General features: G+C 49.2%; 1 protein-coding gene across 1 annotated transcript; it reads right to left on the bottom strand.

Moving 5' to 3' along the window:
• Positions 1 to 13,573: 13,573 nt before the first annotated feature.
• Positions 13,574 to 39,063, bottom strand: ATP1A1 (ATPase Na+/K+ transporting subunit alpha 1). The gene is made up of 23 exons (XM_084280296.1): positions 38,768 to 39,063; positions 32,066 to 32,179; positions 30,876 to 30,935; positions 29,650 to 29,853; positions 29,178 to 29,291; positions 28,504 to 28,638; positions 28,202 to 28,319; positions 27,451 to 27,719; positions 26,350 to 26,548; positions 24,789 to 24,898; positions 23,280 to 23,414; positions 22,541 to 22,733; positions 21,884 to 22,059; positions 21,201 to 21,337; positions 19,197 to 19,347; positions 18,542 to 18,710; positions 17,821 to 17,975; positions 17,347 to 17,470; positions 16,429 to 16,574; positions 16,173 to 16,303; positions 15,550 to 15,651; positions 14,343 to 14,434; positions 13,574 to 13,902 (listed from the first exon to the last, which is right to left on the bottom strand). The coding sequence occupies exons 1-23, from the start codon at positions 38,777 to 38,779 to the stop codon at positions 13,874 to 13,876; spliced, it is 3,075 nt and encodes a 1,024-aa protein (XP_084136422.1). The 5' UTR covers positions 38,780 to 39,063; the 3' UTR covers positions 13,574 to 13,873.
• Positions 39,064 to 70,994: the final 31,931 nt, after the last annotated feature.

The following is a 70,994-nucleotide window of genomic DNA, read 5'->3' on the forward strand; positions in this document are numbered from 1 at the left end:
TCTCGTTTGTGTATTCAACCATAAACCAGCATCCAGATCTAAGGCAGGAAAAAAATCTTTGTCCTGGTCAGAGAGGGAAGAATTGATATGATTTGCTCCTGGCACATATAGTCCTGCAAGGAGCTGGGAACTGGCAGTCCCGTGGCTTCCAGGCTTTTGTATTGAAGAGTTTCCGTCAGTTTCTTGGGACAGAGAAGGAACAGAGTTGGCATGTAATAAACAGGCACCTCCTTATTGACCACAGACAGGGCCCTGTCCTGCAAATTAATACCTGAATAACTGAGTAATCTCTGATGATCACACAGTGCCAGACATACAAAGAAAATCTCAGAGCAAGACGATGTGGCATTTAAAGTTCCACTGGACCTCTGGGGCTGTGGGAAGAAGCAGACCACGGTCAAAACCATTTTTCACTCTGTGACTGTACAAGGTGCAAAGAAATAAAAAAGGCCTCAAGGAATAACCCTAGTTCTTACACTGGCTGACTCTGATGTGCTTGATACATTTGGTAGTTTTAGGGGAGGAGAAAGGAAAAGATGAGCGTAGCCAACTCCCTTTGAGAGACCAGCCCATGGCTGGAACTGAAAACAAGGAGGACTGCAGGAGAGCCAGAACTAATCCTGGCTATGCCAAGCAACACAGTGCATGCCCTCCAAAAGCATGGCTGCAGCTGGGCGAATGGGGTCCTGAAATTGTTTGTGGAGTTGGGGATTCACAAGTACTGCAAGAAAGGGAGTTAGGACCTGCAGAGCAAGGTGTGTGGGTCAAGGATGACTGCACTTAGACATGAAAATATGAACATGGCTGGATACAGCTGATATCTGATGCTGTAACACAATAATGTGTGAGACTAGCTACAGTTCAGTGGGTCTGTGGTGGAGCGGTCTGCGCAGGAGAAAATCAGGCTGGTGACTGCTGATGCCTATCATTCACAATGCAATGGAGGGATGGACAACATGAAAAATAATCCTGCTTGTTTTGATAAAGACCCAAAGAAGGGCCTAAACTGGTTCAGAAAGTTGCTGCAGAGCTCTTCTCCCGAATACCCTGCTCTCACAGTTTCAAGAACATTTCCAATGCAAAGGGCTGCAGAGCCAACAGGGTATGGCTGAGGATAATGTTGCATGTGTAAATATAGACATATATCACAACACTATATGTATGTCAGTGTATACATGTGTAAGCTTGCATCCGCATGGATATATAGACACACTCACAGGCAACATGCATATAATATGCTTACTATGTACGTTACAACAGAGTGCTTAATGAAGACTGGGCTCACGTTCAACAGAAACCTGAACACAAAGACCCTACTGCCTAAGAGATGGGGGATTTGAAATTGTGCAGAGACACGAGGAAGATAAAACATCAAACATCCCAGGATCTCAAGTTAGGGAGCAGGAAAGTGCTATAGCAGAATGAGATCCCTGGGCTATGAAACACACAGCCAAAGGCAGAGCAACCCAGGGTAGGTTGAAGCCAGAGCTGCCTGGCCAAAATTAACAGGCTCTTTGTTGACTAATCTCTGAGAATCCATCCCAGGGAGTCCTGAAAAAGCCTCAGGCTGTTGTACTCACAGGTGAAGGGCAGAACAGCACCTGTTACCCTAGGCAAGGGTGTACTTTTGTCGCCATTATCACTGGGGTGTGATCACTTACTGGAAAGCTTTCTTATTCTGGAGCACAGAATCTGAAGGTAACAGTTGGATTGCCTCCCCAGCTTCCCTGGCTTCAGCACACATAACTGATCTGCCCAAATATTGATGTAGCAGTAAGCTGGACACAGAGAGGAACAAGGAAGGTGTCTCTCTAGCACAGTGTGGTGACACCAAGCCCATTTTCATGTAGTTCGGCGTAAAGGAAGAACAGCAGCAGAAGCACCCTTGAGATTTGGCCAAAATGGCTTCAGGTGCCATTTTGTCTGGGAGGTCAGGTTGGTGTGCACAAGGTTAGATTCCGGTCAGAGGCGGCTCCGTTGGCTGCAAAGCAATCCTCATGTTAAGCCTGAAATGGTGGTGGACAGCTGGCACAACTCCATGTCAGCTGGCACTCAAAACCCGTGACACAGTGTCCACATGGAAACTGTAAAGCTGGGAGCAACCTAGAGCACGGGGATATGGCTTTCCTCAGCTGGGAGGGTGGTCAGGAGTATTCTCCTGCTGCAGGGAGGGCATCTGGAGTGAGGCACAGCCTCTCCCTGCTGTCATGCTGGTTCCTGATGATGGCTGTGCCCTCCTGCCCCAGCTCTGAGCCTGCTAGCTCTGCAATTGCAGGTTGGCTTGGCCAGCAGGGATCTTTGAAAAAATCTTAAGTTTGATCTTAAAGAAAAGGGGGAGTAAGTCTGGGCTGTTTGTGGAAGAGGAGGTGAGACCGGACCAGGAAAGTGGAGGAAGGATCTGGTCTGAGGCTCCTCACCTTCATGCAACTTGGGGTGGGTCAGAGCCATAAACGTGCAGGGCAGGAAAGAGGTGGAGTGGAAAAGGTAAACCACAAATACCCGCATATGAAGGCCGAGAAGGGAACATTCTGCTTAACTGCCTAGGACAGACGTTTATGATTTTTTCCTATGCAGCACAGCGGTGTTATCCAATGAAAAATCATTGGCCATGGAGATATCTGATAAGAGCTGAGCTGGCATCAGTTGGGAGAACAAAATGTCAAGAATGCATCGGACTGCACCCCCACTTTTACCAGCGGGCAGGCCGCTGGGCTGGGAACAGCATGTTGCTCGCCCTTATCTCTAATTGTCCTGCCTGCCCGGCTTCTTTATTGCCTCCTAATGAGTGCAAATACGATGTTTTGAGATTTGGTCTTCTACTGAGAACTCTTCATCCTACATCTTACCTCCTGTCCTGTGCTCCCTAATTGCCTTGGCTGGTGATGGGAAGATTAGGGAGCTGGGAATGATGTGAATATGGAGGAGTAACTCTAATTTGTCTAGCTTAGCACTCCTAGGCCAAGGGTGACAAAGTTTTCCCCACAGAGCAGCAAAAAGTTGCCATTTATGGCAAATTCTGTCTGCTCCCAAGTGCTTTACAATGAAGGAAAGCAAAAATCCCCTTTCTGACTTTTCTGGCAAGGAGGGGGATACAAGCTGTGGTGTCCTGAACAGCCTCAGCCAACACAACTGTCCAGGGTGCCTGGAGATGTCCCACTGACTGTCAGCAAGAGGAACAGCTTCAAGGGAAAGCAATGGGCTGAGGTGGGATGCCCCATGCATTCCCTTACCTGGCTGACAAGGGGTGCAAGGGCTTTCATTTTCCTGCATGTGCCACATCCCCTTCCACAAAACCTACCCCTCTGCTCCTTCCCAGGAGTGTGCAACTCCCACCTCACCACCGTGGGACTGGAGTGTGTCCCCCCACTGTACTTGGTGAGCACAGAAACTCACCCCATGGACATGTGAAAGCTGTTTGTCTAGCAGTGACACAACACATGGCATCTGAAGGCACTTTTATCACTCAGCAAGGTGGGACAAGCCTTGTGCCCTGGTTTGGGCTGGGACACTTCCTCTTTGCATTGCTGCCACTCCCAGGACAGTTTCTCCACAGCTGAATCAAGGGAGGAAAAGAGACTTTTTTCATTTGCTAGAGTCAGACAGCCACTTCATCCACTGCTGGTGCCTCTTTGCTATTCCAGTCTGTTACTGCCAGTGAGTTGGCATGCCATGATGGTGTGCTCTGTACAGACTTCTGCCACACGGGTCAGGTGCATTGGACTTCATTAGGGTCTGTGGGTAACCCTCATGCTTGACAGAAGTTGCCCCCAAAGGCTGAGGGCTTGATTGTTTTTCTCAATTGCCTTTTCAATGCCCTCTTGCCTAGACAGAGATCCCAGAGGCTTGGCCTCCCTGCCTTCTAGTTCCAGGCTACTGGCCCCCTTCTCCCAGCTCTGGAGCAGCCAGGTGACAATGTGCTCACCTGGAAGGTGGCTGAAATCTTTCTGCATATCTCACAGCTCCCTCTGGGACAGGGATCGGGTGATGATCTCTGGTTCTGCTTCTTTCTCCTGACTGTCCTGGTTCATCATCATCCCTCACTAAGTGAACTGATTTCTTTGTGTGCTTCTTCTTGTGTATCAGGGGTACTGATACCAGCGTGGGTTGGTTTTCTGGCTCAGCTACACCGCCTGTCGTGGGGGTTTGAGTAGCCACGGTGCCTGTGGTCTGTTTTCCTTCTCTTCCCCCTGATGGTGGTGCCTACTGATGATCAGCATTTGATAGATACTGGCCAGAGCAAGTGAGTTGTGCTTCCTTTGAATAGCCACAGCATTTCCTTTCAAATATTCTATTACTTTATCAAGGTCCTGTAGTTGTTTCAGAGTGAAACTCCAAACCATTGGGCATGAGAAGTTCTCTAGATACCTGCCCGTATTTTCCCACATACAGTATCATCCTTGGCTATTCAGCCTCAAGGAAGATCTGGGTGATATTCTTAAAACAATTGGTTGATATGGGTGATATTCTTAAAACAATTGCTTGTAACCCTGAACAGGACTTGAAACACATTTAGGAGACCTAGCAATAGGAACATGCTGGCTTGAACATCCCAAATCAAAATTCTCAGAAGCTCTTTTATGTAACCTGCCAGAGGGAAAGGGGGAGGTGAAAGAGTGGGAGAAAGTATCTTATCAGCCACTGATATCAAACAATACAGGAAAATGAGAATCTAGACCCCTCTCTCCAAGGTGATAAACTGCACAGTAGGTTACATGGAGCAAGGACAGGTTTACATACCACAGCCACATGACCAAACAAAACACCATTGTGGCCAGCAACTGTTTAAATACTGTTATAAACACTTAACACAACTTTATTTTTAACAGACACAGGTCAGATATATCATTATCTTAATCCTTTCTGTTCCATTTGGGTCACTGAAAAGGACTGTCATGGTTCAGCCCCAGCCAGCAGCTGAGCACCACACAGCCGCTCGCTCACCCCTCCATCCATCTGTGGGATGGGGAGGAGAATGGGAGACAAAGGGAAAATGTGTGACCATGTGGGTTGGGATAAGGACAGTTTGCTGGGGCAACACAGGGAAATAACAACAGCAGGACTTACAGCAGGATTTACACACTGGGTAATAACACACGGCAATTTACTGACCTGACGATTGACCAGACACTCACCCCTCTCTCAGATTGTCCTGGAGCTGCACCAAGGTGCCCCTTCCCAACTAGCCCCCTTTTATGGTGAGGTTGACATCACGTGGTAAGGAATACGCCCTCAGCCAGCTTGGCTCACCTGTCCTGGCTCTTTATGAAAATTAATTCTATCTTAGCCAAAACCAGGGCACCTTCTAGGGTTGGATCTCTGATGTTAGCCTGAGATTCAGCAAGGGACTGACCTTCCTTTTCCTGCTCAAGGCATGGTGTAATTGAAGCTGTGAAAGAAAAGGCTTTTCTGTACTCCTTCCTTCCTCAAGTTTGACTGTAGTAGGCTGCCTTTCCTAAACCTGGCTTGGGAAGCTTTGCTCCCCACCCATTCCTTGTAAGTCATCACATACGCCCCCCACAAGGCACAGCCTATGCTGCTCCCCAGGGCTGCTGGCAGTTCAGTTAATTTCCATTAAACCTTGGGCAAAATACCTTGCTTCTCCACATGTTTTTGAGCAGAAGGTGCAAGCCCTGTCCCTGGGGGCTGCTGCACCCTTCCTGGCTGCTGCTGGAGGGTATCCAGAGCCATCTCTCTGCTCTCCTTTAGGGCACAGCCAGGAAGCTCAGCTGATGAGAGTCAAGCCCCACTGATCCCCAGGGAGCAATAGCATTGCTGTACTTTCCCTAGATAGAGGAGCAGGCCTATTCAAGCCTGAAAGGTGGCCAGGCAAAAGAGCTTTTATGTAGCTGTAGGGGTAAGACATCTGTGGTCATGGATATAAATCACTGGGTCGGGCCTGCGTGTTTGGGTGTTAATATTCCGCTGATGTGAGTGAAGACAGGGCAATCCTTAAGAACCCTGTGGACAGGGAAGTTCCCTTAAAGTACAGTTGTTACACACCACATGTGCGTGTTTTGGGGAGGTGGGTTGAAGTGTCATGGCTGAGGATCCACGTAGCGATGTGAGTAAAGAACTTAATGTCAAGGACGTGTCACAAAGAGGAAGAAGAGATTCTCAGCGGTTCTTCCTAATTTGGTAGCAATTTGGGGATTTCACACTGCCTCTTTGATAAAATGAAACCAGCTATGTCATGAGGGCATGGAAAGGGACCCTGATGACGCCCCTGCAAGTTCCTTGGTACCAGTAATGACACACAGGGGTTTAAAGATACAGATGAGTTCAGACAGCTGATTACAAAACCGCACTGAAATCCGGAACCAAAAATGAGGAAGGCTCAGGAAAAATGTAGCTGTCTGTCCGTTTCCAGATGAGGTAACAGGGATGCTGCTTTGTCTGCTCCATCTGTAGCTGAGAGAGATTTTCCACAGCAGATTCTGAGGGTGCTCTTCCTGTTACTAAGTTTTCTTTCCTATCATACCTTCATATTTCCAGGTGATCACACCATCTCCACGAGCTTGCGCTGGATGCCAGCAGCCCTGCTGAGCCCTTCCTGACCTCTGATCTAGAGGAATGAGAAGACTTTGCTCAAAAGTCTGTGAAGGATATCTGGATATCTGTTGCTTTGGAGGCATTTAATCCAAGATGGTCATTTTTCACCAAGGGGGTGAAAGAAGGTCATTCAAAAATACTCCTCTCTCCAAGGAAAAACTCTTTTCTATTTTAATCTCTCTGGGGATGGATCGCCTCCTAAAAAAAACCCATCTGAAAGAGCACAGAAGTTAGAGCATGTGGGTGACCACATGTGAGGAAAGAGGTGTCTGGAGACAACCATGTTTCAGGCTGGCAGTCACACTGATTTTCTTTTAGAAAGTATTTTTCAAAGTGGAAAAAAAAAAGGAAATAGGAAAAAAGTGCCTGGGTTATTAGATGTATGTACACCTGGAAACAACGGGGGGAAATGACCTAACTGGGGAAAAGTAAATCCAACTGCCTGCTAAGCCTCTTCCCCCTCTCCTCTGCCCGTGGGCCTAGTTTGGGTGCCACAGGAGCCCTGTTATGGAGCCTCAGCCAGACCAGATTTATAGGGATGGGTAATGCAGGCAGTCAGTGGTTGGACATAAACAGTCAAACCCTCACCACCTAAGAGATATCACCAAATATATGGATGGATGGACAGACAGGTAGGTGGTGTATGAATGAAGGGTTTTGGGGGGTTGTTTGGAAGACAGGTTCACCGAGTGGCATCACAACTTAGCTGGGTCAGTTTGTCTCTGGAAGGGTCCATGACCAGACGTTTCTTTGGCCAGCGCTGCTGCTGAAGAGAGGTGGTGTGGAGCTGCGTCCGCCAAAACGGCACTTCTGTCCACTACTTGGCCAACTCCCTATCGGGCCTGGATCTGTTCAGTTGTGAAACTGGAGAGTAGTATCTTATGTCCAGCAGGTCTGAAGACCAAGGTAAACAACACTCAATAGAAAGCACACGTGCTGGGGAGAGAACGCGTGTTGCAGTTCATAATTCACCTTGGGACTCATTCACCAAAGGCTGCTCTGAGCCTGCTAGTGCAGATGTCTATTTTTAACCCTGTTTCCAGTCAGCTGTGAGTCCCAGTCCATGCACATGACACACTGTCAGAAATCCTTTTTTTTTTCCCTTAACATTTAAAAAAATGACTCTGCTGTGGTTTTCTTTTTTCTTGGCCATTCACCCTCCTCACCGAAACAGTACCAGTACGGGAAGACTCTGAGCTGCTCTGCCTGCAGTTCCCTGTTCCTCATGGCTGGTGGTTTTCAAACCATCCTTCACTTTCTGGCTTGTCTCTGCGTGTTGGGGATCTAGTTTGGCAAGTGCACTGGACGTGGGGGCGCTGGGTGGGCAAGCCTCTGCTGGGAGGGTGGCACCAACTTTCCCAGGCACGGGGACCGGAGTCCAGTGCTGCTTAGGAAGCACAGCATTCTTCCAGCTATACTAGGAAACTTCTGGTGGCATTTCACTGGAGAGGTCTTTCATTATCTCCCTCCAGATCAGATCTCCCCTCTGGGCTGTTTGAACTGGCTGTTTGCCTGACAGCAGGACAAGCCTCCAGGAGGCAGAGGGAATGTTTTGTGTGTAGAGAATTTGGGGCCTTTTAAAGTGAAAGGAAGCATAGAAATTCAAGATCCCGTTGCTGCTGTTAGCAGAGTTAGGCAAACTGGCTGTATTTGCTTTCCAGCCTTCTGAAGAGCCATAGGGCTCAAAGGTTCACACAAGTAAAGGTGTTACATTTACTTTTTGGTACTTTTTTTTTTTTTTACATCCTTTTTACATTACTTTTTTTTTTAACATCCTTTTTGGGATGATGGATGAAAGAAGTAAGGAGACAGGTGCTCTCATGGGAGGAGAGATGACTGTGGTGAGAGGGATCTCTCCCTCCCTATGGGACATAAAAATTTTCATAGATACAGATCCTCCACCACACTTTCATTAGCAAAGCCCATGAGTCAAGAGTCTCTTTGGGTGGCACATGAAGTAAGAGGGAGAGAGAAGGAGGAGGGTTGTGGAGAGTGGAGCTGAGAGGAGAAAATCTGAAGCAAGTGCAGGTAGGGTCTGGGCAAGCCTGAGGCAGGGAGCTATAGGAAAGCGAAAGCGCAGAAGGGGCCCCAAGGATCAGTACTGTTTGGGATGATTGAGTACCAACCTGTGAGCAACAGCTAGGGGAGGTCCCTGGGAGGTGTGTTCAAAGCCAGACTCCTGGGGAGCCTACCCCAAAGGCTTTACTAAGCATGTTTGTTTATACAATTCCACTTAATTGGGGTTAATCTGCTTTGTGTTTTGGCTAATCTGCTAGTTCAGAGGCCTAATAGGTTGGAGGGGGGTGTTTTGCCCTCCTCCTGTTTTCAGGCCATGGAGTCAGGGAGGAGAGATGGCTGGGGAAGGGCTCAAGCTGCCTGCTGTCAGATCTGACGGAAAACTGTTTTATCTCTTGAGGAACTGTGCTGGGAAGCAGGTCCCTAGGAGGGAAAGTGTCTTTTCTTCTTGCTAATTAATGGGTCTTGTGAAAATGAAGGATTACTGGGGAAAAACCAAACACCTTGACTGAGAGCCTGGAAATAAACAAAGTAACTGCTCTGTAGGGGTCTGCTGAGGCTCCCAAATCCTGGTGGACACCATTCCTGGCTGCCCCTATGTCCCGCTTCACCCTTCTGCCTTGGGGCCCACCTTGACCATAGGAGACATGTGAGATTGGGCAGAAACCTCTGCTGTGCCTCTGTCCCCTGTGAACGTTGTCTTCTGGGATCCCTCCTGGACCCATCTGCTCAGGGATAGTTGCTACCTCAGGTCCCTTTGCTGGTAGGGAAGAGATGAGTCATGGGCATCTCACGCAAAGTCTTCCTTGGTGCTTTAGGTTAAAGGAGTCGCAGTTTGTTAACACATCCCGCCCTCTGAGGGTGGAAGAAGAGCCAGGACGATGAGCTCAGCAGTGTGACAAGATTTCATCGCACTAAGGGGAAGCTGCTGTAAATGCTGCCCCTCCTGCCAGACCCACAGATAGCCTGCTTTTTGTGAGGGCTGTGATGGGACGTGCCGGCAGTGGCTGTTCTACCACTGCTGCCCGCCTAAGCTCAAGGCTTTGCCAAGAAGATGTTTGCTCTAGTGCCTTTGTGCTTGCAAGGTCAAGGATGGCTCTGAGCCCTACGGCGTGCCACACCAGGTTGTTTCCCAGCCAGTGCCTAAAAAGCGTCCATTCCTCTAGAAAACCGCTGCAAAGTGGGACTGCGGAGGAGACAACACATAGATGGTCTGAGAAAGCTTGCAGGTCCTGGGTGAGAAACAAAAGGGAGCCCAGAGATTCTAAATGACATAGAAAAGGACAGACCCAAACCTGGACAGCCTTCAGAGCTGCACACACATGTTCTCCCCAGCAAGGCGACAAAACCACAGGCAAAACATCGCCGGTGTGATGACGCCCAGCCAACTGGCAGCAGACACTCAAGGTCTGACGCTGTTTAATCACAGCAGACGCGACCTTCCTGTTATTCAAAGCTGTCCTTGCGGCAGCTCACCCGCAGCCACTCTGGCTGTCCTGCCACCCGCAGCTCAGCCCTGCCTCCCCTCCCTGCCAGGGGCTGCAGTGGGACCAAGCAGGGACCTTCTGTGGCTTTGCTGACCTGCCTGTGCATTGGTGGGCAAGGGGCTCTGCATGCACACGACCTCGCATGAGAAGGGCTGCCCTCGAAGCCCGTGTCACCCGGGCTGGTGAAGGAGCCTCTTGCCAAAGCCAAGGTCAGGGGATCGAAGCAGCTCCGGCTTTTCCCCGGTGCTGTTTGTGCAAGGTGCCTTCTGCTCATGCTTGGCCCCACTGCCAAGCCTGCGGGGCAGAGATTAAACCTCCGTGCCTGGCACCAACACAGCACATTCAGGTGGTTTACAGTTGAGCTTTTCCACCTCAGTTCTGCTGGCAAAGGTGAAGTGTGCTGCTGCCACGGATGTGGCTGGACCCTTGTTTTCACGTGCCGTGAGGTGGCCAAGCTGGCCTCTCCAAAAAAGCAGGAGGGCTGCAAGGCTTGATGTGGGCTTTGCAGGTGATGCCCCAGCCTGCAGGTGTCAGGGGCACACAGAGGATGTTGACTGGGCATTGCCAGTGCCCCTGAACACACACAGAAGCCCTCAATCATGGGCCTCTGAGTCAAAGCCCTGCTCACCACCTGCCCGCTTCTGCATGGGGTGACCGAGTAAAGTGGGAGGCCATGCAGGGCCATGGCAAGGGGGCCAGCTGACATCACATGCTCTGGTGCTCCAAGTCCAGCAGCAGTGGTGGAGGCAGAGGGTGGCTTGGTTCAGCCATGCCCATGGGCCAAGCGGTGGGGTTGGTGCAGCCAGAGCACAATGCTCCCACTCCTGTAGGTCTGAGGGGCCAAAGGGCTCTGGATGCCTTTGCTGACTTTGCTGCTCTTGCTCTCTGCATCTGGATTTAAAACCAACAGAAAACCTAACACCCAGGTGCTCTCCAAGCTGTGCCCAGTCCCTTCTGGCACAAGCCTGGGCTTGTCAGCTTTATGACCACAGGCTGAAGGTCTGTGCCTGCTGCTCTGGCTGGGACCAGGCTCTGGCCAGATTTGCCCCATCCACAGAAGCCTCAACATCATGGCAGCAGCTATGCAGCCCCATGCAGTTGACGCTGGCTATATAAACATGAGCAGAACAGAGAAAATACTGTTACCATGGTGGTCTCAGCACTGGGAAAACGTTGAAACGAACTTGCATTTGAAGAGCTGTTCCACTTCTGCACCATGCCTGGGAGGAAAAGGGAAGGAAGAGTTTTGCCTGGCATTGGTCGCAGAGTTTTGTGACCTCCCGGGACCAGCTCTACAACATGGCAAGAGAAGCATGTTTAGGTCAGTCCTTAAAAAACCCTGTAACTTTTTAAGCCTAAACCTTATACTCCACCTTTGGTGACATTCGATAATTTTAGTTTCTAATTACTATGTATTGATTCACTTGTAAATATTGACTAACATTGAGAGCAAATATAAAACATCTTGTGTCGCCTTCACCGGCACCTGGGCTCTGGTTATCTCTCCCTTCCCCAAGCACCAGAGCCCTGTTTGCCTCAGTCACAGCCCCCTCAGCTCCTTATCCAGGCGAGGATGTTAAAGCAGTCACAGTGGGGTGAAGCTTTCCTTTAACATTAGCCAGTGTTTGCTCCAGGTTTGGCTTCAGATTAGTTGTCTTTTGGGAGATCACAACTAGCAACAGTATGAAACACGAGAGATGCTCCACTCCTGGACTGGTGTGAAATGTCTAGCTGAGGTGTTACTCCTGAGCAGCAAGCGCAGCCAAGAAGCATTCCTGCAAGATGTGGCTTGGACCTGGCTGCAAAGGAGCACCAGCTGCACTACAGCACAAGTAGAATTTAGTGAGGAATGGTGTGAGCTCAATGGGGCACAGCTACGGGACCCCCACCCTCCCTGCCAACATTCACATCCAAGCTCAAGGCCGATGTCAGCAACCCAACCCTGCTTTGAACATGGCTGTGCTTTGAATGGGCAGCGTGGCCTTCACATCTTTTACTCTAGCAACGGGCCCCCTGCTAAGGCTGTTTGAATCCAAAGCATCAGGGGAAGAATGGGGGGGTGTGTGGGGTGTGTTAGCATGGTTGGTTTTAACCTGCATCAGTTTTTTTGCAATTAAACACTGCTTCATTGCAGTGGGACACTGAGGAAGGCTCAGGCACTAACCACAAAGTGCAAACAGGCATCACACTGGGATCGAACAAGCCCCATTTCTGCATCACTGCATGATGGTTATCAGTAAGATTCATCCCACCATCTCCCTTCAAGCAAATCATCCCTTCCCAGTTGGGATCAGCTCAAGCCCAGTTGCATCAATGGTCAGACTTCAACAAGTGGAACACTTTATTTTTTTAATTTTGTTTTTAATCACCTCCAACTGGAGGTTGCCCATTAGCAAGTCCAAGACAAGTTAAAACAGTTGCCACCCTCAGCCCCCTCATTTTTTTCCCCTCCCTAGTGGTCTTCATTACTTGAGCTCATATCATTCAGTACATGAGAGAAATGGCTCGGCTTTAAAGTAACACCTTAAAAAATAGAAAAGGAACAGGGAAAAAGGTACAACAACACGGAGTTTTAACTGCAGATCCTTTCAGTGCTGTGGTTTAGAGTGAGCCTTTGCAGAGGTAGATGCATCTCAAAGAGGGCCACAGATCAGCAGTTCGGTAATAAGACCAAGGGCTTAATGCATCTCCCAAGGGCTTTAGCATGACGAGTATGAAGTTAAGAGCGTCATGGCAACTGTCCACATGCAAAATGCCAGCTCTCCCACAGAGTTCTCAGAAGTGAACCATACAAGCATTAACGGTAAATCAAAACATATGGAAAACAGCTAGATATTCAGAGGGAAGCAGCATGACCCACTTCAGCCTGCAGAGCCAACTTGGAGCCCAGACAACAGCAATACCTTCCTCGAGAATGGAAGAGGATGCCGTGAACAGCCTCAGCACTCACTCCACTGCTGGCAGGAGCCAGTATCAGGATGGGGCAAGTGCGATGCTGGAACAAGTATGTACAAGCAGAGAGGACACCAGGAAACACTACTCCTTGCTTGGCAAGGCGAGTAGGAAAATTGGTGTCAGAATTTTGGGAACAAGGCTGCTTGAATCCAAGTGCCATTCAGTGAAAGTCTGAACCCAGCAAGCAAGTCACCACCTCCTAAAGCCAGATAGAGCAGACACCCAACCACCAGCCTCTTAACCCTCAAATAAAACATTTGCTGAAAGCAGCCAAGATGCATAGTTAGGAGGCCAGCAAGCTTCCTGAGATTTAGGCTTTGAAATGCAATTGCTTGCAAGCAGCTTGTCACATTAGGCACTGAGCTAGAGTGGGATGCACCAGGGCTTTTACAAACTGCACATATTCTGTTGTCTCCAGGTCAAGCAGCTCTGCTTCCCTGCTACAAAAAATGGGAAGCCAGGGGCTAACCCATGCTGTCACCACAACACCCTAAGTGGAGAGGGGAGGCTGCCTTGAAGCAGTTTGGGCCTTGAGAAAAACATCCACCTAAGACCATGTGGGGGCATCCTCTTAGAATCCATCTTTATTTGTAAAAATCCACATATAAAATCTTCAGTTTCCTTTTACAAAAAAAAAAGGCACATAAAACTATTCAAACTCATCCCCATGGACTGATGGTCGGACACTTCCCCCACCCCAACCTCCCCCTTGCTTTCTCCTCCAGTCCATGCTTCTTCACGTTTCCTTTAGTTTCAGTTCATTCCAGCCCAGGCACAGTTCTGCGCTTGCAAAGATGAAGTATGCACACAGGGGAGTTGGTGGAGAGGTGGCATGGACTGTGCGTGGTATGCTTTACAGGCGCTTTTTAGTAGTAGGTTTCTTTTTCCACCCAGCCTAAAGGAGAAAGAAGGAGAAGCAGAGTTAGCATTAAGGCAGGCCAGGTATGAGGCTCAGGAGAGCTCCTTTTAGGCTCTGAAAACTTGCATTGTAGCCCCTGAGCTAGTCAGTGACCCATCATGACGGATAAAGTCTTGCTAGCTGGTGTGCTGCAGCTTTCAGGCCCCGTTCCAGCTTTCTAGAATGATCCAAACCCCAATCAGCCTCTTCCATCTACTTCTGCAGATTGGTTCTTTCATACACTGCTGGAGAACGCAAGGAGGGGGACAGACAGAAGTCCCTTGCTTGAACCAACTGCACCACTAATGCTGAGGAAGGGAAAGTATGGCAGCACACACCCCTGAGTAGTGCTTGGCCCCGTGCGCTGTCAGAGCTTCTAGAGCTCAGCAGCTCGAAGAGGTGGGGAAGGAAACAAGAGATCAGCAGCATATTCTTACCACCGGGGTTGCGTCTGATAATGAGCTTTCTGACTTCATCATACAGGAATATGAGGAGGGAATACGGGAAAGCGCAGAACCACCAGGTTGGCCTGTTTGGGAGAGGAGACAGTGAGAACACAGGCAGCAACGATGCTCTTTGCCTAGCAGAGCTCTGGCTTGATGGCACAGGAGAGGGCAGGAAGGCTGGCGTGTCGCTGCTTGCCAGCATGCCAGCTCCCACAAGGCTGTGCTTCAGCTGAGAGTCCTCCAAGCCTGGAATTACCACCAAGTTTTCTGCTGAAATACATTCATCTACTTCTGGAGATTAATTCCAATGTAAGGTGTGTCGTAGCCCTTTTGTTCATCTCTATCAGCACCTCCCCACCTATTTATTAATCCAGAACCATTTCCTCTACGCACACACAACCTTTGTGCCCGCAGCCTTGAGTGCTGGGGCTGCACTGGTTTCCCCTCACCATCTACACACACTAGCATCCAGCTGCTGCAGACACTGGGCAGAGGCCAACTTCTTGTTAGGAAGTGCTTGCACTTCAGCACCAAATTCCAGACGACGCTTCTGAATGGAATGCAAGATGTACCAGGATTTATTTATACTTTTTTTTTTGGCCAAGATTTAATGGCACTTAAGCCGCAGCGCTGTTCAAAGCTTGAGATTAAGCCCTGCCGTGAAGTGTTGCAATGCTCTCAGGCATTGCTTAAGATGCTGGCACCCTCCCAACTGTTAGGAAAGTTACTATACACCAACTGGTCATCGGCACCTACGCAGCATCTTTCAAAAGACTACTACTTGTGCTATTTCTGTGGAAAGTGGGAAAAAGGGCCACAGTGTAGTCACTGGTAAAGAGGTGTCACCAAGCCTGTGTCGTAGAGCAATTCAGCTGGCTTTCTTGGAGGCACAGTTCCTGACCCACAGAAACACTCTGTGCCAGGCCAGTAAGCCTTAAGAGCCACTGCACTTAGAGCACACTGGTACATCTGAGTTGTGCAGCTCATGCTTAGTGCTGACTGCCCATAAATATTCTGCAGGCAGTAAAGAAAAGCAGACCCCTGGTGTGCCACACTACCCCAAAAGATCACTCTATAACCCAGGTTAAGCCTAGGCTTCACACTCCACAAGCTCACAGCTACTTTTATCCATCTTTCCACCAAGCTCAATACTGTTCTGTGGTATGGCCCACTGCACAAATAACACAACGCAACTTACTTGAGAGGGTACATCCTTAGGGCAACATCCATCCCAGGGCAGTAGGAGAGGAAAGCAGCCAGAGCAGTCTCCTCAAAGAGACCAAATATTAAAATCTTGTTCCTAGAATAAATAGGAAATAGTCAGAGACAAAGTACTTTCATAGGTGACATCCTATACAACACCTAGTTGCCACATGGTGGTAAATGGAAATGGACATTCTGATCTTGTCAAGCAGTCCATCAGGTGAATGGCAGAGTTATCATGAGGGTCTTCAGTCTCTACACAGAGAGATTCCAGTTCACAACTAAGTCAAGCAGCAATCTTTCATCACATATTCTGATGGTGGCTCCTACCACCAAATCTCTCAATGTATCAGCATGCACAAGGCAGCGTGCTGGAGTACATCACTGTCCTTTGAGGCAAGCTAGCTCTGACAGACAGTGCCAGCAGAAGCCAGCTCTGTCTTAGATTGATGACTTAGCAAGTACTACAAGAAAGAGAGCACCAGGCCCTCTTTTATTCACTCCACCAAGGCACCAGACTGTGCAAGGCTTATGCCAAGATGCCGAGACACTGTTGGGACAGAGACAGAATTCCATGTGCTGGAGAATACATGGAATCCATAAGTCAGCCTGACTTACTTCATTCCCTGCTGGAAGACAGAGTTTCTTCGGGTCTTACAAATGATCAAGTCTGCCCACTGCACAACCACAATGCTGACAAAGAAAGCTGTGTGGCAAGTGAACTCCACTATTTTCCTCTGTTCATAGGTCTAAGGAAACAAAGCAGAGAGCATTCGTTCAGACAGGCTGCCATTGCTCTCTGGTGCTCACACCAACTTCAGCAGACATTAGTACTTGTCTGGCAGCAGCCTCTAAGCTGTGCCCCCAGACTTACCCATTGCTGCCCATAGCTGTCTTCCACATCGTTAATCCATCGGTCATCCCACTGGACTCTGATCCCTAGCAAGCCAGAAGGCAAGAAACCATTCTCTGCCATGATTACAAAATAGGTGAAGAAACCGCCAAGGGCCTGGATCATACCTGAACAGACAAAAAAGGATGATAAAAATCAGTGAAGCTACCATGCAGTGCAATTAGAACAGGAAGTAGTTTGAAGGAGACCCCAACTATCAAAGAGATTACTCAGTCTCCCAAGCAGCAGGTACAGAAATAATTTCAGGTTAACAAATTCAGCTGCAACCCTTTTGCTGAACTGCTTCTGCTCCCAACTTTGTACAGAGTTACTTCTGTTCTGCCCTGTGCTGTGATGACATGGTACTCAAGGACACGGAGATAAAACTCCCTTTGTATTCTCACTGAGCCTTGCCCACCCCCAACCCTTGCAAAATACAGTCAAGAAGGTTCCCAAGGTCTGCTGCAATTAAGCACGAGCTCCGGTCCTGTGAACTGGGCACGTCTCCGTAGCTGCCTTTAATCGAGGCTCCTAATACTGTGTGTTTAGGGATACGCTGGGGAGAATCCTTTAGTTCTAATTAAACTAACAATGGGATCTATGTTCTTGCTGAACAAGTCCTAACCAGAGGAGGCCTGGTTGCCAGCCAGCTCCTTTACAGCGCTATGCAATTAAACAAAATTACTGTGAAAGCGATTCAATGGGTTGAGCTGCACAAGCCACCGCTATGTGCCATGGGGGCAAAATCACAGCAAGTCCTCAACAGCCCGAGGTTCTGGTTTACACAGCCCAAACCTCAGCCCTACCAAAATAAGCAGGACAGCTGCTGATTCAGGGTGGTGTACAACCCCCTGCTCCCACCAAGTTCAAAGGGGTGGGAGAGGGAACAGCTCAGCTTACCGATCTGCCCATAGGCCATGCTGATCAGCCGCTCGTTCACCAGCTTGTCTGTCTTGGGATTTCGGGGCTGCCTCTTCATGATGTCACTCTCTGCTTGCTCATACGCCAGGGAGATAGCAGGGACCTTTGGGGGTAGCAGGACTGCTCTTAGAACAGTTTCCGTTTTCCACTGAATACAGCCTACCCTGCATCCCCTATTTTCAGCCTCAGAAGGAGCACCACCCAAAAGCTTTAGCTGTAGCCTTCAGGAAGGACCCTACCCTCTCCCCATCCCCAGTCTCTCCTTACATGGAACTGATAAGATCCTTAGACTTGGAGAGCCACAAGACAAAGTGTGGACTAAGGGAGTATCAAATGGCCACTTTAAATCAGACCACGAGAGAAAATTATTTAAGCATCTTCCCTTTGCCTGTCCTTTCCTTAGGGAAGCTAGGAACACCCACATTTCCTTTTGAGACAAAAAAAGACATTCACCATGTCAGTGCCCAAGTCAATGCAGAGGATGGTGACTGTTCCCAATGGAAGGGGTATGTTTGCAATGATGAAGATCAGGAATGGAGTGATTTCAGGAATGTTACTGGTCAAGGTGTAAGCAATGGACTTCTTCAGGTTATCAAAGATCAGACGCCCTGGGGCAAAGAAGAACAACAGAACTCTGTTTATTAGCAGAAGGCAGTAACACTGGAAGGCAAAATGCTAATGCAGCAGTTCTCTTACGTGTAAGGGTGAGACTGCATGCTCCATAACCTATACAGGGTACTATTTTTGGGCACAGCAATCAGGGTTCACTGCATACAGCAGTAGGAACACTGGTTTCTGAAGATCATCAGGAACCCCATGAGGGGGTACTCTCTGTTCTCCTGCTAGAGCTATTGCTCCATCAGGGTGTAAAATGTAAAATGTTTCAGACTCAGATGGCAAAGATGACTGTAGCATCAGCATAAGGCAAAAGGACAAAGGAGCTTTTGTCACTCAACTGCTTCCTACTGCTACCCATCCCAAGGGTTGTGCTGGTCCCACAGAAAGAGAGAAGACTGAAGGGAGGAGGAAAAGTGCTGTCCTCCTTGAAAACGCTTGCCAGAGAAGCTCAAAGGTAAAGGGCGCCCTCCAGACACCTCCATTTCAGAGGGAATCAGCAAGCAATATGGCTGAAGCACATCACTTCACCACCACTGCACTCAAGTTATAAACTCACCTTCTTCAACCCCAGTAACAATGGAGGCAAAGTTATCATCCAGAAGAATCATGTCAGCTGCCTGCTTGGAGACATCTGAGCCAGCAATACCCATAGCAACACCAATGTCAGCTTTCTTCAGGGCAGGGGAATCGTTCACACCATCACCTGTGACTGCTACAATGGCACCCTGGTCACAAAGAGGACAGAAAAATTGAAATCATCATTTTAAGGGCTCTGGGAAAAAAAAAACCTCTCTTATCTGTGACAAGACAGACCATGAAAAAAGTTCACTTTGCTGTAAAAGATCTCAGTTTCTCCTTTTCCTCCCCTCACCCCTTTGCCCGTTCTGATTGGGCTGATCACAGAACCACACTGCTCTGTCCAAAGGAGATGTCAGACAACACAGATATCAAGTGTGTCAACCAACATGCTAGGATCAGCAGAAAGCTGCAGTACAAACTGAAGATGTGTTCCTTACATTTATGTATTGTGGAGCACCAGGACATCAGCAGCTGAAAGCTACTGACAGACTGAGATCTAGTCTGGCCCTTTACCTGCAGGCACTGAGAAGACTATGCCCTGCCTCCCCAGAAAGCAGTGCTGGTTGGTCATTTGTATACATCTCCCTGTATATTTCTCAAATGTAAATTCCTTGGACTACCCCTCTCCTTACCTGTCGCTGACAGCCTTCCACAATTATAAGCTTCTGCTGAGGAGAGGTCCTGGCAAAGACAATTTCCGTATGATGCATCAGGATGTCATCCAGTTGCTCACTAGTCATGTCCTTCAAATCTGAGCCATGAACAACACAGGCTTTGGCATCCCTGCAAGCAAGAGACAATATAACATTTTACTTCACAAGTTAAACTAAGTTTCTCATTAGTTGTATTTGCCCCATAAAAATACGTCTCTCCAGTGCTGCAGGGAAAGACCAAGTCCTGCTGTGACTAAAGACTAATCCAGAAGTTTGATGGTCCAAGGTAGATGGGGAATACAAAGAAAGAAAGAAAGAAAATGACAGTGCCAAGCAACAGACAAAAAGCCCCACGAGCAAACTCATTCTTTCTACGGCTTTTTAAAAATGCATCAAGGCAAAGAGTAGCTGTTTCCACAGCTCTTGGCCTCTCTGCAAGAAACGGACTCCTGGCTCAGGCAGTTAGCTTCCAAAAATCATGAGATGCTGTGGCTTTCTGCAGGAAACCCTTTTTGCAACAGACTGATGATCTACACAGGGCTCTTCACACAGGCAGCTCACGCCATGCCAGTTCAGACTGTTTCACACTCTTCAGCTACAAAAGCACGCAACGTTATATTTAGACTGGTTCGGTACCCAGCACACTACAGCAAAATGCCACCTCTCCAACCCAGCATACCATCCCTTATAGGTCTAGGAGACTGTCCACACAGCTCGTGACATCACACAGTATAGACAGGGGAATTCCTTCCCCACCCTTATAGCAGCTGCTGACCTGCTCAGTCACATAGCCCAACAATCCCCAGCCTGTATTGCTAAGGTTGTGCAGTTACCCTCACATAAAGAATTAAATTAAATTAAAAAAAAAATTCAGCCAAAATGCTTGTCTTCCCCAAGCCATTTCATTATTTCATTCCACGGGGTGTCTCTATTCACAGTTCATAAGCTACATGGCCACCCTCCAGCCCAAACACAGGCTGGGTCAAGCTCAGCAATGCAAACAGCCTGCTTATGCCAAAGCACATTTTCTGAGGATGCCTCAGTTCTGCACTAGGCTGAGGGCAAACATTAACCCCTAAGAGGAAGGGGTTCTCTACATTTTCACATTTATTCTGCTGCAGCTATTGACTGCTGTCAACTGTTCTACCCAGCCCAAGCCCTGCTTCATTTGCCAACCTGCAGTCAGACCTAGAAGAGAGTTTAGAAGTAGGACAGACAGAACTGGGCTTTGACTGAAAGTTTATAGGCAGCATTCAGCTCTTTCCTCTGGACAATATGAAGCAGTTCAGCAGAGCTCACTTTTGGTAGCCCAGTCTGGATTGTGACTAACAAACTAGACATTTTCTTTTTACCAGACTTTTCCCATGAACCTGTATGTTATCTTACTAAAGAAGCCTGACTAAGTGTGTGTTTGGGGGCAAAACTAGACCTAGCCTCTCTTTTAAAGATCTGAAACACCGCAGTATGTGGTTTCGGACTCTGCAGCAGCACTGCTCAACAGCCCCCAACCCCACACATCCCCTACTCTAGATACTTTTTCCTTCCTGCTACATCAGGCTAGTGCACAGTGCTTGTGCAGCACACAAATCAGGCAGGACAAATGCTCAGCTCAGGGGAGAGGAAAAAACCCCAAAAAACACCAGCCCCCAAGTCTGCCCCCAGTCAGATGTTTCTTTTATCCAGTGTGGGGGGACAAGGCCATTGGGACAGGCAGCTGGGCATAAAATGGATGAAGAAACTGCCCAGGTTTTCTGTACAGGGCTTACTCCAAGCTACTCCCTATGAACAAGAGTCTTCCATGCACATTCAAGAAGTCTTGTCCCTTCTTCACCTAAGTCATGATACAAACAGAAGACCCACAACATGCTGGGCTAAGCAGACACCAAGGTTTTCATGCCTAGGGAGAGACCCTGAGGAATTATCTAAGGCAAGGAGAGAGGCAAATGCTTAATTCTTTGAAGAGCCTTCCCCACCAGTCAGTACCTGGGGTTGACCTGACTGACAGGAATGTTGAGTCGAGCAGCAATATCTTCTACGGTTTCATTGCCCTCAGAGATGATGCCGACACCCTTGGCAATGGCTTTGGCTGTGATCGGATGGTCTCCAGTAACCATGATAACCTGAAATGCAAACAGACTGACATGAAAGCCTTGCCTGTACTGCAGAGACACGCTGCCCAGAAGGCCAGGTCCCTTGAGATTACAAAGGCCACGTGGCTTTTGTTCTACTATCAAGCCCTGGCACAGAGCAAGCCTGAGGCACAGGCCGTACCTGTTACCAGCATGCAAGGGATTGAGGCGGATGGAAGACAAAGGGAATTGTTAATCTTGAATCAACAGGTCTAGTTCCGTTTCCAGCCTGTGCTTCACTCATCTCAGCACCGTGGGACATGTAGAACACGCCTGAGCCAAGTCACATGCTCTGGGACACTGTGCCATCAGCACCTGCCAGTGTGCCCTAGCAGTCTAGGCTAGAATTAGTTTCTCAGTCCATTAACATACAATCATTTGTATTTAATTCAGAAGTGAGGCCTGAAGTAGTGCTAGTTAAATCCTCATCAATACTTCTCTCCATTCACTCACATTAAAGTAACACAGAGAGTGAGGGAAGCCCTTTATATCTGCAGGTATAAAGCAAGGTGATTTTTCTACCCAGGAATGAATTACCTTGATCCCAGCACTTCTGCATTTGCCAACAGCATCTGGCACAGCAGCACGAGGAGGGTCAATCATAGACATCAGTCCTACAAAGCAGAGTTTGTCTACAGGAAAGTTCACATCGTCTGTATCAAACTGGAATCCTTCGGGGAACTGATCATCGGGCAGAGCCAAGTGACAGAATCCTGCAACACATCAAACCCACCTTTACTCTGTTCCTATGGTCCAGGAGTCAAAGCAGGCAAACAGTTACTGCTTTGGTAAGGGCTAGGCAAGAGTGTAACAGTCAGTGGCTCAACCAGGGCTACGGAGGCAGGAGCCGTGCTCACACTCCGATAACTAGTAGCTGTTGTTAGGTGCCCTGACACAGCCTGGTTCACGTGCACTGGAGCAGATCTATTACCCCCCCAGGCCCCATGGAGACCTAAAGTCCCAAATGCTTTGCTTCATTTTGACCTGGGTGACCCAGCTGCCAGGCAAGATAAGACCCTGTAGGCTGCCTTCCAGATTAAAGGCAGGACTGTTCCTATGTGAATTGCTGGAGTGACCTTGACCCAACACCACAGTTACGCCGTGGGAACAGAGTACAGCCCTCCACTGTGGGGACTCTGCACAGGAGCACAAGCAACAAATCTTTTGCAATTTATTCAGGCTGCTTTTTCTTACCTAACACTCTCTCCCCAAGGCCTCCCAACTCAAGGTAAGCATTCTGAAAAGCATCTTTCATTTCCTCATCCAGTGGTTGCTCTTTGCCATGAATAAGAATGGTGCTGCAGCGATCCAAAATCCTCTCTGGAGCTCCCTTCATCACCAGCAAGAAACGGGATTCTGACGGATTCGCATTTTTGTGGATAGACAGCTAGGGTGGGAAAAATTAATCTGTTTTATAGACATGCACTGTGAAGGCAAGAGTCATCACCATCAATCAGTATTCTGTGACTACAGTAGCTCAGGACTGTTTGTGATACTCTGCTCTAGCTTTCATTCACCTGCAGTTTGTGAACCTCTAAATGAAGGAATTACTACGTATTCTTTAACACATAGCCATGGATGTTGCAATGACCACCTCCATATCCAAGTTCCACCTCTTACTATGTCCCTGCAGCTCATTCCTATTCCCAGATTTGAGTTCTTCCATTCTCCGTGCGCTACGGCTGCACAGGTAGGAAGCATGCCTGGCCTGTCCTCAGCAGCTGACACCACAGCACCAAGGCAGCTCCAGAAACTCTTACAGAGTCTACCTACGGTCCATTAACTCAAAATTTAGAGCCTTGAGCAGTCTAACAAGCAAGTAACAGTTAGACAAGATTTCGATGCTGAAACAAGTTTTGCAGCAAGCTGCATGCCAGTTTACATAACTACTTCACACAGTTCTTATCCCTCGAGAAGACATACATACACCTACCTGGTACTTGTTGGTAGAGTTGAATGGTATTTCCACCACTTTGGGATACCTTTCTCTCATCTCCTTGACAGAACCACAACACAATTCAATGCATTTCAGAAGTGCAGACTCCGAGGCGTCTCCTGCCACTGCTCTCTGAGGAAAGACACAACTGTCAAAGCATCGTCCCGTCCCAGGGGACACATCAGAGATGATCAGATACTTAAAAAAAGGGTCCTCATCTCAGCCCAGTCCCAGCTTCTATGTGAGAGCAAAGAATAAATAATTCTGTTCTCTAGAACTGACAAATACTGCATTTCAGAACATCAGGCCTTTCAGCCTGAGAGCGCAGCAGTACTCAGCTGCCAAAGACCTTTTAAAGGGCAGAGAAAGTCAGACAACCAGGTACAGTCAGAAGGAAAGGCTGGAGTGGAAGCTTTGAGAAGAACTGCTGTAAGCTGCTTGCCATCAAGAACAACGAAGGGAAGAGACTGATGACATGCAGACAGAATTTGCACGTGCTTTCCCATAACACAACACAACATCAGTTTATCAAGCCTCTAGCAGAAGAGGATTTAATCTGGCCACGCCTTCCTCCCCTGTATGGCTAGCAGTGGTAAAGATTGTAGATGGGGGTTCTCTGCCCTGGAGATCTGTGTGTGCTCAATGTTCTGCTTGAGCTTCCTTTGCTGCAAATTAAACCAAGTATTTCTTGCCCTTCTGGTCTCTGTCCACGAAGTGAGGTTTTTTTAAAAATTATTTTTATACCACTTCATGGTATCTGAAGATTTTTCGAAGTTCCCCCCTCCCAAGCTTTCCTTAGATGGGAAGAACCCCAGTTCTTTTATCTTAGGTCTCAAAAACATGACCTGAAATTATAGTCAGATGAGTGTTAGGGAAAAAATAGTTTGTTCCATCATTTCTATTACCACAGAATCAGAACACCCTTGGGAAAAAGTTTACTAAGCAACATGACTAATGTTTGACAGATTATAAGCATCGTACAGTTAATGTCAGCCTTGGCTGGGTCACAGTTCAGAAGCAGGAATCCAAATTGATGGTATGCTGGCATCTGCACCAGTGCTGAACCAGCAAAAGCTTAAAAAGCCAAGACTTGCCAGTGAGAACAGAGTGGCTCAAGACAGACTGCCTCCCACAACTGCTGCTCCCCCAGCTCTGGCATCTCCTTCTCCCAGCTCCCAGAACTGGGTGTACATTTAAGTGTACAAGCGGCAGTCATTGGGAAATGCCTAGGAGAGCTCTCTGGTCTTCCCTAGCTCTCCGAAGGGCCTGCCCTCCCAAGCAGCCTGTAGACGCTAGGGGATGGCAGGGAACCTGTGGTGGCAAACGTGTCTTCCCAGTCCCATCTCCTCTGCCCATAGCACATCTCCCATAGGGGTATGCTAGACTGCAGAAGAGTAGCAGACACCTCTACTTCACAGGTTCCTGTGACCCACAGGGTGTAATCTCACTGCCATTATGAGAGGGTGGTGGTGGGGAACAGGGCAAGTGTTTCATTTAGGAACTCACCTTAAGAATTGGTACGTTGTCCTGGTTGGCCTGAAACACAGCACGGTTGCAGAGACCTGCAACTCTGGATAAAGCACTCCAAGTAACTGAGCTCCTGTCAAAGGAAGCACCTGAAAGCAGAGGAACGAGTGTCAAAAAGCCATTCCATCCCCCAGCCCAAAATTAACGTTAAACCCAAAATCCCACAGGCTTACAAGCAAGAAGCCTTTACCTCAGAAATAACAAACAGAGCATGTTAGCACACTACACCCTTTTTCAATCCTCCCTCCTCAGGTACATCAATATGAACAGCTGATTATCTTGAGACCCGAGGGTGAAATAACAGCAGTGCAAGAGAACATCTCTGCTTTCAAAATCCCAGTAACAGCAGCGGCCATGCTGACAGAGCCAAGGAACTGCAAACAGGTCAGATTCTTTCAGAGGGGCTTGAGTAAGGGACGCTGGGCTCCACCTCCCAGTTATTTCACTTTATCCATCACCCAGGAATTAGATGAAATAGCTCCCAAAGGAACAATGCTTAAACAAAAGGTGCTGCTTCTCCCATGTTGGCTCTTAAGCTGGCTTCAAGGTAGATGAATTGAACAGACAGTTAACTGATAAGCTAATGTACTTTCCATGAAGAGAAATCTCAGTTTATTTCTACAATCAGCCAAGCCAACCATTGCCAGGCCAAAACCAAGCGTTTCCAAATAACACTTGATTTATAGTTGTTACTTTACACTAGCTTTAAAGACAAAAATGCTGCTTTACTGCTCGTGCAGTGGTTCAGACAAGCGCAATGTTTTGGAGTGGTTGGGGGCAGGGTGCAGCAGCACCACTGGAAGAAGTTTATGTTAATGATGTGTTGTAAGCACAGTGTTGCACAAGGCAGATGACAGCTAGGAAACTCCTGGATTTGTCTGCACTGAACGGTTCTGGAGAGATAAGTACGTCTCAGCTGCACAGCCAGCTGAGATTTCAGATCCTTATCAGGATCTAGAAGAAACTTCCTGCTCAAGTCTTACAGTCACTTCATTCATTGCTACCGCTCTGCAAACACAACCAGGATGTTCTGGAAAACCCCCCAGTGAAGGGCTTAAGTCCAGTTCATCATGGGAAATTTCCACCTATGTCCAATCTCAAGTAATTTGTTACCAAGGCCAACACCTCTGCTGTCCACATTTTCAGAAGATTTAAGATGGGGCAATTTTAATCACATACTTTTGGGCAAGAGTGATCCAGTACTCTGAAGTACAGGACAGCAGATATTCCTACATACAGGACTAACACAAGCAGCTGACACAAGTGGCTGAACATTCAAGAGGCTCAAATTCCACTGAGGATTCTGAGCAGAAGCAGCCTATATGGAGTTAAAAGATCAAAGAGAGCTGTGGCACAGCACAAAGCTTTCTACCTGTCACCTCAAGTGTTTTAATGCTCACTGTAGATCACGTGTCAGACAGCTTAGCGCCATGAACTTCATTTGGACTGGAGAGCTAGAAATACAGCTTTTTAGAAGTGCAGGTAGCTCTAGAAAAAAAGCCATTTTTTAGTGAAATGCCTCAGAGAGAGATGGACTTACCACTCTGGTTCTCTGTAGTATCAGCCTCATGAATCTGATTGTCAAACCACATGTGTGCAACCGTCATGCGGTTCTGTGTCAGAGTGCCTGTCTTGTCAGAGCAGATAGTGGATGTGGAGCCCAGGGTTTCCACGGCTTCCAGGTTCTTCACCAAGCAGTTCTTACGAGCCATACGCTTGGCTGTTAGTGTCAGGCATACCTGGAGACAAGGAAGACAATGACAGGTTAGATGTGCTTATGCACTAGGATACCGCTACCCAGCTCACATTCTCTTTGCAACAAAACCTCCAGAAAGAGCTGGCCAGGCTTCAGCCTCCTGCTTCTCAGTGAGTAAGGAAGGAAATAAGCCCTGAATTAACATTTTGGAGTTGCAGTTCCCTAATCGTAGCAGCTTTCAAAATAGGTGGAGGCAGGCCACATATAAGAATGCCCAAAATAGCTCTGGTGATAAGGCTACAACTTACTGGTGTGGGAAGTATGCAGCCCCAGCTACCCTTTTATGCCAGGCTCTTATCTGCTTCCAACTCTCAAGTGTTCACTCCCCAGCTCACTCATTGCTCTTCTTCCTCAGGCTGCGTGGAAGCCTTTAGCCCTGTCTGACACTATTCCCCACGCAGCTGAGCACACCACCTTTTTGGGAAAACAAATTTGCAGGAGTCTCTGCCAGGTCCCAGATCAGAAGGTGGGACTAGAATGGAGCTTGTCAAATGCCCTATCAGCCCTTCAGGGTGAGAGGGGCTGGTGTGCATGTGGATGCAGAAACCTTGAACATTTGTTAACAGCTGTGTCCCTTCTTGCCACAGAAGGCAGCAAGACTAGTCCAGAACTCCTCTTGCTTACTTCAGTTCTGCACAGAGTCTTGGCATCGTAGGGCATCCCTAGCTTAGGGATCCACCTTCATTAGAAAACACAAGAATCTGCAGAACTTGATATCGATTCAGATAACTAGTGTGAATACACTAAATCTATAAAGCCTGGCCTTACACACTCACCACAGTGCCCTCCATTACTTCAGCCATTACCCCCAAATGGACTCTGAGCATGAAGCATTCCACAAGAACCATGTAACTGGCTCAGCATTTTTCTCCCAACTTTACTCACTGTGACTGTTGCCAGCAGCCCCTCAGGGACATTGGCCACAATGATCCCGATGAGGAAGATTACAGCCTCCAGCCACGTGTACTCAAGGATGAGTGAAAGGATGAAGAAGGAGACACCCAGGAACACAGCCACTCCAGTGATGAGGTGGATGAAGTGCTCAATCTCCATGGCAATTGGAGTTTTCCCCCCTTCCAGTCCAGAAGCCAGACTGGCAATACGGCCCATCACAGTGCGATCCCCAGTGCTAATGACAATCCCGCGGGCAGTGCCTAGAAGAGACACAGGTTTTAGAAAACAAAAACCCTTCCCAAAACACACCTACCACCATACTCAGAGCTCCAACAGGAAGTTCTGCCAGAGGTGTCAAATTCCTGCTTTACACAGCAGCTGTAGCATTTCTCACAGCTCTGCCTACCACCTTGGTTCACGTTAGGTTAGCTGTGCTTTAACACTGCTTGTAAGGAGGCAGTCATGCTTGAATGATTCTATGAAGACATGCCAAAGAGCTGCTCCTCCTAAAGGAGCAAGAAAGAAGAATCACTAGTGCCATGGAGTCTCCTTCGCCCACTGCACAGTATTGCAGCTGGAATGGGCAAAGCCTTTGCTGGGAGCTTCCAGCCTGCTGCTGCACAGCAGTCAGGAATAGGCTACCAACTAATATGCTAAATTCCCAAAGTGTTTGCATTGCTACCTATGCAGGTCAATCCCTTGCACTCATAAAAATAAAAAAGAAAGTAGGAGAGTCACATACCTTCCACACAGTTGGTGGAAAAGAAGGCAATGTTCCTGGTCTCCAGTGGATTCTCATTGGAGAAGTCTGGAGACCTGGTCTGAGGCTCCGATTCACCAGTAAGTGAGGAGTTGTCCACCTACACAGAAGTGAGTACTTTGTCATACACAGACAGAAGCCTTCTGCAATGAAAGCAGATTAAACACTAGGCACTACCCCCACCCTTCTCTTCCACTCCACCACCAGTTCACAGCATAGAAGACATTCTTCAAAACCAGACTAATTCATCACCCTTCATAATCAAGTTTTCAGACAGCCTGTACCTTGCAACCATGTGCAGAGATGATCCGAAGGTCTGCTGGAATTCTATCTCCTCCTTTCACCTCCACTAGATCTCCAACTACAACACCTTCGGCATTTATGCTCATCTTCTCACCATTTCTGACTACAAGAGCTTGCTGAAAAACAGTAAAGAAACAGTGTCAAAAGCAACTCTTAGAGGCTTTAAGAGATCTGAGTATCTTAAAATAGCTGTGCTATGGTTCCTCAAGGTTTCTACTTGTACCAAGATGTTTATCTCCAACACCTATGTTATTTAAGAAAAATAGCTATGTTTGTTTTCTTAATATTGAAGTTCCTTGTTGCCAAGGTGACAGTAAGATGGTTAGGCTTGATACAGACCCTGTCTGTGATGGAACCTCAATTTTAGTGCTTATCACGCCAGTTACTGAACTCTGTAGAGCAAGTGTCTTACAACTGGTTAACAGGCTGGTGGAACTCACAGGATGACACGAACTGCCCATGACTATCAGCAGTTACTTAGGGCATAAAAGAGGTAGGAGACACTAACAGCTTGGCACAACAGACACCTTGCCTGCTACAGGCCAATACACACTATGCACAGCCAAGCCCTTGCAATTATAGCCCATGTTTAAAACCATTAATGACCTGGAGCAAGCCACAGCTTGGCAGATGAAGGAAATGAGGTATTCCATACCTGAGGCACCATGTTCTTGAAGGACTCCATGATCTTGGAACTTTTTGCCTCTTGGTAGTAAGAGAAACAGCCAGTAATGATAACCACAGCTGCCAACACAACACCCAGGTACAGCTACAAGGAGCAGAGTAGAGCGAGTCAGAAGATGATCTTGACTGAAAGGTTTCCAGTTTGTCCAGGTAAATTGCTTGGCACTTAAGTGCTCCACCACAAAGCACAGAGGTACTCGCAGTCTCTGTACATTCTGTACAGAAAGGCTGTCCACGAGCTAGTGTTGTTAACTCAACACGAAGGAAGCTGCCTGTTCATTTCATTACGTGGAAGCACTCCAAGGCATGTTAAGCTCACCCACTGAATTTCCCGTGCTTATGGGAAAAGGCTTCTGGACTGAACGCTTCGAGGAAGCTCATCAGCTCTGAGCCAAGCAGGCTGCTCGGCCCACCTTTGAGGCGGAACAGACACTTTCACTTACGTTATCGTTGTTGGGCTCCTGATCCATCACGCTCTGTATGCCATAAGCCATGAAACACAGAATAGCACCAATCCACAACAGGAGAGAGAATCCTCCAAAGAGCTGCCGACAGAACTTGACCCATTCAGGAGTGGTAGGCGGAGGCGTGAGGGAATTTGGGCCATCACGAGCCAAAATCTCAGCTGCACGTGCAGAAGTTAAACCCTAAAAGAGAGGTTTCCTTTTATAGGCATTGTGGATAGACTGACAGGGAAAGGTAGCTCTGAATTTGCCCACATTCTGCTCAAAAAGGCAGGCAGAGTCCTGCCACAGCAATGAGATGCCAACAGGTAAATGGACACCTTCACAGCTGCCAGGGTTCTACAACACAGGCACAGGATGTGAAAGCTTAAAGCTAGAAGAGAGGCTACAGTATGCTGGATGCTACCTGAGGAGCCTGCAGGCCATGGGGCAAAAAACACTGAAAAAGGGCACTTTTTCAAAGAGCACAAAGCAGACTTTGAGCTCTGAGGAACAGCCTATCCTATCAAATTATGGAACAAGTGAAAGCTGGAGGCCATAAAGATGATGACATTTTGGACTGGCTTTCCAGGAAGTTCATCCTTCCGAAGCCAAGGTCTTTCACAGCACAGAGATTTGCATATTTCTGTCAGATTAAGAACACGCTTGTTGCTATATGCAATCATGCAGCAAACCTGTTAAGGAAAGCAAACAAGAGCAAAGGTGCAAAATCACTGCAGTGCTCCCACACTGGACTTTGAGGCTAGCTAGGACATTTGCATGCTTCTTACTATAAAAGGGTAAAAATTTAACTGCTACTAGCCATCCTTAAGTCTCTGTGCATGTGCTAGCTCACTAGACAACATCTGCAATATAACAAACATTTGCCTTTATTACAAGCTTCTCAGGAAAAAAAAAAAAAAAAATCCAAGAATCAACTTGACCTTGGAACAACTCAGGCAGATAACAGTGACTTTGTCAGCAAAGTAGTCACTAAAGTATTGCAGCCAGGCTGTGCTGTGGGAGGACGAAGAGAAGTATTTGTGAGCTCAACAATTATCCTAAAGCCTGGGAAATTTAACTGGAGGAAGGGGAATTAAAGAAAGAGAGGAAAACAAAACACCAAGCAAAAACCCCACAGACCACCCAGATCTCTTTGTGCTCTGAGCTGAAACTGTTCCTTTTCAGAACACAGCAAGGAGGGAGGGAAAACAAAGTCTACCTACCCGACTCAAGTCTGTTCCATATTTACGATGAAGTTCATCAAGGCTCAGCTTGTGGTCATCCTGAAAAACAAGAAATGGTTGAGGGGGGAAGAGATCACAGTCCCTGCAGGCTGATCAGGAAGTGCTCAGCAAAGCCACCCCCTACTCCAGGTTTCCTATCAGTGTGATAGCAAGACTCAAGCTCATCTTCGCTGTAAAGAGAATCTGAATCTCATTCTGCAACTCAAAGCGGCCTCATCTCTATTGTTCTCATGACTATTTGGGTAATAAGTGACAATGTTTTAAGCAAAGTGCAGTCTTTACAGTCCCAGAAGATTCTGCAAAGTCTCAGAGGATTTGGGGGGGCTTTTTTGGAAGCGGTGAGGTAGGAGGGGAAAGTAATGGAGTTGGGAAGGAAGGCAGGAATGTACAGAAGATTAACTTGCAATTTCACACATTTTAAAGTAATTCTGCAAGCTTAAGCAGTGCTTCTTCCCTCAGAGAGGGGAGGGAGCAGATGCTCTAAGTTAGCATGGCTACCAAGAAACAAAATCTCATCTTGGAGCAAGCTTTAGTAGTCCCTCTCCCTAACAGAGGGAGCCAGAAACACAGGAGCCTGGACTCAAATCTGCAGAGCAGAAACACAGCCTTTATCAACATCAAGAAGAGCAGATCAAAGCTGGATGATATGCACAGCCAGATGCATAGCATCATCCAGCATTCACAGATGGAACACACTCCCCACAGCCTCAAACACGATTAGAAGCTATGAGAATACTGAGGTCAGTGAGAGCAGAGGCCAGCAGTAAAGGGAGCGGTACAGATTCAACTCCTCAGCTGGAATGAACATGGCAGCATGTGAGCGGGATGCTCACGTGACAGCACATTGAAGCCTGCAACGCTGCTATCCAGACAGCACTTGCCTGCATGAGGACATGCAGCTACACTGTGCTATGGGTTAACACAGGCAAGAAGTGCCCTGGATTCTGTGTGAAGTGATGTTTTCAGGGCTGCTGTGTGATCACCTTGATGCTGAAACACTTGTGGCACATCTGGCTTGGAGACAGAGTGGACCAGAAGGGAGATAGGTGCCTTCAATCACACCATGATGTCAACACACCAGCTCCTTTCTCTTACAGACATGTGAAGCACAGGGCTTTGGGGACAGTGAATATTCTTAAACTTGGTCTTTCCGTGCTCTACACCCTTACCATTGAGACTTCCTTTTTAAGTTCATCCATGTCCCTCTCCCTCTCCTTCTTCCCCTTTTTCTTCTTTGCGCCATGCTCTGATGTAGCAGTGGGCTCATACTTGTCTCTTCCAGCCTGCAAGAGAAGACACAGTACTGTTAGAAACACCTTACAGTCAACTTCTACAGCGGTACACACAAACCACACGCAGAACTGCCAGGCAGACAAAATCACCATGGTTTATTGAAGTTATGCCACTTCAATAAATAAATAAAGGCCTAATGAGCAGGCAAGTGTGCTCAACAGCATCCTCAATACACAGATTACAGCCAGACTTTGTGCAAGTCTAGCTAGGAGGAAAGCAAGGTAACATGCTATTCAGTCAGTCATAACGTACACGCCCCAGATCAAGCTGAAAAAGCGATGAAGAGCAGAAGGAACCAATTCCTGAGTGACTACGTACGCTCTCCTTCAAAGGCATTAACTCCTCCTCCCCCACTCAGTTTTCAACATCCTCTGGCAAGGAGCAGCCTATAAACTGAAGATAACTAAGAGGTGGTATCTCTGGCTGGTCAAATCTGGGGGATAAGTTCCAACACTTTCATTCTGTTTGGCACTCTAGCTGGCTGGTTACGCAACAGAAATCTGCTTTCAATTTATGGCAGTTTGACCAGCAAGAAAGGTATACAAAGCAGCAGTACACTTGCAGATTCAGTCTGTGCTCAGTCCTGCTTACACTTCACAGAGCAGATTATTCGCTTAAAACCTCTTTAATTCAGATGGATTTTCATTCACTTTTGTTATGGTTAATTCTACATGAGATCACAGAGATTTACAAACTGTCATGATGGGGTAAACAAGGTCCTAAGGACAAACAAATCTCCATGTAGCACATATAAACATCACTTAAATGACAAGGAAAAAAAAAAGCACGGAACAGAGTTACAGGCAGAAATAATCCCACACTGCAAGAACTGTGGGCACTCTGTAAGGTACCAAAGCCAGACACCAACAGAGCCTCACTATGCAGATCCATACGTTTCCAGACTTGCACAAGCCTCCAATAGCAGCTTGTCCCTCCCTTCCCCGCTGTGCGGAACCTATGATCTCCCTGCCAAGGGCTGTGCAATGAGATTTTCACCCAGTAAGATCCCAGGAAAGTATTTTGAGATGAAACAGTGGTTAGTGGCACCAGAGTCGAACCGTTAACATTTCAAAGGCAGTGCCCTTGCTTGATCTCTGCATGAGCACCTCCAATCACAAACTGGATTCCTGAGAGCAATCTGGACACAGAAACTACTGTCAGGATCCAAGAACCATCCTGTTGAGAGGCAAACACGTGAAGTTTTTATTACTTACTCCAAGATTAGTAGAAACCAAAACCAAAAGTGAAACTACCCCAAAAAAAGGGGAGGGAAAAAAAAAAATCTCAGCTTTTAAAAAGAGAACCCATCAATCACATCTAGACCAGGATTCTGGTTGTTCTGAGAAGGCTCTGTGCACACCACTCTGCAGCCAGAGTCATGTGTTTCACATGTACCAAAGTCTTCTCTTCCCCCACAGAGCAAAGGCAGGCTCTGCACCCCCGTGTCCTTGCATACAGCTACAGACCTGTGCAATGGAAACGGTTTTTAAACAGCAGAGGAGAGCCAAGCCGTTTGCCCCCTCTTGTCCAGGAAGAGGACAGAAGGACTGTCAGCATTCCTGTCATTCTCTTCCCTGCACCTAAACTCCCATTTTAATGTCTTAAAAAAAAAAAAAAAAAGAGACTGTCAAAGCCACAGAACTTAAAACCATCCCTGTCCTTGCATTCCAGCATCACAAGAATTTGCCACAGGGCAGCTCACAAAAAGTCACCCTGAAGTACCTCTCCCTGAAGGAAACAACTTTGATTTCTGCTGGAGCCCTAGCAGACAAGCCCAAACATGGCCCTACACAAAAAAAACATTCTTCTTGATTACTGCCTGAGAGGAGAAATGATTTCTAACCAAGGTGAAGGTGCCTTGACTAGCAGTCCATCACCTTCAGCTTCACCCCTTCCCCCTAGGAAAGCTCAGCAAGCTCTTGCAGGTGATCTGAAAGATTTTGGTTCTTTGAAGCTTCTGTGAGAAGTACAATTACTCATCTTACTGAAGACAGTGGTGAACAGACTGAGAATATAAGAGTTTTTAACTCTTTCAGCTGCAGAAGCAGCCTACGAGTGGGCAAACATGAAAAGACTCACTGCCCCCATTCAAGCATGACTTGCTTAAAAGAACTGAACAAAAAACCCTGCTGAAAAAAAGCAATCAGCAGTCTCAGGACAGAAGGCGATAGGACAGAGTTACTGGTTTCTTTAAGCACCTCAAGTATTTGGGTCTTAATGGAGTCCACCTTCTTAACAGAGTCCACCTTATTAAGGAGCTCAGAGTTCCTCAGTTTAACCAAAAAAAAGTGCAGGATGGCTTCCCTTCTTTTGGTTTGTCACTGCACCCTGCTTTACAGAAGAGGTGGGTCAGTACTGCCGGTTTCAGCCCTTGCTGTAGGATCATTTCATGCAGAGTCTGAGCTTCCTGCTCCATCATTCAAATGTGATTCTGACACATCGATCAGAGTCAAATCCCTGCCCCTGTTCTGTGGCTTCAGGGCCACTGCCCCTCTTCTGGCAAGATGAGCCAAATCCCTTAAACAAAGGCTGGCCGGGATGCCAGGGGCCGAGTGGTTCATCCCACCCCTCAGCACTGTAGGATTTCCCTGCCCTCCCCTCTTTTTCCTGTCGTACAACGAGAAGCCGTCCAATGGTACTCCCAGTCTGCATCTTAGCAAGAACTAATCACATGGCCTGAACACAAAGGAAGGTCTGTCTCGTCAGAAATGTCACCCGTTACTTGACTTAGCCTAGAACTCTGACTCATCAAAACTGCCACAGAAGAAAAACATAGCTTTTTTTTTTTTCCATGGAATATTCCCCCCCCCCCCTTCATTGGCTTAAGAACAACATTTGTACACACCGGTGTAAGTTCTATACACCCCCTAGAAAATCCTATTGTCTTTCGGATAAGAGCTTATGCTTTTCCACTCTGGACTAATTAAGCCATTCATGGTTAATGTTCTTAACAGCAGTCATGATTGACCAGGAAACGTGAAGGGTACAAAAATCAGCAGACAAGCTCAGAAGTACCCTCCTCTGACATCACCTCGTCCAACAAGAAATGTCAAGTAAGAGCCAAAATAAAATTACACAGTCTCTGGAGGCTTGGTCTGTTCTAGTATTTATGTCATTATAATCAACTGTGCGGAGAAAACAGAAAAGTTACTGTCCTGCTGCCTCATGATAGTCTTCGGTAAATATATTAACCAGATGAGTCATGATATGGACTATGCCTACTGGACTGGAAACACAGCTCCATGATCCTTTGTAATGTTAGCAAGGGATGCTAATGCCTTCCCTAGATCCTTCTTACTCCCTTCCCAAGAGCTCTGTTCCGTCTCCCATCTTTAATCAACAGCCTAATCAACTGCATCAATTGAACAGACTCTCAGCATGTAGGACAGTACAAAGCAGTTTTTACTCAACAGCTAGTAATTGCTCCTCATTAGCAGGCTGCTGCATCCCAAATTATGGAAGGACAAGCTCTCCTCCCGTGACAAGGGATCTAAATTTTGCTAGGGCTTTCATCATCAGGGTAAAAACAGTTCCACTCACACACATTAAGTCCTCTCTGGATATCAGGACAAACACCTCTACTTCTCGTGGAGCTGCTGGAAGACTCAAGCTGCAGAGGTGGCTTTCCAAATGCTACTGCTGCACATGTGAGCAGCCCCTTCCTGTTTTTTTGGTGCTCTGCTGACTATGCAGTGCCATCTCCCACACTTCTTTGCCTGGAATAGTCATCTATCTTTACCATCAATCCAGACACGTCCAGTGGTTGTCAAACACATGAAGATGAGTGGGCTGGACACAGTCATCCCCCAGAAAACCTGGTGATTTCAGCTACCCCCTGAAAAGGCCTGGGTGAAGTATGACTTTCCGCCATTTCAGTGGGTTAGGATCCCACCAAGTTGTGGGATTGCAACCCAGCAGGTAGAGACCACTTGCCAGAGACCCTTCATCCTATTACACCACTCTTGCAAAAACGCATCTAGGCTAGGCCCTGGGTTTTCTCTGGGAAAAGGAGTCTTCTCTAGCCATAGTAATAAATGCTGGGAATGGAAAAGATGCCGGATGGGGGAAGAGTAAATATGTTAAGATTTCTTAATTGCACCATGTAAGGATTACTTTGATTTGCATAATTTCCCCTCAGTTGGTCCATTACAAAATAAGCCTTCCTAGTTTATGACAGGGGAAAAAAAAAAAAACCCCAAACCTTAACTGGGGTTCAGGCCTCAGGACTGACCTCCAGAAGCAACTCAAAGCACTAATGACTGTGTGCTGTGCCTGCGCAGCGAGGGAGATGGAGTGAAACATGCTGCTGCGGGCAGACAGCTTCCAGGCAGCTCTGAACAGAAATGAAATCCCGTCTGCTTTCCTCCACTACACACACCCCCTTGGATAATCTGCTTTTTGGGCTGAACAACACACCCGGGCAGCTCACAGCCCTCCCCTCGTCCCGTTACCATTTAAAGTAAAACAGACTCCGCTCAGCTTCTCCTCACAGCCACAGAGCCAAGGAACTTGTTCTCTCACACTTACGCTCTTACTTTGTCTTCCATTCCTTACTCCCACGGGAAAGAGGCTCCCTTTTTGGGCATCCTAACTCGGGACAGGCAAATCCTTGTTCAGTGTTGCATCCACACATTGCTTTTTTTCACAGCCTCGCTCTCTGATATCCCGTTTTTCCAGGGGGTCCCCAATTACCCGCCTGTGTTCTCTCTCCACTGCTAAACGAACAAATCCTGTGGCTTGCTACCAGAAAGCCTGAGGCAGCCGTACACTATCAAATTATCCCTCCTGTTGGCACTTCACTTTCAGGCCAACTGCTTTCTTTTCCATAAAACCTATGAAACCTGAAACAGAACTGAGAGAGCTGACAGCCTTCTATATTAGAAAGTGTTAGTACCTCCTATTAGTCTGGCCAAAGCAGTCTAAGCCCCCAAACCCTTGTGCACTGCAGTCATGCATACACGCACAAGTCTAAGGCTTGAGGATTTAGAGCATCCATAAGACTTCAACAACACCAACCCCCCTCCGCAATGTTTCATCTCTTAGATGACCTCTTACTGTGCAAACAGCCTGTCGCTCACCAGACTGAAACACATCATGCTGGGCTGCCAGGCAACAAAAGAACCTTGCAAAAAAATAGTAAGCACACACACAAAAAAAGTCCCCAAAACCCAACAATCCCCTTTTCCAAGTAACTGTCCATTCAGCCATGTTCCTGCAGCTCCCTGACTATTCAAGCAGTTATGTCAACACTGCCACTGTTGTACCGCACGGATGAGGACAATGCAAAGTCAAGTCCGTGTTTGAACAGCGCTTGGGAAGCACACAACACCTGTAGGCAGGGACAACGCTACCACCTCTGTGTCCCTGCACGGACAAGAAGTTGAGAGATTTGGGAATTTTCTAGGAATGAATCTAAACCAGAAGTAAATAAAAATCAGCACACCTCCAACTGTATCAGATACACGGGGAGGTATCTGAGGAGAAAGAAACCCCCAAACATCCAAACAATAACCCCCAGAAACCAGTCATTACTTTTTCAACCCAAGCTAAAACCAGAGGAACCCAAGACATGCTTCTGCTCCACACACGGGCGTTTTATCACAACGCCCAACTTCAGAAAGTCTTCATGTAGACTTTTCCCCGGTTAAAAGGTACAAACTGAATTAAAGACGACTTCTTGTGGGCTGTGAAGGTAGAAACATCGCAGGGAGAGGGTTTGGTAGAAACTGCCGCACGGCCTTCTCTGTGAGGCTTCCGTCACCCCCCTTAACAGGCCGGACACCATGAAGTCAGGGGGCGACCACCTCCCTCCTGCCACCACACCCGTCACCCCCTCTCTGCAAATTATCCCTAATGAGCCCTAATAATCCGGAGAGCTCCCCTTCCACCCACACCCCTCCCCGGGGCCCTCGTGTCTCAAGAAGTCTAAAGTACTCTGAGGAGACAGGGGAGCAGCCACGCTCCGCAGCTCAGCTCCAAAAGGGCATCAGATAACATCAACCCCGGGGGCTGCGGGCCTCACACGCCTGGGGGAGGGAGGCCCCTTTTCAGGGAGACTCGACATCAAGGGGAAGGCGGCGGGGCTTGGGCTACACCCCCCACTCCCTACACACACATATATCCCCCCACATCGCCGTCCGGGCTCACCGGCGCAGGGTCCCCCCCCTTCGCGGCCATCTCTACGGCCGGGCCTGCGGGGAGGGGCCGCCGGCGCCTCGCCCCGCCGTGTGCATATGCACACATCCATTCCTCCCCCCCCCACCCCCGTTACTTCCTCTCCCGCCGGCGGCCGCCAGGGCACGTTGCTCGGGGGCAGGCGGCACCAGCGCCGCCCTCCAACGGCCGCCGCCGCCCGCCGCCCTCACACACGACGTGGCCGCCACCGCCCCCCTCGCGCCGGCCCGGCGGAGACAAAGCGGAGATACGCCCGCCCCAGCCGGAGGGGAAGGGGGGGGGGAGAAACAACCACCGGTCACCGTCCGGCTCCTTGAATTTCCCACTCCCGGCCGCACGCCCACGCCCCGGCTGCTGCGCGCTCCGCCCCAACCCGCCCGTCCCGTCCCGGCGCCGCCGCTCACCCCCTTGCCCATGGTGCCGGGCGGCTGCGTGCGGGTCAGGCGGCTGGGGGCGAGGAGCGGGGCTCAGCGGCGCCACGTGTCCCGGCCGGCGGCAGGTGCGGAACAATAGCAGCGCCCCGGCCGCCGCTTGGCTGTTGCTGCTGCTGCTTCTTCCTCTCCTTCCTCTTGCTTCTTCTTTCTCTTCCCCCGCGGCTGCTCTTCTTCACCTCGCCCCTCTCTATCCCCGGCCGGGCCGGACCACACCTCTCTGTCGCCGCAGCCGCCCGCAGCTCCGAAAGCCGCCGGCTTCCCGCCGGATAAAGAACCCTCGCTGCCCCGCCCCGGCCCGGCCCGCCGCACCGCCCCTCCGAGGGGATGGCACCGGGACGAGGGCTGTGGGCGGGAGCGGCAGCGGTACCTTGGGGCTCACCTCGGCTGCCCCAGCCGCGCCTCGCCGGGGTGTTGGGGGGGGGGGGGGGGGGGAGAGGCGGGTCGAAGCGCGGGGCTCCTTCCGCCTTCCCGGGGGGGAGGTGGTGAGGCCGCCGGGGGGCGCCGCGTCGGGCCGGCCCCAGCGCCGCCGCCATGCCGGGCCGGGCCGCGCCGGGCGCCGCGCCTCCCCCCCGCCGGTTTGGCGGTTTATCCCTCGTGACCGCCGCGGCCGCCTGTAGCCTCGGGGCGCCCCGTGGGTCTCCCGCGGGTCTTGCTGGCACCACCGCGCCTCACGGTGGGGCGGGGGGGGAGGGAGGGGGGCAAGCACAGGACCTCCGGAGGCGCCTTTCCACACGACCGACCCTGAGCCGCGCCACAGCGCGGGGGGCTGCGCTGGTAAGCTGTGAGGGGCAGGCGCGGGTGGCATGGCGCCCGCGGCGCTTCAGACCTGCCGAGGCTAACCGCCGGCTCCGTGCGCTTGCCAGAAACCGCTTTCAGGCCTGGCCATCGCTACACGTGGGGATCGAAGGCTCTGCGGAGGGCTGCAGGGGCATCTTCCTGTCGCCTCCGCTGCTCGCAGAACCCGGCTGAAGGCGCCGTCGCCTTTCCCTGGCGCTTCACGTCCTGGGAAAGGCGGGCGGAGGAGCTGTGACCGGGCGCTTGGTCGCTTTGCTGCTGCTTTCTTCTCTCTAGAGAAAACCATCTCCTCCCCTCTTCTTTTTTTTCGTTCTTGGCGGCTCAGTGGGGCTTAGGGGAGCCTGTGTGAGCTTGGAAATGAGGTGGTGGTTCCGTAGCCTCTTCCCCCGCGGGAAGCTTCACCTGCCGAGGGCCCCAGAAAGTAGCCAGGAACTTGGCTTCGGAGGAGGAATGTGGTTACGGCACTTCCCTGCTGAGCGGGGCTTGACACCCCCATTAGCAAGGAGAAGGGAGCTGGATGCGGGCCTTAAACATCCCTAAGCACAAGAGCTTGCTCATCAGACTGCCCACAGGCCCTGCATGTAAGGGGAAGGGATGTCACTACAACCATCAGGGCTTTTTAAAACACGGTCAGGCTTCGTCCCATCGTTGTACCCGAGATGGATCTGGTGCTTGCAGACGTGCGGAACGCGCCATCGCTGTGGTTCCAGCGGGACTTACAAACACCCCCTTCTGGGACCAAACCTAGTGAACTGGACAGTAAAACCCACCAGGGAGATCAGACGCAGTTTGAGACAGCGGGCCAGCATTTCAGAAACACTTTCCTAGTTTTCTGCATAAGCTGTTTTGTGCCGTTGATGGTCTTCACTGGCTCTGGCGCTGTGTTGACAGACTGGGAGGCTGAAGCATTCAGTTTACCTAGAAAATACATGGCACCTGGGCAGCTGTCTTCTCTCCCAAGCTGCGCTGTCTTGAGCCTGAGGCAGAGCTCTCGTTATTACTCATCTTTGAGGTTTTCTTTTAAGACTTCCCATGAAAAGTCTGGCTCTTGCCGGCAGGCAGGAAGAAGGGGGTAGGTATTAGGAACTGGGTAGAAATTTCAAAGCCTGAAATTACTTGTTTGTTTCATTTTCACTCCTTAACAGCATTTCAATCCTCAAGAGCAAAGTGCTGTACCAAACTTGGGTTTCTTTCAGTATGGTGAAGCAGCATCATTAGGACACTAAAGGAAGGACTCCAGGCAAATTCTGAGCCATTCTGCCCCTTGAAGTGCCATCCAACCAGGGCAGCTGATTTGGCACGATATCAGTTTGATCCACCTTCTGTCTCGTAATAGTTGATACTTTAGCCTTTTCTTTGTGACATGAAAGGGTAGCATGCAATAGTGGTGCTGTAAATGCAGACCTAGTGTCTCTTTCAAGAGAAAAATGCTTCTCAGTACTGTTACTGGCAGTGATTTAAACAGAGAACAAATCCATATGGGTCAAAGGAAATTTTATTATGTCAAACCAGGCAGGGAGGGTAGAGTACTTGTGTTCTCCTCCCATAACAGGTATCTGAGAGATTAGCTTAAGAAAAATCAGGAGAGCTCTGTTTTCAGTATCTACAAGCAATTACAAACTCTTTTTGATACCTTGGCAGGGCAACTGAGGGAAGCAGAGATAACATACAAGGAACTTCACTCCTGCCAGCAGGTCAGATCCAAATCAGGTTTCAATACCTGAAAATTCCTGCTCTTTGGCTGGTATGTCCCCATCCCAGGAGAAGTAACCGTGTATCCTTATTTTACAGATTTGCAGCTATACGTTGTGTTTCTCTTCAGACCTCTCGCTGTTTGTGATGGAGTTGTGGGCTCCTGAAGAGTAGTGAAATTCCAGGGGTAGGTAGCACTGGGGACACAGTGACAGGAGAAGGGTGGGCCTTAGGTAAACAGTGCGGGGCATTATGTGAACGCCTGGTGCTGTGGCCCTTCTGCGGCATCTTTGACAAGCTGAGCGTGCTTTACAGCAGTGAGTTTTAATATGGACATTTTAGGGATGGAAAAACAGAGTCACAGGTCTAGCAGTTCCCTGCTAGGAAGGCAGGCACACAGAAAAGCTTTAGCAGGTTGTAGTTAAAAGAGTCCAAGGGTCTGAAAGGCCTTTGCTCTTGCTGCTAGATACAACAGCTTCTGCCTGGCATATTCCTGCTTCCAGTAACAGACTACATGTAGATTGAAGCAAATCTTCCCTTGCAGCTGCCACAGCTGAGGGCTGAGTTTGTTGGGAAAACTGGAGCATTGGAACTCAGCAGTGGATGCTGCCTGGACTGAATTAACTTCTCCCACCTGTTTTTTTTTTTTCTTTCTGTGACATCTCCCACATCACCAGCGTGTTGCATGTGTTGGCAACAAGAGCCATGCTTTGGTTAAAAACCACAGCTTGGGGCAGTTTGCCTGTCAAGTGTCCTTTATAGCAGAGGCTCCCGCTTAGGGGAAAAAAAAGGATGGAGTAAGGCCCAAGCAGGCTATTTCCCCCCCTCCCCATGCAATTGTACTTTATCTCAAAGAGTCTCCAGAGGATGGGGTTTAGGATGGTGTTACCTACAGCAGTCTAAAGCGGGTGATAAGAGCGGCCTCACAGATAACAGGAAGCGTTCTCCTCCATGAGGTGTCTGTTGGTGTGGTTCAGAGCAGTGGTTGGAAGGGATTCGTGAGTTTTGAAGGGCAGTTCCCTTACGAAGGGACCTAGAGAAGACAAGGTGATGTACGTAAGTGCGTTCCCATCCACCTTCCTTCCTCTGGAGTTGCAGGTCTCACACCCCCTTCTGGCTTCTCCCCTGCTTTCAATGAGATTACTTTAAGAGATAAGGCAGTGACTGCATTAAATGGGGGGAGGAAAACAATATCTAACTATGGGGCGAGCAAAGATCAAGATCCACTACACCCAGTCAGGCTTGGCTAAGCTGCTTCCTGTGCTTTTTTTCCTTCCCCCCCCTGTCTGAGGGGATACAAACGTTTTGCATTTTTGACAGTATGTTATTTTTTGCACTCAGATGCTGTGGCAAAGACATGGTAAAGGCTCTTCAAAGGCCCCGTGAAAATTAGGGCTCCAGGCTTTGCTGTTGCATAGCATTACCTTCCTTCAAGAACGATGGTGTCGTGGGCTGCAGAGGCAAAGGGCAGAAATACGCAGCGTTCCCACCATTTCAAGTGCCTCAGTGCTATGCCTGTACAAAATTCCTGGGCACTTGGCCCTTCTGTAGGTGGAAACTTGGGCTGCTCAGCCTTTCTTGGTAGTAAGCTAAAAGTGCCTCAGCTTGAGAAGTTTAAAACTGAATTGTTTGTGTTTTAGCAAAGAGGAGGTGGAAGCTTTACTGGAGTCATGCAGTGAATCAGATCGATGTGTGGGATTTAGGAGAGCGTGGTTCCTGTCCGACTGCTAGGAGACGAGTTCTTCGCACTGGTTCACAAATCCCCCAAAGGCTGCTTGGAGAGGGGGTGTTGCTGTGGGAGCATGAAAAGTAAAGCCGTCACCAGTAAATTGAGATGGACTATTCAAGGATTTGGGCTTCTCCAGGGAAAAAAGGGTTTAGGAATCCTCCAGTTAAAAAAAAAAGAAGGGTTAGACTCTTGCTCTGGAAAAATCTGACAAATGCATTTAAGTGGCAATTCTTTTTTAAAGCCCATAATCATAATCTATCATTCCATTTTTAGTTACCAATGCTGTTTTTAATTCGCCCTTCTTTGCCAGTGAGTTATCTGGGAGATAAAGCAGCTTTGAAATCCGTAGACTCCTTGGAACCACAGTGTATATCTGTGTGTGCACTTTGCCATTCCAGAGCAGATAAACTGAGTGCCATGTAACTTACGCCTTCTCTGCAAATCGTTTGCGCAGTAGTGTAGTGGCTGTATGGGAATATATCTAAAAATGCATAAGGTTGAGCCAAAAAAGTCTGTATGTACTCTTTTTCTTAATTTATTTTTAGTGTTTTCTCCAAGTGGCACCTGCCTGTATGCTGTGACAGGGAGGTTATTACAGATAAGTTTATACAAGCTGGTGAAAAATGCCAGATTTCTTTCTTTTTTTTTTTTTAAATCCATACATTGACTGGTTGTTCCCTAGCTGAGAAGGCAAGTGGGTGTATTGTTGATAAGTAAAGGGAGCTGAAGATTGTGTCTCTAGCATGGACAAAGAGAAAAAGTGTATGTTGCCACAACAGAAACCGCTCTGTTTGGTATTTTACTCTGCTGCAGATATGTTTTCAAACATATAGAAAGCATTGAGAGCTTTGCATTAAAAATGCAACGTTTCCAAAGAGAAACACCCCAAAGTCAGGATGTGCCAAAGTCCAACCTCTGCTCCCTCCACCTGCCTGCATGCACCGTGGTGCAGCCTTCACTTACAGCACGCTGCTGCACAGTGAAATACGCACTGAGGTTTATCTCCACCTGCCATAATGCTTTGCTGTCCAAGACTAACGTGCTCTGAGTTTGAGAGTCCTTTTTAACATGAGGGACGGAGGTATTAGGAGAGCTATCTGACAGGGACCCTCACTGGCTGCAATCCGGGAGACACAGGCCAGCATGGAGCTCAGCACCCTGCCTGTCGACTGGCAGCAGGTTCTCCAGTCCTGTCTAGTGGTGCTCCACCATGTCAATCATACCTTCTGATATCTGATCTGGCCTACAGGAGGCTGTACCTCACTTCCCCAAACCTTACCTAGCCAATAGGGTACTAAAGGTGGGCATTCCTGCTAGGAAAAGAGAGGAGATGGCTGAACGTTGTTGATCTGAATGTGCAGAGCCTCTAAGCAAGATACATAAGCCATCAGATTGGCAGGGCGCTGAGGGAGGGAGGACTGAGAATATTCTTCCCAGCATGACAGGGATGGATTTTCTGGAGGTGGTTGCTTCTGTTCCCGGACAAATGATTACTTTAATACAATAAAAAATGAACAATACGAGTTTGGGCACCTACAGCCTTAAATAGCCACGTCTTTAATTTTCATTTAAGTCTGCATCCATCGATAAAATATTTGATATTGTTCGCTAGACAACTGAGTTCTGCACAAGATGTTCAGTCTGGCCCTGGTTCATCAAAACACTTAAATGCTCTGCTGATTCAGGGCCTTGCTTCTCATTAGAGCAGGCACTTTTTATTCAGGGAAGGAGAGAGCATGGTGCAACCTCACTGTGTGGGCTCTCTTGGCAAGTGCAGCACACAGTAATAGGTTATGGATTAGCACCCTGTTCTCAAGGCTCAGGCTCTTGCTCTGGATCTTCCACCAGACCCATTTGTCAGCTGGTAGTTATCAAACTGGCATGGGAGTGCTTGAGCTTTGGGAAGGAACTAGTTGTTGGTTGGAAGTGGCACTGATTTATTATTTTTAACCCCAAACCAGGAAAATTTTTCTATACAGCCTCAGGCTTGCAGAAAAAACACTTGAAGTGTTGGGCTCTGAAACGGTCTCAGTCATTGCGCAGCTTCACTTTTGGGATAACCCAGCCCTCATAAAGAACTTTGCAAAAAGCTACCAAGCCAGATTTTGTGATGAGGAAAGTGCTAGAGAGTGGACGTTATAACAGTACTTGTGTGTAATTGTCTAACAAGCAGTGCATGGTAAAGAGGAAACCAGAATTTAAAAGGGCCTGTCTCTAGGGTACACTCAAAGGATGTCTCACTAAGAAAGGGGAAGGATAATCACATCTTTCAAGAGTGTGGGGCTGTGCCTGGATGTCCCAAAACATCCGTCAGCGCTAGCAGGGCAAAAGCTTTGCCTCGTGGCCATAATCCCCAGGCACTTTGCATCTCTCCCAGCAGCTGCATTGGCCCAAGTGCTGTGGACAAACACTGGGAAACATATTGGAGAAGTGATCCTGCTTGAAATAAACACACAGGAAACATCCACCATTTTTTTCTTCCTTGGAGTTTTTTATTTCTGGATCTGCCTTTACATCACGTCCCCACAAACAGCAGTGCCAGTGCATGGCAGTGTTGCTGTAAAGTGGCACTGCCATTGCAGGGTGTGAGCCAGGAGCCCCCAGGTTTGCTGGTAACTGAGTATAGTCCCTGTATGGGTCCCATAGCTTGTAATGGCCAAGTGCTTCACAGCTGTTCGGAAAAGTATTTTGTTTGCCTGGAAGTAGCCAGGAAATGCTCTTCTCTCCTGAAAAGTCCTGGGAGACACCCCAGTCTCACCCCAGTCTGGATTTGAGATAGTCTGAGTATGATGAGCATGGTTCAAATCACTGCATCTCAGAGATACTACTGATTCCCACAGTTTATGTGCAGAGAAACTGCATGTGTCCGTAGCAGAGATGCACAAGAAAACAAGGAAGGAGCAGGGATGTCATCTGTACCAGCTGCAGCCAGCCAACCAGGTAGCCAGAAGGTGCAAGGCCCACAGTAGTTCTCCCAAACTCTGTGTGTAGAGGGAGTTCTGTACCCTGGGAAACGTGAAGCACAGGGGCATGATTGGTGTTTATATACGGGGCTATTTCAGGACAATGGAACTGCTGGGAAAAAGGATGATTAAAAAAAGTTTTTGAAACAGACCAGATAGCTCCTTAAGGTCCTCTGGTGCCTGAGACAGAAAGCCAGCAAAAATAAGCTTCACCAACAAACACACAATTCATTCCAGCTCTTGCGGCGGGGAAATAAAACGAGAGAATTGCCAGAACAGTGGGTTGCAGTTCATGGCGTGAGTGCATCAGTATCATTATAGCCTTGAGATGAGCAGTTAGCTTTAGTAAGAAATGCACATTCAGCAGCAACATTCTCCTATGCAGATGGGCTGTAGCCCAAGGATGTGTTGTATCCCCAGTGTTTACTGCCCAGAGCAACTCAAATAGGCATGAGCAAGCAAAGTGCTGACTGGCTATAGATCTGTGCTTCAAAAATTGTGAGGAGTCCTTATCTGCAGCACACTTTTGATTCAGCAACCAGTTGTGTTTGCAGAACATCTTTCTCTTCAAAGATGTAAAAACCTACCTGTTTGCACTGATGACTGTTCTGGAGCAAAAGAAAAGAGCTGCCTGTCAACACTCTGTGATATTACCCAGTGGAAAAAAGTCAGGAAATTAATTACAATTCTCTAATTGATGAGTGAGAGAGACAACTCCAGTGACAGGCATAGCTGACAAGGTTGCTGGGTTTTACAAAAATGTCATTTACTTTTTTTTTTTGTGTCTACATGTTCAGAACCCAAACAAGAGAGCCTAAAAAGCAGCCTCAGCTAGAAGAAACTGAGATCTTGAGAGAGGTTCTTCTGCATGTATCCCCACCAGCTGGAGCTAAACCACAGCAGCATGGTAGAGAGGTTTAGCATCTCTTTAAAAGCAAATATTTAGAAATCCATTCTGTCCTTTGTCACAGGAGCGCAGCCTAACCCCCTCCCCTCTCCATCTCTTGGGATTCCTGGTGACCACAAGGACAAGTGCTAGCCCAGAGTTTTCCTATCAGTTTCACACAAATGCATGCATACGTGTTTGCTTCGTTTTTTGAATAAGCTGGGAACAGCTGGTTTCTGCAGCAGAAGGACGAGATGCAGTTCCCCTGCAGTTTCAGAACAGGCACACACGTACAGTTTCACTATCAGCGTGGATGAAGTTCATCAGATCTAGGAGTGAACTCCTAGCAGGAGTTGTCTATGCTGGTGTTTACCCTGCGTAAAGACCAGGGGAAGTGGAGGCTCTTGTACTTTCATCAGCTTCAGCGTGCATTGCAAAGGAAAGAGTTGGAATGGGCACAGACGTACGGACATGCCCACTGGAGAGTGTCTGGACTCTGTCAGCCTGGCACTCCTGTGCAACCATGTGCTGAACACAAGCTTGGTCTGACTGCACTTCAGCAGGGAGCTCATCATCTTGCCAAATGTCCAAAAGGGACTCGACAGGCTGAGGGGATTCTCAGCTCTGCTCTGAGATGGCCAAAAGGCTGCTCCAAGTTATCTGTCCAGATGTGCTTCAGAGGTACCATTTCTGGGCACTCCCCTGTACCAGCACAGCACCTCGACCGTTGCTCTGTGCTGCTGAGGGGAAGAGGGTGGCAGGTCCTTTCTTCCCGACCAGGGATTGCCCATCTCCACCCCATTGTACCAGGCAGACTATCATGTGGCCATCACACTGCTGGGCAGTGCTTCTGGCTGCCCTAGATAAAAGAGTTGCACGTAGGCCTGAGGCTGTGATAGGCCCTGCCCGAGGGATTACACCCAGATTAAGAGAAAGTCCTGAGTGTAATCAAATTAGCAGAATCCCACACAACCTACAGGAGCAGGGACCATGGGAAGACGCTATTGCTGGGGAAGATCATGGGGATCTATAATGCACCTGCTTCCTTGGCTGCCCGAGGTAATGGCTGCTGAGGGGAGGATGCGGCCTGTTTGCCACGAGTAACAAGAGGTGCGTGCGGTACACCCTTCCAGCAGCCTGCTCGTGCTCTCACAGCGGCTTTGATGCACTGCATTAACTGCTTGTGGAGTTGCCCAGCTGGCAAACTGCATTTTCTAAGAATAGTCCCACACTTAAGAGCCTCATCATGCCGTTATCTACGTTGTACAGGAGGCAGAGAGAAACACAGCACAGAGGGACAAGGGTAGGATTCATGCCATTGCTGTACTTGCTAGAGAGTATCTCTGCAAAGAGCGTTTTTTTCCACTGATATCTGCCACCAAATTTAGGTGTGTCACTCTGGAAGACCCTGTGATTCTCCACCAGCTTTGGCCTTGTTCAAAGACCTGAGCTTTTGAATACGCTAAAGTTAGGGGCAGTGAATTGCACCAAAACTTATTTTGCCTGAGCTTCTTGGGAAGTTCATGGCAGAGCTAAGATCTGCCCGTGTTCTGCTTGGGATCCCAGTTCCATACTAACCTAAAAGCCCATTGTGTGCTTAGCTCTCTTCACCAGGGGCTAATGGTGCTTTTTGATGTCTTTCTGGCACCGGCTACTTTTGGGCGAGCGCAGCCTGACTTTGATGCCATGCATACTTGTACCAAGACTAATGAAATTTTAGCAGTGCTTGAAATGGTGGTGAATCTGCTGACTTGTAGCTTGTCTTTTTTTTTAACACGCCAGAAAGCGAGGTGCCTACTTGCTGGGCTTGGCTTCCAGCAGTCTCCTCACCCTCTTTGTTCTTTCCCACAGGCTGCTGGAAAAGCCGCGTTCCCTGGGGCTGTAGCATTAACATGTATCGCTCCAAGAGGCAATTACAGCAGAGACAGTAGACCAGGGGAGCAGCTTTAAAGAATAGCATGTTACCAGGAGAATGTGCTTTGCTCTTGCAGTGACATTGCTCTGCACAGTGCACAGGTATTGGCCAAGTACATGCAGTACAGCAGCCCAGCTCCCTATCCCCCAGTGTGGTTTGTTTTCTTTATTATTATATAGTGTTTAGATAGGTTTAGACCTCGGCTTGCCAGCACATAGCTATTGTCTGCACAGGCATGTCCTCAAGAAACAATGCAGAAAGCCCATTATGGTTAGTGATAGACCTGAGGCTGCATAATTGAGATCCACCCTTAAGCCTCAAGATGTTCTGATCTAATGCTCAAATCCGGCAGATTCCACTGTTGCAGATAAAAAAAAAAAAACCCCACCAGAGCTGAATTCTCCCAATTCTGAAGAGCCTGAGGATTTTATTTTGGTCAAAGTTCAGATCTGGTTCCCGTACATTAGTGTTCAGGAGGACCACTGGGATGCCCTGCCTAGTTTCAAGCCTGGTCTCTAGCTACATTTAAAGTGTTTAGTGGGAAGAGGTTCATCATTTTAGGGCAGGTCTGTAGAAGTGTGTTTTTTGTGCCAGAATAGCAATATTGTTAAAGAACATCTCTCCCCTCCCACACCCTTTTTTTTTTTTTTTTTTTGGCAGGGAAGTTGAAATCTCCATAACAGCAGAAGCCTTGGTGCAAATGCTGCTGAATCCACTTAGAAGTCTTTTTGCCAATAAATAGTCATTTTTTTGCGTTATTTATCGAAATCAGCTAAACAAACAGAACTCTCTCGTGACAGCAAAGCCATTACTCCCACAGGGACAGTTTTGCTGGGACAGCTCTCCTGGAATACTTACACCTGGAAACATCTATATGTTGCAAAGAGGTAGTGAGGAAAACAGCCTGAGTCATCCCCAGCCTATCCCAACAGACAGGTGAGAAAGCTGTGCCTTGCTTCCAGTGCCTATAGAAACCAGTGGGAGCTTCCTTCTGTTATTTATGCTCCGATGAATAGGAGGACAGCGGTAACAAAACACCTCCTGCCTCCTGTTCCTTCTCTGCGGCTTGTTCCCCTTCCAGCCTGCGCACGAGCCTCTCCAAGGGCACTGCCAAACTCGCCAGACCGCCCGCCCGAGGTGTGTTCTGAAGAGCTAATGCACATCACGCCCATGCAGCCCTCTTTCCCTGCATCTCCAGGCAGGGGCACGCACCACCCATAAAGGCATGCAAATCATTCCCTAAGTGTTGCACCAGCGCGTAAAGGAAAGTATTTCCTTGCCCCGAGGGAGTCACCGGCAACGGAGAGATGGAAGATGGAAAAGGCTGGGGAAGAAGTGGAGGGCCTGGGCTGTAGTCTAGCTGGAACGAGCTGGGTGATGGAGCTGCCAAAATGGCCGTGCTGGCCAGCAGAACCAGGGAGTGAGGCAAAAGACTCCTCTTCCAGCTCAGTGCACCCCAAGCTGTGGCAGCCCTTGGATGGGGTCAGGGTCCTGCTGATCAAGCAGGACCAGGGTGGCTCAGGTGTTGCAACTGACCAAAAACCTACCACACAGGCTGAGCTAGCCTGGCTCTCTTGGCCATCATGGAGGGATTTCATCTGGTCAAGGCCACCAGCTTGTACCTAAGAGAAATACTGGGTCTTCTGGGGCCTGAATTAGTGCCCAGCTGTCCTGGTTTCTGCTTGGATAGAGTTAATTTTCTTCCTGTTAGCAGAGCTGGTGCTGTGTTCTGGATCTAGGATGAGAATAGTGTTGATAGTTTTTGCTGGACAATGTTTACACCAAGTCAAGGACTTTTCAGCTTCTCATACCAACCTGCCAGTGAGGAGGCTGAGGTGCACATTGCCAGGACAGCTGACCCAGCTGGCCAAAGGGATATTCCATACCATCTGACATCGTGCTCAGTATATAACTTGGGGGAAGCTGAGAAGAGGGTGACAGCAGCTTTGGAACTAGCTGGGCGTCAGTGGTCTGCAGGTGGTCAGTTGTGCTGTGCATCACTTGTTCTATATGTTCATTCGTCATTGTCATTATCCTCTTCCTTTGCTGCCCTATTAAACTGCCTTTATCTCAACCCACAAGTTCTACCTTTTTTTCCTCAATTTTCTCCCTCATCCGACTGAGGAGGGAGGATGGGGAGTGAATGAACAGCTGCTGGGTTAGACCACAACACCAGGGCATGGGCAGAAACACGTTATTTCAGCTGACTGAACAAAGGATCTGTAGTGGGCATGGAGGGGACTGCTCACAAGTGGGTGACGCTCTGCTGGTGGCCTTTATAGGCTGGGGCTGTTGCAGAAAGGGCTTCTCAAGTCTTACAGATTTGGTTTTTTTTTTTTTAAATCTTGCTAAACAGCTTGAAGAAATATCCTTCTTCCTCTTCCTTCATTTTTAGGGAACATTATTTCCCAGCTCTACTACCAAACTCAAAACGTAGGCTTCCTGATGCAGGTCGAGTGAATTGAGCAAGAAGCTGGCATCACTAAACTGGAGTGGTACCATTTTCTTCGGGGGAACCACAGCAGAGGAAACAGAAGGTTTTGCAAACCAAATCAACTAGTTGTACAGGAAGTCACCCAGCTCCTCTCAAGCCAAAGCACTCACTGCTTAAACAACAAATTTAGATGTTGATGAGAAGGAAATAAGCCTTTTAAATCTATATTGGCCAGTGCAGTTAAAAAGGGTGGTTTATTGTTGCAAGTGTATATACTATAAATAAGGGGGTTAATTGACGTTCTCAGGGTTGCGCAACAGATTGTTTCATGCAATCTCTCAAGAAATGGTTTCAGCATGAGTGAGGTGGGTGGTTCTCCGAGGTATTGGATTTCATGAATATGCTGAGTCTTTGGGGACAGCTTCCACCCTTCTGTCATAGTGGGTTTTCTGGCTCTCCCAGGCAACAGAGAACAGACAGGGTGATAAAAGGGCATAACCCCTGGGAAGTAGGAGGAGAAGAAGAAAAAAAGGGAAAAAGAAAAAAATATAAAAGATTATGTGGGTAAAAGAGGAGGGGAGATCTGTTTATTGCTCTTCATAAGAGGGAGTCTGCTCTGCGTTTGAGTTTTGGAAATACTTTTTGTCCCTTTTGCCAACACAGGCAGCAGAGTAACGGGGGTCAGCTCGATTCTAGCAGCATTTCCAGAGTCCCTGACAGCAAAACACAGGTGCCTTTATGATCCGTGGCCATCTAGCAATCCTGAAATCAGCTTGTAAGATGTTGAGGAAAGAGGAAAAAAGAGTAATTAAAAAAATCACAACACAAGCAGTACCAGTGTGTGATCAGAGATGGGAACTGCAGGCAGGATGCCATGAGGCAGCTGTGGCAAGCTGAAGCCCAATGGAAAGATGTCAGCTCCCCTTCTTCACCTGAAGGTCGTCAGGATTGCAAAGGCACTTGGACATAACTGATAGTCCACCTTCTGCAGTGCCATGGGGAGCCTCATTTCCTCTGCTTGGGAGCAGCGCAGCAGATTGCAAAAGGCCTCTGGCAAATGCAGTGCCATTAGCAAATGCAATGGTCAGGGAAGGCTGAGGTGAAAAACAACCATACAAGTGGGTGCAGGTTACACCTCTGGTTCCTGCTGGCAAGCAGCGTTTGTGCCTCTGTTGATGCAGGATTAGGGTTTGTTTTTTTGTTTGTTTGATGTGGTTGGGGCAGGAAAGCCAAGCTCCTGGCTGTCATTCCATCCAAGTTAATAAGTATGAACTGGGTCATTGCCACTATAAAAGGGAATGCCTTGAAGGAAGATTGTAGTGTAATAAAAAAGGTAATCCAAGTACTGCACCTACTTCTGTGCTTAGCACTTTGTAGCTGAGATGTTACTCACTCTTACTAGACCTTTGCACCGGTCTGACTGTGAGACCAGATTTCTACCCTAAATTCCTTTTCAAGAAAAAAAGTTTGATCCAAAAGGTAGGACTTAGAGCTGAACCACGGAGCTGTAAGCTTTGCCCTGCTCCTAGCCATACCAAGTCTAAACTACCACGTCCTAATTGGTGAGGATTCACCACGGAGCCTGGGAAACTCCAGCTACATCCTAAATGGAGAACTGTAGCTCCCCACTGTGCCATACACTTGTGTACAGGGTGTCCCTGTGCTTTCTCCTACAGTGCCACAGCAGAGAGACCTCTGGCTCTCGTCACCCAGCCCCACACAGAGGAACGAATGGGATGCTGACTGAATGCAAACCCCAAAAGCCGCCTTCTTCCAAGGGAAAAAGGCTGTGGGCCATACCCAGTTGCCTCATCGATTAGCTCATGTTGATCTAACCCACCCGTTGCTCTGAGGCAGGATCAAGGTTACCTCCCCCACCCTGTCCGAGCTGCAGAGACTTTTAAGAACTGACGGGTAGCAGCAGTGGCTGTGGGTACCTGCTGGAGGACTAGTGACCCTTAAAGTCTTGAAAATATTTCCCCAAAGCCTGTCATAAATCATCCTTGTACATACAGCCAGGCCTTCCTTGCCTCAGTGGACATGGAGAACAACTTTCACAAAAGGATAGGTTTTCTGGCCTCTCCCTAGCTGTGTCCAGAGGAAAACAGATCAGACTCCACCATGTGATTTCTGAGCCTTCTCCATAGCTTGCTGCTTTCTCTTAAAGTTTTTGCCTATCTCTCCCAGACTTTAACCTGATACCATGCAAATGTAGTCTGAATTCCAGCCCCAGCATAAAATTCCCTCTGGCCCTTAGTGAACAATTTCCCTGGCAAGGGAAGGGAAACAAAACTGACACATGGCTCTATGAGGATGCTTGTCCCTGTATCGTAACTTCTTCGGGTCTTGTTAAAAAAGACAGACCGAGCCAAAATCCTGCTTTTAGCCATCCCCAAACTGCATGAGCCTACACTTGAAAGGAGCATACAGGCCCATGAGCAGAGCCTGACCCACATTAATTCCTGAGCAAAACATTAATAATGCAGGAGAAATAGAAACTCGGGACACTCGGCTTGATTTACCGAAGAGGTCGTGCCCACGGATTGAGTAGCAGGTCTTAGCACCGAGGCTTGCACACCTCCTCCGTGCCAGCAGAGGGGGAGGAGCCTTTTTAGGCAGCTCTCCTTCTCCGTGTCCTGCGAGCAGGGATGGTAGAAGGCACGGTGTGCGTTACAGGTCTGGGTTTCAGCACATCTACACGTGGTAACTAGAGAAGCCATCGCAGAGGCACGAGGAAGGCGAGCTGAAATCGATCCAAGCAACATGCGGTCCATCAGCTATCCTGTTGCAGATCCCACCGAGAGGATGTCAGTACAGCAGCACTGGAGGTGATGGGAGAACAGCCCTTTCAAGTTTTATGAATATCAAAAGCAAAACAAATGCAAACCCAGCAAGTTGCAGCAATTGGTGCAGCTGCATTTTGTACCAGCTCAGCAAAGCCACCCCAGGTCCCCATGCAAAGCAGGCAGCTGATAGCGCTCAGGGAAGGCCAGACCTGGCAGGCACCGTGCTCACCCGAGGTCTGTGTCCTTCCACCCCTGAATGAGCTGGCAAGGGGAACCAGCAACACGTGATACCTTGCATCCCTGCACCTGCCCCAGGAGCTGGGGCAGCTGGTGCTTCACCTGGCATGCAGGTGGCTGCACCAGCACCTACCCATGTCCTCAGAGGACTCATGTGCTCAGGGCTCACCTTTCTCCTCTGGAACTGGGGGTGCCTCAAACTTGACAGGGGGTATGACTTTGACATTTCTGTACTCAGCTACTCCCTCCCACCATGCTGCAGGTCTGGCAGAAAATGTGCTCCCAGGGCTGAGGTTTACCTCTGATTCCCAACGCCCCTCTGCTGTGCTTGGGGAGTCTGCTGTCAGGGCACATCCCATGCGTGACCTTGCCTGGAGAGGGGACGGTGGACCTTAATTGGCTATCTGACACAGGGTGGTGGGGCAGCTTGCTTGCTGATGCTGGGACTTCACTGAGGGACTGCTCTGTAAAAAACAGCAGTGGCAAAACTGCTCTGGAAGCTGTGATTTCCAACTGCATGTCACAGGGTCCCCTCAAACCATGCCTCTTGTCCCCTTTGCAACACACTATAGCAAGAGACAAGAAACACATAAGGTTGATGGTCCCAAGGTCCTTCACCCAGATTACCTGAAAAGCAATGCTTAGAGAACAACTCCTGCTGCTGAGATGCTCCCATTCTCCTCTGCTTTACATATTCTTTGCCTCTTCAAATGTCAAGAGTTAATGTCTTTATTCTCCTTAAGTCAGGCAAATACCCAGCCGAGCGTGGAGAGGGAGAAAGGACAAGGGACTGTTCGAAGCCTCAGATGGATGTATGAGAAACTGGGCTGTATCTGTTGCTCAGCTACACCACAGAGACTTGGACTGGGTCAACACTGTTTCCCCACTTGTAAAACAGAAAAATTGGTCTTTTCAAACCTGTTCCTAGGAGAAAGTTTGTTATTGCTTATTAAGCCCTTTGAGGTTGTAAAAGGGCAGGCTAGCTGACCGAACATGTGAGACCTATCACCTGGCTGGAAGGTACTCAATGACTTGAAATATAACAGCACTTTTCAGGGCGGGGGGGATCATAAATTCCACAGGGCATCAGATAAAACAGAGGAGGTGAAAAGACAAAGGAGCAGACAAAGTTTCAAGTCCCTTCCCCCCCATCCCCTGCTTCCTTTCTCCCACCTTTGCCATGCCAACACAACAACGATGTGACAGCCCTCTCCATCACTGCTCCAGGCAAAAGCAGTATGCAGTTATGCTGTACTGGGTCCTGCTGCCCACAGACCACTTCTCTCCGTCATCTCTGCTCCTCGTTGGTCAGCAAGTGGACAGCCTGAACGTCCTCTGTTCTAGGAAAACAAAACAAGGAATGGTCATGGAGGGAGAAGACAGAGTTGAAGAAAGGCAGGGGGGAATGGAGGGACTGCAGTGTGGGGTGGGATGGAAAGGCCAGAGAAGGCAAAAGCAGAGATCCTGGTGTAAAAGAGGGAAGGAGGGAAAGGAGCTCAGAGACACCCTTGCAAAAGAGACACGGCAGGTGGAAGTATAGAGGAGGGCCTGGCAATGGGAGCTGGTGTAGCATACATTTCCTGGTACGTGGGAAAATTCAGCGGGCAGGAGAGGTCACGCGGAGCCTCCTTCCCAGCACGCTTATCTCCGGGCGCGTGCTTTGCGCTCCCAGGAAGTAGCACCCATGAATCATCTTCACCTGCCACCGCTGGAGCAGAGTTTTGGGGCCAGACTGGAGATCCACAGAAGTAACACCACCTTCACCCGGCGCAAAGCAGCGCCCTCTTTGTGCGGCTCCGGCCCCAATTGTTTGCCTTCCCCACTGCGGGGTGGCAGTCACACAGTGGTCACCCAACTTGTTCTACTGCTTTGGTCGGGCAACACTGTCAACACTTACAGGAGCCTGGAGAGTGCCTGTGGGGGTGAAGACGAAGGAAAGAAGGCTGTACTTAAAAATGGGACCACTTTGGAAGGGGGCTGGAAGGAAGGGGGAAGACAGCGCTTTGTCAGAGCAGTCACAACCCACGGCGTGGGTACAGCTGTGCTGTGAAAGAGCGCTCTTACCAGGAAAGCTTATGTCTCCTGGAAATCCCACACACCAACAACTGCTTTGTATGGGGAAGTATGTACACAGGAGCCTGGCTGTGCACCCAGGTCGCTGTGGCATAGCAAATTCCTGCTCATCAGCTGCATATCCCCCGGGGATGGAGTTCACAGCACTTGTGGGGTCAGTGAACACAGAGAAACGAAGTGCAACCATTATTCATTAGCAGTTTGTGAGCACCAATATGTTGAGAGCATGTCTAAGATGGAGGAGGCCATATACAACCTTGGGAAGAGGGTGCTACTGACAAACTTCTTTGGTGAAGATAAAGTCTTCACTGGTGGTTTTTCACTGGAAGGAAGCATAACTACAGTATTGCTGCAGGAAAAGAATTCTCAGCTACAGCTTCCCAGAACAGGTATGGTTACGGAAGGGTGACAATGCCAGCAAGGCTCTAACAGATTGCCCGTCTCCAGCCTGGCTCCTTATGCTCTTGGACTCACATCCAAATGCTCCTTCAATCCAGAATCACTAACTCCAAGCCCTCTCTGCACCTGTTTTTCACAAGTGATGTATGCTCAGGCTTGGAAAAACACAGGTCATCAATGGGTCCAACTGTGACAGGCAGGGACCACGGGCCGCTCTCGCAGCCCGTAGGCTGAGAACTGCATTCCCCAAAATGAAGGGTAAAAGAATTTGTCTCTTTGTTTTAGGGATTGTTCTCCCTAAACCTAAGCACAAGCTGAATATTCATGAACCCCCTTATATGAATTAGTTATCTTCTAAAAGCAAACACAAAGTCTCCATTCTGCGTGAGGTGCCCAGGCGCCAGACAAAGCCAAGCATCTGCCCTAGCAGTGGCTTTCCCAGGGTCTCTGCCTGCTGCTGGAAACCAGTTACTCTTGCCCATTAAAGCAGGATCTAAGCTGAACAAAGACAAAGATCCTTCCAGAGCTGTTGGAGGCAGCTGCAGCTAGTTCACACTTCTACATCTCTTGACCTAATGTGACTCCCCGGCTGCCACATTGTCTGGATGGGAAGCCAGAAGGGAAGCTAACGTGATTTTTATTCTAAGTGCTGCTCACCAGTGCAGTCAGTCTAGTTTGTGTTAAGGGTTCAGGTTACTAAGTAGCTTGCCAGCAGAGAGGCTCACATTTGTGCTGGAGTTGTATTTGTGGTAGGAACAAACGGGTGTGTACGCACACACATGTGTGCAGTGTGCATCCCGGGGTGGGAGCACTCCTGAGGCTGCTGGGGACGTCAGAGAGTGGCTCATTTTACATATGATGGAGCTGAGATGATGGCATTTAAAAAAGGGGTGTCAGCTGGGTTCAAGTGAGACAGCAAGAATGTGCAAAAAAAGAAAAAAATAATAAAATTAAAGGTGAGCTGTTGCAAGTGGGTGTGCAAAGGGGACGAGATCTGCCCACTACTGCACTGGGTCTCTCTGGGATGAACTCAGGAAGGTAACTTTCTTCACAGTGGCCTGTAGGGTGCTGTGCTTTGCAGCTGTGGCTAAAACAACCTTGACAACACAGCGATGTTTTGGCTGCTGCTGAACAGTGCTTGCACAGTGTCAAGGCTTTGTCTCTCTGCTCCCTGCACCCCACAAATAAGTAGGCTGGAGGGTGAGAAAGAGGTTGGGAGAGGACACAGCTGGGACAGCTGACCACAACTGACCAAAAGGATATTCCATGCCATATTATGAGCATATCAGGCTCAGCAGTAAAAGCTCAGGGAAAGGAGGGATGAGAGACACTTGTGATTACAGCATTTGTCTTCTCAAGCAACCACTATGCGTACTGAAGTCCTGCTTCCCAGGACATGGCTGGACATCTGCCTGCCAATGGGAAGTAGTGAATGAATCCTCTTTTTCATTTGCTTCTGTGTACAGCTTTTGCTTTTCTTGTTTAACTGTCACTATCTTGACCATGAAAAGGGCTTTTTTCTTCATCTTATTTTCTCCCCCTTGTCCTGTTGAGGCAGGGGGACAGTGTCTGGGTGGGCAGCTGGCCATGCTCAATCCAGCATGACACCACCACCTTTCATTCAGGTAGCCCGTGTCCTCCCCTAGCCCCCATGTGCAGAGAGTGGGGACACTTAGGGGGCTGGTGAGCAATCCAGAGGGTCTGTGTGGGGAACTGTCTCGGCCTGAGGGACTGAAAGGAGTAGACGGGTCAGACTGACCTCATGTCTGAATGCCTGGGAACGCAAGTGTCACTGCCCCTAAAACCACCACCACAGTACCAGTGCCACAGCGGTACCCCAGTACAGCAAGTAGGTGTGTCTGGCCTGGCTTTGCTGGGCTGGGTTTTGTGAAGTGCTGGGAATCCCCTGTCTGCACAGCAAGGTGAGTGGGATCCTGCTCAAGATATGAGCCTGTAGATGCTGCTCACGGTATGTGCTGTTGAGCGTTTCTTCTCACCCAAGAGGCCTGGTGCACGTGGAGACTGTCTGGTCACCTGTATGGCTGTCAGATGTGGCCCTGCCCACATCTGTGAGGCCAAGAGAGCTGGCCACATGGGTCCCTTTGCCTGCACTCTGTGCCATCCCCAGGAACAGTGGCTCCATGCTCTCCCCAGGCCTGCCTCTGACACTGATTCCAGCCCAGAACAAACATCTCTGAGCAACCAGGTCTCCTTCAACCTCCATGGGGCAGAGAGGGATGTCCTTGGTGAGTGCTCACTGTGCATCCTCTGCCTCTTGTGTGCAGATGGCAGAGAGACCCTAGTGCTCCAGCAGACAGTCCTGGCAGGTGTCATCAAAATCCGAGGCTTTCTGAATTACAACTCCACTTGCTTCCTCTTCCCAGCCCCGAAATGGAGTCAGCCCTTATCCTCAAAAGACGCTGAAGGACATCAGCAGGACTGCTAGCTCCATGAGCCAACTCCACACCCCACAGAAAAAGCAGGCACAGGTATGGTCACAGCATAGTTTACAGGTTCCCCAGACACAAATCCCTTCTGCAGCATGAGAAAGACCCTGGCACACATGCACCTGGCCTGCCCCAGCCCCTCTCCTACCTAAGGCCTAAGTGTTTTTCTCCCTGCTTTTCTACTCACACCCTCTCTACTTGCAGCCCCACCGTGTCACAAGACCTTGGCAGCTTCCTCTTGAACCTGCTCAGGCTGACCCCACGCAGCTCCAGGAGGAGGAGGATGAAACAGAGGGACCACAGTGATTATTTCTCTCCTTGCAATTTGGATGCTCGCAGAGAGAGGTGTGCCCAAATTGTGGGCCAGATGGGGATCTGGCTACCTCTTCTTGCACTTTTAACCCTATGACCTTCACCCTTTTTCTTCCATGAATTGTCCCCATTTCTGCTGCTTTTGTTTAAGCCCCCCCCCTCACCCCGAGAGCTCTACGGTTTAGTTAGGATCAGCTGACACCCAACCTACAGGGTAGGGTTTTCCCCAGCCATCCTTGGCCGGGGGCCACATGATTAAAAAAGCAGTGGGAGAGAGGCAGCAGGGGCCCAGTCTGGCATTAATGAGTGCGAGAGGATGTTGTGTGACCAGCTGAGCGGCAGGAGCCCGGGCAAACAGCAGCATCGCAAATGGCGCCATTAGAAAAGCTCCTCATGAACATTACACGGGTCTCCTTTACGCCCGGGGCGCTCAGCCTCCCAGCTTTGCCCTTTCCTAATCGTCCCTCTCGCATATGAAAACGTGAAAGACTGGAATCTGCATGTTCCTTGTAGGAAAAAGAAGATGTCTTACATTTCTAGTTTAACTGTGTTGGTGACTCCCCTGCCTCTGGAGCTGACGGTGTCCGGATGGAGCTGGGCAAGCTCAAGTGACCTGGGACAGAGCTGAGTGGGACAGGGCTGTCTCACTTCTCTTTGGAAGCTGGTGAGGCATCCATGGGCAGGGAGGACCAGGTGGGATGCAGGGATTTGCTATCAGAAGGCTCACTGCATGGATCCGAGCCCTGCTGGGACTTAGCAGGACTCATTTGCTTTGCGACCTGTCTCCGCTGCCCCGTAGTCCGCAAAACCTTCATCTCTTCTTCATGCAGGTGCTTGGTGAGGCTGAGTATAGGCTGCTGGTTGCAAAACTCTCTTGGCTGGCCACTTGTGTGCAGGGTCTGCATTAAGGAACCCCTTCTCAAGGTAGCTCGCTGCTGTATTGCACAGCAAAGCGCACGGGGTTTTACACTGGCTACCTGGTGCGGCTTATTTCAACTCTGCCATGCACAACACAGCTCAGCAAGCAAACGATCACACATCTTCACAGCCTTAACTGATAGCAGATGTAGCTATGGCCTAGTCCTAAAGTCCCTCATGTGAATGCAATCAGAAGTAATTATATAGTTGAGCTATTACTATGCCCCTACACACATCAGTGGTCCTCAAGTGGAAGCTTGGAGGCCGTCCATAACCTTTGTGCAGTCTTGGGAGCTGACTGGAGTCTGAGGAAGCCACTGCCTGTGCAGGCCAGAGGCATCAAAACAGGGTATTGCCTGCAACACGTTCTTCGCACGGCATTGTTAGCTAAGGAATGACATGTAATATGTGGTCATATCTATCATCTGTTCAGCTGCACCGGCGTAATTCATGCAGTCAAAGAAGTTATGTCAGTAAAATTTCCCAAGTGGACAAGCCTCATCATGGTTTTCCAACAACCACATAATACAGCATTTTCACACTGCTCAGAGCAGCTAAGCAAGTGTCAGACCTGGCTTTCCATGTAAGAAGCCCTCTGAACAAAAGCAGCATGTCAAAGGGTTAGGTCACCATGCAAGAATTTCTCCGCTTTTTCTGGAATAAGGAAACACCTGAAGAGTTTCTGCCTTTTTAGAATGTGAATTCAGAATAAATTTTGTCAGGGACTTCAAAAGTTATCCTTTGGAGCTGGGAACCCAACAAGACAGGCAGTGTTTGGTCTGTGTGCATCAGGAGAGTTTTTATTGGCAGCTGTGTTTCTGCAGCAGAGACGTGGCTTGTTCAGACCCAAGGCAGAGAGCAGACTGGCACAGGACTTTGCACAGAGCATGTCTATAGCGAGCTCCACTGGAAAACTCTCATCTCAGGGCAGAAGACTCCCAGTTGTGCTCGACAGAAGTAATGCATGGTCATTTACAGCTTTGAGGATGTTTCTCTTGCATGCAGCCTGAGCAGGGACCTGTGAGATCAACCACAGCTCCAAGGCCAGTGAAACAGTTGCTCTGGAGATGGAAGGGAAGCTGTTCAGCAGCTAATGCAGAGAGGCTGAGCTGTCAGAGGCACTGCTGTGCTGGCCGCTGGGGACACGCTGTGGTCCCCACATGTGTCAGAGACCAACCAGAGACTGCCATTGGGAGGGGGCACTCAACCACCAACATGAAATATGCCCTGATTTGCAGCATGCCATTGCTCTGGTTGTGAAAGGCACGCCATTAGATATGCCTGTATGGTGGCAGAAAGGACGCTGTGACACTGCAGCTAAGGGGGACCCTGTAGAGGATGGGGTGGAGGTGTTTAGGTCCTGTCAACATGTCACAATGAAGCTACCTGCACTTAGTCAGCCAAACACCTTGAAGACACCCCTGGCTTCAGCCTGGCTAAGGAGAGTTGCTGAAATGTTACCTGCAAACATGAGTTTGTCTTGCTGAGGACAGTGAGACAATATTGCACTCCGCTGCAATACTGATGGGTGCCATTGGGTCTTAAGCGTAGGAGGGTCAGACAGTCACACTGGAGATAGAAAGTGTGTCTGTGCAACAGGTTAGATCTGGAGCAACTACCTGTCATAAACAAAGTTTGGCCTCACCTACATAGAAGGAACAGGCCTAGGTTTGCCATATCACAGCCTTGCAGAAACCATGGACCAAATCCTGACATTTGATTAGCTTCAAGAGTGGCACTGACTTGGAGAATAGATAAATGCAGTTCTGGTTCTCTGTGGAGGAAGATGATACACTTCCCCGTAGCTTGAGAGGAGCTCTGTACCTTGCTGCTCCAGGGCTATGATATTTGCAACAGGGATGGGACTTTGGGAGGCCGAGGAGTAGGAGGCAAGAACAAGCCATGAGCTGTATGTGTGAGGCCACAACAACAGGTGGGGCTGGAGGCAAACCATCCAGATGAAAATTGTCCATGAGTGAAGCAAAGACCCACTTGCAAAAACTTGTGTCTGAGCTTGCCCACGCAGAGCGGGTGTTCAAGTCTCAGTCCAAGGCTTCCTGCAAGCTCAGTGGTGTAAGAGTCAGAGCAGAAGAGATCACAGGGTTCATGCCAGTAGATGGTATGGAGCATGTAACAGAGTCCAAATTCAGCAGCTCCTTTGTCCTGTGAGTCATAAGGACAAGGGAGTTTTGCGGAATAGCTTCAGGCCTTTGGATGATTTGCCAAAAGGCATCTTGGTGCTGATGCACGTGAATTGCTCTTGGCTGAGTTCTGTGAGTACTGAGCATGGGTGGCATTACAGCTATCCTACTTTTATCTACTCCCTCTGCATCATCACGGTCACAGACAGTGGAAGAATTACACAAAGGATGGTGGAAGAATTGCACAAAGGGTTGCCCAGCTGCTTTCCCATCACAGCTCCCTCCCTCACCCCTCAACTGCAACGGCAGGTCTAGAAAGCATGGCTTGTGTTTTCATACAATCTACAGGAGACTGAGAGGAGCCACAGTAATAGGCTTCAAATATGTGAAAGGTCACTGCAGAAGGGAAGGGAATAACCCGTTCTCTTTTCCCACTGGAGAAAAGTCAAACTCAGGTGCTTAACACACATGTCAATACCAGAAAGCATCTCTAAATAATAAGGTGAGTGAATCACTTCCTGAGTAGGCTGGAAGATTGGAGGGCTGGTAAAGACATTTTAAAAAAAAACAAACCAAGACAAAACAACTGTCAGGTTTTGGGCTAGGTTTAGCTAATCCTGCCTGGGGGAGGAGGATGGGTTAGCTGATCCCAAGGTCCTTTCCAATTCTGCGTTCAGTGATCTCGCCCATCCTCATAGTACCCAGGGACCAAGTGCAGCTATTAAAGGCTTTATAAGTTCCCTACTGGTTTGTGTTTCTTCCATAAAAATAAAAACAACCGAAAACAAAAAACCCCAAACAAACAATCAAAAAATCCCTAACACAGTCACCCATGGTTTATTTAGGAAGGAAACAGATATTCAGGGAAGGAAAACATCCTCCATTTACTCCCTAGCCAATGCTTAAGAGAGGACTGTGAGAGGAACCAGGCCCCGCAGTGCCTTCTAAAAGCAGGCAAAACTTCTCCTTCGGGAGCACTACAGCTAGTACAGCCACCTCTCCCAGAAGTGCCTCCAGTTTCTTGGATCAGTGGCTTTCAACCTTTCTAATCCCAGATCTTCACAAGATTTTATGCCTTTGAAGACACAGGCCCCGTACAGTGAATTTAAACTGGCCAGCAAAAGCCTCGCTCTCCTCAATTAACTGCTCACGTAGCTCTCAGACATAAGGGGTCTGCAGGCCACAGGCCAAAGTTCAGATCTAAGCTCTTCAAAACTGAGTGCAAGGGTGATGCTGCCTGGGGCTCTACCTTGGATTATGCTCCTAGGAAACCATTTGTATTTTGAAGCTCTTCTTTTTATTCAGGCCAGACCAAAACACAAGCAGTTCAGAGTTGAGAGGACTGTGGCCAGGCGAGGCGGGAGGGGGGGAAGTAATCTTTTTGATTAATGACGACAGACTGGTCTATAAACCCCACGGGGCTCATCAACAACCTCATCCTAACTGCCATGCCGTTTCGCACGCACTCAGAGATGTAGCTGGCCGTTGACTCGGATGCTGGACATGGTGTCTTCCTAGGCCATTTGCAACCCTCACAAAGTATCCTGACACGCATATGGCATGGCAGTGACAATCCTCAGCTTAGGACTCCTCGCTGATGCATTTCCCCAGGGGCTGCCAGGAGTTTCTCTTTCAGCTCATGGCCCCGAGGGCTGGAGCACGATGTGGTGCAGCACGAAGTATTGTTAGCTGAGACCGAAATGGGCTGTGCTTGGCAAGCACAGTGGAAAGGAAAAAGAGGGTGACCTAGGAGCATTGCTGTTCTCACTTCATTTTTCCATTGCATCTGCCACTTTTTTTTTTTTTCCTTTTTCTAACAAGCCCAAAGAGAGAAACAGAACAGGAAAAAAAATATATAAACAGGTTCTCTCACTGTAAGTACTACAGGAGGGAAGCACCATCAGAGGAAAGCAAGAAGGTCTGGGTTATAGTCTCCGTCCTTCCACCCACCTCCTTTTCTGCCTTTAATCCCCCCTGGACTCATTTTCTCTCCAGTATTCCACCACCGCTACCACTCAGGGCTGATGTTTGCACTGATGCCTCAGCAGGGTACCAGAGAATTATATCACTCACAGGCTGGCTCTGAAAAGACATTTTTGGAAGTGCCTCTGCTCTCCCCACAGCATATTGTCAGCAGATACAATAGCTCAAATACGACAGCAATTTAAGGCAACAGGAATGTTATTGTCGTCTGTGCTGCTGGGAACAGCTTCTGGCTGCTCACAGGGGCCGAGTGTCTTTGTGAAGCCTTGACAAGCCCAGTGCTCAAAGCTCAAACCACGTAGAAGTTGCCCGCCTCCTGCGGCACCAACTCTAAAATGTCTTTGGTAGAAGCTAAATGTCATTGGCACCTACCTCCCCTACAGACATCCGGCCCTTGCCAACCAGTTCAATGTGGCCCTTCTTCTGGCCAGCTCAGCTGAATGGCCAAGGAGTGAGTGGTGCAGACAGGTCCTGTCCTGCAAAGACACATGCATTGGGAAAGCTTGCTTTGCCGCCGCCTGGGCCGTGCTCGGCCTTCCCAAGGCCTACGTATGCAGCGTGGGCCTCAGGGATGCCATGTGTCCACCAGGCAACTGACTTCACTCTTCCCAGCCAGCAGCCTTCCTGCATCACCTGCCCCCCTCCATCCCTGCTCAGCAGAGAGTTGCAGCACATGGGTTATCTGTGCTCCGCTCCAGCAGTCCTACAACCTCCTGCCCATTTCCATGACAGTATCATGTTCTGCAGAGAACGTTTCGCAGAGGACATGATGCCAGGAAAGTCCCTGGAGAAGGTCTATTCGGAGAAGATTGCCTTTTGAGCCAGAATGTCATCCATGGGACCCGTGATGACCTATCTGCCATGGAACTAAATAAAGGGAAAAGCCATTTATTTTTCTACATTTGACTGGAAGTGTTACTGTCCTGGCAACAGGAACAAGGCAGATCCTTGAACTTGGCTCTCCCTTTGCTGGCAGAGCTGCAGGGCCAAGGGAATTGCGGCTCCCACAAGCCTCAGAGCAATTGTGTCTCTCCTCACAGGAAAAATCTTGTAGCTGGAGAACCCTTTACTCAGACCTGGAAGCAGAAAAGCCAACATTTCTTCCCTCCATAGCATGGCTCTGAGAACAAGTCACCGCTAACTGCCTCAAAACCGGGCTGCAGCCAAAAGCACATCGGTCCTAATGCTGGGGGGTGGAGGCTGTCTTAACCCCCTGGTGCTGCATTTAACCTCAGGCAAGTCACTGCCTCAGTTGCCTGCACCTGGGACCTGCTAAAAGTGATCAGCCTTTCCTGATCTTGCTTTGACTGTCCAAGAACTTGGGTTCCTCTGTGCATACCCGTCTTTGCATCTAGCAGGCAGCTTTTGCAGCTCTGCTGCTACAAGCAGACCCTCTGGGGCTGCAGCTGCGCCCCTTTAAATGCTGCTCCTTTATTTCCAATTACTCTTGCAATCCTTCTGTAACATGAGCCGCCAAAATTGGTTCTGGCACTGGGAAGCGGTTACACAATAAGTAGAAGGTGAAATTCTTTTGGCAGGGGGATGTGAAAGGAGATACAGGTGGGAGGCTCAGATCGATCACTGGGGCAAACACCCACACGTCCCTCAAGGAGCCCAGGAGAGAGGAAATGGATGAATCCACTCAAGTGACTGCCTCCCTCAGAGCTGTTGTTCGCCAAAACCATCTCTGCTTTGAAGTGTGGACAGATCTGGCAAACCAGGTGACGACACTGCCACTAAACAGCACAAGCCAGACCTGTCCGAGCCCAAACAGCCACCAAACAGGAGACCCACGCAGATGCTCTTCACCCTGTGTGTGCTTCTCACATCACCTTGGGGTGTCTGAAGTTGTCAAGTCAGCCACGTGTTCCTCAAATTGTACTGTGTCTGCCCTCTCCCAATGCCAACCCAGTGGGGGACCCACACAGAGGCAGGAGGTTGCCCAGGCAGGGCAGGGAAGGTGCTGGATGATGTGCAGCCTGCAAACCTTGCCACGCATTGCCCCCGACAGTGCCCAGTGCGCTCTGCCGTGGAGCCAACTCCTCTGCCAGCCGGAGCACCACTGCTCCCGAGGGCAGGGCTGGGCTGTGGCAGGCTGGCTCTGGCACGTGTGAGCAGCAGGGCATATATCCCGTTTCCTTGCACGGGCTTGCCGGCATGTGCACAGCTGTGTGGTGGGACTGCACGGGCTTGAGTCGCCCCATCTCCTTGAGGCTGGTCCCACCCCTGCTGCTGGGGCAGTTGCTCCGACCTGCAAAGGCAGGATTTTGCCCACAGCGCTGTTTTTCTCCCGCCACGCAAATTAATTTACCGGTAACCAAAAAGCGTGATCTAACTGGTGCTCTGCACTGGCTGCCCGTGCCAGAGTTGCTGGGATTCCTGTTCTTCCCTCCCTGCTCCAAGCCCCTGAGCTGCCACCTCCATGTAGCTGCCAGGAGAGACCCAGCTTCCCATGCTGCCAGCTCCCCCACGAATGCACTCCCATCAGCTACTTTTTCCTGTGTGAAACACGCAAAATATTTGGGCCTTGGCTGCAGACAGCCCTGCACCTCGCTTCTTCCTAGACCTTTGCACGGAAGCTGCTGTGCTTCCCCCTGCCCGATTGAGCACATTCCTCCCTCCCCACTTCGCTTTGCCCTGCAGCAATTTCCAAAGCATTTCTGTGGCATCTGAGACCCAGAGACAAATTCATGAGATGTGGAGATGTGGTTTCCTTCAAGTGCTCTTAGCCCCAAGCCCTTGCTAGCGCGGGGGCGGGGGGGGGGGGCAGCAGGTCTGCCGGGGCCGCCCGCACCAGGCACAGGCACCGGCCCCGCTCCTCTCCCGAGGGTCGGCAAACCAGCTGGCTCCTTTTAAGCTGGATTAAATTGCTGTCCATGAGCTGATTGGGAAAATATTGTGTCTGCACTCTCTCTCTCCCAGGTTCCTGACAGTCAAAATAATAATTATGTGGCCTGGGAAACAATGATTATTACCCATAAGCCTGGGAAATGCTTTTGCTATTCAGCTTTATGGGAATCCATACGGCTCCCGTGGAAGGGGATTATTTACCTAGGCCCTGAGAAAAAGCTGAGAAGCCCACGTGCTCCTTCTGGCTATTGTATTGCCGAGTCCCACGGTGGTGCGGCTGGAGAGCGGTTTCCTCTAGCTGTCATTAATCCTTGCGTGCTTGACTGCCAGCACCCTTTGGGTCACTGGCTGCTGGGAAGCCAGGCCATTGTTTTGGGGCTTTTGTCCCAGACGGAGGGTTTGCTGGAGCTGAGGAACCTGACTTTGCAGGCATCGTGCTGTCACGGAGTGGCTGGCTCGCCGCCTGGCTGTTGGTCCTAACTCTGTTGCCGGGAAGCCGGCTGGATTTGGACCAGTTTTGAAAAGAATGAAGAAAAGACTGGCTCTGGGATGTCCCAGTATGAGCCATGCTTGCCCGGCATGAGCAGGCTTCCCTGCATGCCTGCAGCTGCAAAGGGGCTGCTCCACCCCAGCCCCCATGGGTAGGACAGGACACCTGGAACCTCTCCTTCATCCTCCTGGAAGTTTCCAGCCTGGTCTCCTGGCCCCTGAGGGGAGAAGCAGGAATACCCAGTGTCAATTCAGTGGATGAACTGTAGGAAAGGAGAATTTTTCTTTCTCTAAGAGCTAAAAGAAAACTTGCAGAGGGACCTTTTTAACAGGGATGGTGCTCACGGCATAAGCGTTACACAGAGGTGAGTGGAAGGAGTCAGGGCATGTGGGGAAGCCCAAACAGGCCTTTCCTTCCTTGCTGTGGGCTTGCCAAGCCCTTTGTGTTTCCTCCTTCTCCAAAAGACACTTGTGTTGGCCTTCAGGAGGTGGGAAGGAAAGAGGAAGATGTGGGAGATGAATATCAGTGATTCAGCCATCATCAGACCATTACCATCAAACACTAAACAAGTGGACACACACAGAGGGACGCTGGAGAGCAAGCCCATGCCTACAGGTCAGCAGTCTGCAAGATTCCTGGCTGCCCTGCAATAACCAAGTGTATCTTTTCCTGGATGCCATCAAACCAACCCACTGCTTCCCTGGCCAAGCCAGAGTGAGAGGGCCAGTGTTCAGAAAGGGCCCCGGCTTAAGAGAGGTCAGAATTGCAGCTAAGATCTGCAGAAGATCTGCCATCTGCAGAAGATCTGGCATCTGTCTGATGGCCCCTGTGGAGAAATGCTGCAGATCCCTCCACTGCCACCTGGGCAAAGGACACAGGGAAAGTCTGTGGGCCCCCCCACCTCGCACAGCCTGGGCCTGCCTCAGAGACCCCGCAACTGGTGCGTCTCATGGCCTTGTGCATGGTGCCGGTCCAGGGCTGGGACATGCCAGCGTGGCTTCCTGCCTGGGCTCCTTTGGCCGTTCCTTGGGTGCAGAGCTGCAGGGACCCAGCTGTGCAGCTGGCCTGGGCAGCCTCTGTGCCTTGTGGGGATTGTGAAGCACCAGCGTCATCCAAGCCCTGACCCAGGCAGTGCCTGGTGAGCGCAGAGCCACCCTAGGCCCTGCAAAGCAGCACTGCCCTTCACAGTGCATAGGGGAGCAGGGTGACGCCGGTGTCTCGTGCACTGATCCCTCCAAAAAATCTCTGATTTTGCCCGGTGAGCAGCGCGCAGGGGAGCGGAGGGACAACACTCCCCTCCCACGTGCTCAGCGGATGCGGAGCGTGGTGGCAGCTGGACAGAGCTGCTTTCTCCAGCACAGTGCCGCTATTGTCTGGCCGGGCTCCGAGGCCGCACAAGGCGCCTCTCATCCCCACCAGGCAGGCACAGTCTGGATCTCTGAGACCCAGCATCAGAGATGACGAGGTGAAGGGGATGGAGGCAAGCCTCTGGAGCCCACCTTTCAGCTGCCCCACTGGTTTTTGGACTAGGGTGGGGGCTAAGAAAGGAAAATCAGAATGAAAGGAGAGGAGGCGGCGCTGAAATACTGTGCGAGGCAGAGCCAGTGAGGCAGAGCCGGGCTAGGAGCCGGAGAGGAAAAGCTGTGAGCCCCGTGGGAGCCGGGCTGTGGGAAGAGACAATGTGATGGAGGGGAAGGAGCCAGCTCCCACTCTGGGACCTGCACAAGGCTGCAATTAGAGAGAGGAGACAGCGTGTCTGCCCGAGCTGGGATATCTCCTGCCGCAGATGCAGGCTTGCGCATGGGCTGGTGCAGAACCAGCACCCACTCAGTGCCCCTCCACACAGACCCTCTCCCACTTGCACCCCAAGGGGGCAAATGCCCTGAGAGCATGCGGTGTTGGTATCCCCAGAGAATTCCTCTGAGGTGCAGGGGGCTTTGCTCTCCAATGCCAGGAGAAGTTGCCCAGTGGCTGCACAGCCACAAGAGAGCCCCCTCCCCAGGTTGGTCCTGCTGTTCTGGCTGCCCTGGGCAGCTTCCTCCCACCTCCCAAAATAGCCACTCAGATGCCAGCATACTCAAGGCAAGCGGGTTGCTCAACAGCCCGCCTCTGACAGCCAGCAACGCGCCCTTCAGTAGATTTTCGGGATTTTCCTGGATGAGGGATGCTGCAGACATGTGCGACTCCAGAGCACAAGCTCGGGTTTCAGTGTCCTCTTCTGCACTGTGATTATCCAGTCCCCAATGGAAAATTCAAGTTTGTTTGGAAACAAAGTCTCTGGGTTTGGCTTGGAAAGGCTCAAAAAAATCCTGTGCAAGGGTCACAAACTTTTAACATGAACCGTGTTTGGCCAGGGCTGTGGGACAGGAGGGAGCAGGAGGAGCACACACCTTTTTTGCTGCCACACTGGGAAACACTGTGCTTCATCTCTCTCTTGACATAAAGGTCCAAGCAAAGAGTTAGATGCTTTAAAAAGAATGCTAAGAAGCCGTGCAGCCAGAGCAACTGATTTCCAAATCTTACGGCTCATTTTCACCACCCTGCCAAGACGCAGACGAAGCAGAGCCCCCGTGACCTTCTGCAGAAATGACAGCAAAGAGGCATGCTTGAAAAAAGCCAGCAACCCATAGCAGGAAAAGAAGAAAGAAGAGAGCCCTAGTGAGAAAACAGCAAGTTGGTTTTTTTTTTTTTTTAAATAAAAATAATATACCTCAAAGTTGCAGTGGTTTTTTGCTTCCTGTTCAACATTTTGAAACCAACACAACTGTTTTCCTCCTGTTCTGGTCATTTTAAGATCTTCTTTTAATTTTTTTTTTTTTTCCTGAGGGGAACATAAATACGAGGCACAGGAGGGGACCTGCTGGCTTCTCTGCTGTTCTCACCTGCGTGGGAGCGGCAGTCAGGATGAGCTAAGGCAGCAGCATGTATTGACCAACCTGTCAAGAGAGACGAGCGTGGAAGATTACCGTGGAGCATTGAGAGCGGTGCAGCAATAACAGCTAATTTGCTTTTGCCTAAAGAGCGGTTAGGGTTGGTTTTGTTTCATTTTAAATAAAGACATTTGGACTCCAAAGGTCATTTCCGTGGAATAACAATGCTCCTTTCAGAAAGGGGCACCGACAGGGTCTCCGGTACACCCAGTGCACC

The sequence above is a fragment of the Gallinula chloropus genome (assembly GCF_964237585.1).
Source record: "Gallinula chloropus genome assembly, chromosome: 1".
Taxonomy (NCBI): Eukaryota; Metazoa; Chordata; class Aves; order Gruiformes; family Rallidae; genus Gallinula; species Gallinula chloropus.

What these genes read in the sequence shown, in the direction of transcription:
- ATP1A1 (XM_084280296.1), bottom strand. An exon ending in TTAAAAAGGAAGTCTCAATG is followed by an intron (nt 30,936 to 32,065) that starts GTAAGGGTGTAG and finishes CTTGTTTTTCAG; the next exon opens with GATGACCACAAGCTGAGCCT. An exon ending in TCAAGAACATGGTGCCTCAG is followed by an intron (nt 28,639 to 29,177) that starts GTATGGAATACC and finishes ACTGTTTTTCAG; the next exon opens with CAAGCTCTTGTAGTCAGAAA.